Source organism: Phoxinus phoxinus (assembly GCF_949152265.1).
Source record: "Phoxinus phoxinus genome assembly, chromosome: 23".
In the NCBI taxonomy this organism is placed as follows: domain Eukaryota; kingdom Metazoa; phylum Chordata; class Actinopteri; order Cypriniformes; family Leuciscidae; genus Phoxinus; species Phoxinus phoxinus.
Window position 1 is genome coordinate 17,014,333 of NC_136898.1, and position 72,089 is coordinate 17,086,421.

At 37.3% G+C, this 72,089-nt stretch overlaps 5 protein-coding genes across 6 annotated transcripts in view; 3 read left to right on the forward strand and 2 right to left on the reverse strand.

The window, feature by feature from the left end:
* Positions 1–342: 342 nt before the first annotated feature.
* On the forward strand, positions 343–31,665 carry loxl2a (lysyl oxidase-like 2a). The gene is made up of 14 exons (XM_079600548.1): positions 343–546; positions 2,229–2,516; positions 4,694–4,869; positions 15,569–15,777; positions 17,021–17,237; positions 19,653–19,836; positions 23,012–23,163; positions 23,272–23,439; positions 26,101–26,266; positions 27,224–27,464; positions 27,583–27,698; positions 29,466–29,602; positions 29,678–29,789; positions 30,877–31,665. Exons 2-14 carry the CDS (start codon positions 2,249–2,251, stop codon positions 30,939–30,941), a joined length of 2,211 nt encoding a protein of 736 aa, XP_079456674.1. The 5' UTR covers positions 343–546; positions 2,229–2,248; the 3' UTR covers positions 30,942–31,665.
* A 48-nt stretch (positions 31,666–31,713) lies between these two features.
* Positions 31,714–36,704, reverse strand: r3hcc1 (R3H domain and coiled-coil containing 1). Its single transcript, XM_079600549.1, has 8 exons — positions 36,305–36,704; positions 35,744–35,914; positions 34,869–35,006; positions 34,351–34,792; positions 33,577–33,749; positions 33,424–33,494; positions 33,228–33,323; positions 31,714–32,544 (listed from the first exon to the last, which is right to left on the reverse strand). Exons 4-8 carry the CDS (start codon positions 34,720–34,722, stop codon positions 32,444–32,446), a joined length of 813 nt encoding a protein of 270 aa, XP_079456675.1. The 5' UTR covers positions 34,723–34,792; positions 34,869–35,006; positions 35,744–35,914; positions 36,305–36,704; the 3' UTR covers positions 31,714–32,443.
* Positions 36,705–37,746: 1,042 nt separating this feature from the next.
* golga7 (golgin A7) lies at positions 37,747–41,151 on the reverse strand. Of its 2 annotated transcripts, none has more exons than XM_079599016.1 (6): positions 40,906–41,151; positions 39,931–40,053; positions 38,914–39,066; positions 38,734–38,835; positions 38,451–38,507; positions 37,747–38,333 (listed from the first exon to the last, which is right to left on the reverse strand). In XM_079599016.1, exons 1-5 carry the CDS (start codon positions 40,912–40,914, stop codon positions 38,463–38,465), a joined length of 432 nt encoding a protein of 143 aa, XP_079455142.1. In that variant the 5' UTR covers positions 40,915–41,151; the 3' UTR covers positions 37,747–38,333; positions 38,451–38,462. The 2 variants fall into 2 exon arrangements, with proteins under 2 accessions (XP_079455142.1, XP_079455141.1); XM_079599015.1 differs by having other exon boundaries at positions 38,451–38,566; positions 38,661–38,835; positions 40,906–41,008.
* A 4,934-nt stretch (positions 41,152–46,085) lies between these two features.
* On the forward strand, positions 46,086–51,824 carry sfrp1b (secreted frizzled-related protein 1b). Its single transcript, XM_079600550.1, has 3 exons — positions 46,086–46,770; positions 48,105–48,176; positions 50,504–51,824. Exons 1-3 carry the CDS (start codon positions 46,269–46,271, stop codon positions 50,827–50,829), a joined length of 900 nt encoding a protein of 299 aa, XP_079456676.1. The 5' UTR covers positions 46,086–46,268; the 3' UTR covers positions 50,830–51,824.
* A 5,548-nt stretch (positions 51,825–57,372) lies between these two features.
* The window catches only part of zmat4b (zinc finger, matrin-type 4b), a 27,068-nt gene continuing 12,351 nt past the window's right edge, over positions 57,373–72,089 (forward strand). Inside the window, exons 1-4 of the mRNA XM_079600304.1 lie at positions 57,373–57,554; positions 61,590–61,691; positions 67,364–67,453; positions 71,392–71,548. Of these exons, the coding sequence (XP_079456430.1) occupies positions 57,423–57,554; positions 61,590–61,691; positions 67,364–67,453; positions 71,392–71,548 (481 nt within the window). The 5' untranslated portion in view covers positions 57,373–57,422. The remainder of the gene's footprint in view (positions 57,555–61,589; positions 61,692–67,363; positions 67,454–71,391; positions 71,549–72,089) is intronic.

The window sequence follows — 72,089 nt, forward strand, 5'->3', positions numbered from 1 at the left end:
ACTTTCAAATGTAGTGAAAAGTACACTACTAAGGTTAAAAGTTTCCAGAAAAATCCTCAAAAAGTGTACTTAACAGTACTCAAAGTAAATGTACTTTGTTACTGTCCACCTCTGTCAATCAATCAATCCATCCATCCATCCATCCATCCATGTCTATATATCTAATGTATCTTATTTATCTATCCATCCAACCATCCATGTCTATCTATTTATCTATCCATCCATCTGGAATGGAATGGAAAAGTAAGCTAGTCATGCATGAGAAGCCTCAGGCAGGTCTACAGGGCATCCCCAGCTGTATGACGTGACGACAGTCATGTGCAGCACACACACACACACACGGGGGGCGTCTGTAACTTTCATAATGTGTCAGCGATGGCTGGTTTCATATTGCAGTGCTGGTGGGAGGCGGTGAAGCGCGTGTACTGGTTTAAAAGTGTTGCAGGAGACAGACAGAACCAGCGTTGCTGCACCAGATCCAGATCCAGATCCAGCTGCGCGTGTAACTGGGCAGAGTTTCTTCACTACAACAAAGTTTGTCCAAAGGTAAGTTAAGGCGCCAATCAGAAATTATATTTAGTATTTAATAATTTGTTTACCACTAAATCGAATTATGTTTGAAACTTCAAATGCTGACATCGAAGTTGTTTTGGATGTCTTTATTAATAACGAAATGTGATTATGATATTTGATATAGCCTAGCCGTGACTGGAATTTAACCCCAATAATATGGATGTAGGAACATCGTTAAAAATGTACAGTCATTTTCTTAAAAAATTACTCGTTGTTCATGTTGGTTCCGGCATAGACTTTTGAAAATGCTTGTATTTAATGTATGATTATACAATTCTTAAGAAGTGTAATCATAAAGTGATGAGGTAGGCCTTCTACAACTTTCTTGCGCCTCAAATACAAATTATGTATGTACCCCCCCAAAAAATAAATAAATAAATAAATAAACAAGGTTTAATGTAAAAAAAAAAAAGCTAAATTCCTTTACAGCTTAGAAATAATACGACTAAATCACACACACACACACACACACACACACACACACACACACACACACACACACACACACACACACACACACTCTCTTAATTATACTTATATTTAATTGTATCTCTGTAAACTATTAATAGATTATCAATGTGTACAAACTTATTTGGCTCTGAATAGCATATTGTAAGACAATTAATATGTAGCCTAATAAATAAATAAATAAATCATACACACACATAGCCAACAACGTTTTAACAATGATGTCATGAATCTAAGTGTGTTTTCCTGCTGCAGATTGCTCTGCAACACTGAAACGGATTGGGTTGCATTGTTTGGAAAGTGATTGACATCACGTTTCTTTAAATTAATAAAGCGACTCACTGAAAAGGCAGCTTTTAGTGAATTATTTGGGAACGGAATCCCTTAGGGAATGAGTCAGGAAATGGGATCTTGTGTTACAGGTAATTGTCCTGCTGGGTGGACAGATGAGGAGTGTGTGTGCTAAACTTTACTTCAGCCAGTAATCTTAACATCATATCGTGAAGATACAAGTTTAGTTAGCCTACCTCACACAAAGTACATGTATGGGAGTTAAACATATTGACTGTGTAGATGTCTATGATTCTATGAAAATGCCTACTGTAGTTTTGGCGGTTAGATGTGTATGAATGAAGGAGGTTGTAATGTCATATGTGCTGCCGTTTCTAGAAACTAGAAACATCCTGGAAACCATTTGGCGTAGTTCTTGTTTGAATGCTGAGCTGTCTTTTTTGAGTTCAGAATTAATGTACATATATGCTGCTTTTAATGCAGTACATACATTCCTTTGTGAGACATCAATAATGTCTGTATCATAGGTATTATTCCTACAAATAATACCTCTGACTGACAGAGATGATTGGGATTTGGGATGATTGATGGAAAAGGTAGACACTAGACATCTGTCTGCTGTAGCCTCAGGATTTGGGGAATGGTGGACTGACATTGAGACGGAGTTCAGCATCGTCATACACATGCTCTGCATTAGTGAAGAAAATACCTTAACCTCCCTTGTAGCCATTCATCTAATCAGTTTTTGTGGTCATTATACACCGAATTGAGTATGCTGATATCCAGTTCACCAAATAAATCTGTCATGAATAATGTCCCAAATTGTGGTTTAGTAAATTAGGTTATTTTATTTTACATTATTAATCTTGTGTTTGTTCTGTTTAATGTTCTCGCAGGTCTCTGTGGAAGTTTAGCCATGGCGGTCTCTTCTGCATTGTACATCTTCAATCTGTTGGTTCTGGTTCAGGCCCAATCTGAAACCCAGCAACCCAAGATTCAACTCCGCCTAGCCGGTAATAAACGCAAGCATTACGAGGGTCGTCTAGAGGTCTTCTACAACAATGAATGGGGGACTGTCTGTGATGATGACTTCTCAATCGAAGCGGCTCATGTTGCGTGCCGGCAGCTTGGCTTCCTGGGCGCTGTGGCTTGGTCCCCATCTGCAAAGTTCGGACAAGGAGAAGGTATGCAAGAATTACTCCAAAAACTCAATCTGATAGCATATTATAAGCGTATGGTCCATTGAAAGATCCACTATGTGTGCATATATTCTTGGATTACATTAGTAATCCATCATGTTTTAGTCATTAGCAGTAATTTATACCAATCAAACGAAAAAGTATGGAAACAAGATTCAATGTCAAGAGCAGACATAATCTCATCTCTCTGTCTCTTTTCTACAGAAACATGATGATTTGGCTCAATAAATCTTTCCAAAGATTGTAAATCAAACTCCAGAGTTCAGTGGGTGGTTATAATTGAGCCCTATGGAAGAATAACCACTGGTCTTCCACTTTTATTTCATTTTCCACTGAGTATGCAAAATCATATGCAGCATGTAATGCACAGTGAGAGGAAATTCTGGAAGGATAACTTTATATTTAAGCAATGGAAAATAGCAAAATCTAGAGTGACTAGGCCGGTTGAAATGGTACATTTTTGAGAAATTTTAAAGAATGAATGGAGACTGGGGCTTTTAAGCTTCAAAAAGCACCATAAACGATTCATAAAAGTACTTATCTCAAGAACCCAATAAACCCATTTCATGATCGAGTCATTCAGACTGGTTCTGTGAATCAGCAGATTCATTGAAAAGATCCCATTCAAAAGAACTGTTCATTTATCTAGGGCAGATGTCAAGATTTTAAGTGAACTTTTGAATGATTTTGGTCTGTTCATTGAACAAAGACTTTCAGAACAGTTTGAAGCACTTTAATGATTCCTTTATGGGGCTTTTTAAGGATATTGTTTAAAAACTCACCTTTCGTGAAAGTCATAGCCTACAGGTTTATAATTAGATAAGGTAGAATAAGAGAGTACATTTTAAAGCGAACTGTTAATTTTAACGAATAGTTCACCCAAAAATGAAACATTTCCCTTAATTTACTCACCCTCATGCCATCCTAGGTGTAGAGATGCGCGGATGGGCGATTATTTCATCCGCAACCGCATCACAAAAGTCATCATCCGTCCGCTATCCATCCGCACCAACTTTTTTGACCAATTTTCAAAACCGCACCCGCCTGCCATCCGCTGATTGGGCGATGCAAGGCTCTGATAGCCTAAATTAAACGCACTTCGGCAAACCTGACCTTTTCTGATAGGCTACTGTACAATATTTTCCCGCATTAGTTAAAATCTCCCGGAATCTAGAGCGAGCGCGCCCGCGAGATAGAGACTGTGCTCCAAACCGTGTAGCGCGTGCACGGCAGAGAGGGAGAGAGAGAGAGAGAGCAAGAGAGCACGCAAGGTCTCTTGCTCTCTCTCTCTCCCTCTCTGCCGTACACGCGCTATGTAATTCCCCTATTTTCTTTTTTTGGATGTAGGTATTAGTCAGATAACAATATTTAACAATGTATACATATATTTTGTATTTGATTGGTTCAACCGCCCGTCACCCGCCCGAATTTAATTAAAATATAATTTTTCGTCACGTCATCCGCCCGATCCGCGGAGTCCGCGGCTGTAACCGCCAACCGCGCATCTCTACTAGGTGTATATGACTTTCTTCTTTCAGCCGAACTCAATCAGAGTTATATTAAATAATATCCTGGCTCTTCTCAGCTTTGTAATGGCATTGAATAGTGTCCTAGATTTGAAGCTCCAAAAAGCACATCCATTCATCATAAAAGTAATCCATACGACTCTAGGGGGTTAATAAATACCTTCTGAAGTGAAGCGATGTTTTTTTGTTCTTTATAATCAGTGGTTTCCAGCAACGGCCATGTTCACGAGAGAGTCGAGTTCCGGCGGAAGCCTCTGATCCGATGTAGGAAGTAGGCGTATCGTAAGCTTAGGAGAGAATTGATGAAGGCGGAAGTGCAGAGTATAGAGCAGAGCAAAACAAAACGCTGGTCACGAATTTTTAGTCTAAAATGAGAAGTTTTAATTTCGATATTAGAGAAGAGAAGCCATACGAGATGTCATACGTCGGGTCAGAGGTCACCCTTCCGCCGGATCCCGACTCTCTCATGATTGCACGAACGGCCGTTGCTGGAAGCCAGTGATTATAGTTTGTAAAGTTTTAAATATGGATAGTTTTCTTACAAAAACCCATCGCTTTGCTTCAGAAGGCCTTTATTAACCCACTGGAGTCGAAAGGATTTTGAACATGAACCAACAATTGTTCTTTGTTCCACAGGTCGCATTTGGCTAGACAATGTCCATTGCACGGGAAGAGAAAAATCTTTAGCCGAATGCCCGTCGAATGGCATTGGGGTGTCGGACTGCAGGCACAGCGAGGATGTTGGGGTGATGTGCAATCAGAAGCGCATCCCTGGCCACCGGTTCATCAGTACCATGAACAACAATGTTGAGGTACGTCAAATCACTCTGGGCTCATGGAACATTGTAATCATGGTAGTTTATTAACCTAACTGATGTTGACAGTGCTGAGTCACTTGGATTTTACTAAAATGCAGTGCAGATGTGAGTTCAGAGCTAGTAAACCAAGCCTGTGGTAATTCGATTTGAAACAGACCAGATATGCCTTTGAAATGCCTTTTTAGGATGACAATATGCACCAAAGACCAAAGTTGATACAAAGAGATTGTACCAACAAAACCACACTGTTTCCCATCAGAAGAATCAAGGATCCTACCCAGAACCTTCCTCAAAAGCATTATTTCTTAAAGAAACAACCACATATCTTTATCATATCCGGAAATTCAGTTGAGTGGAGGTTCGGCTTCCCCCACATTCCCTCATCATTTTATCTCTTGGATTAAGGGAAGTGAAGGTCTGCTTCTACTGGTCACACATTCCTCTCCAAAGTTTGCCGCTCTAGAATAGTTTTTTAGCATTCAATTCTCCTTTTATGACGTGCCAGCTGTCCACACACACACCCGTTTCCTTTGATGCAAAGGTCTGTGCCAGAATCATGATATTTGTATATTTGCCATGTTACTGTGGCAACCACAGTAAGCAGGTTTAAAGATGGACCTTTGAGAGCGATCAAAGAGCCCATGGTGTGCTTTTCCATTTCCACAACCCTGAGGTTTAATGACATTACCACATTGTGTGTCTCTCCCCCAATCCTTCCTGTCCCAGAGCCGCTCCCCCACTCTTTCGATGCCTTATTTGGGAATTGCTGACTAATGGAAGGAATGAAAGCAAAGCGGAATCCCACCCGTCAAACGTGAATTCTTTAATTATGAGAAGCAAAAAGACTGCAGTGGTTAATAGTTTTCAATGAGAATGAGATACAGTGTTTTTTTTTGTCCGGCATGAAAAACACCAGCCGTCAGGTAGGGAACCTTCTCATATTTCCGGCGTTCAGAAGTCGTCATAGTTGGGTAAACTTCTATAATGGTGAATGGGATACGGCAACAAATATACGTTTTGTTTTCCAACTTTCTCCCAATAGCAACGACTTTCCAAAAGGGGGAAATATATAGAGAGATTGATTACAGCAGTCAGATGAGAGAATGTCAAATTTATCGTCACTCCCTCAGCCGTTGTATTAGAAAAATACAAATAACGGCCCACATCTGGAGCATGTGGAATCCACGTGTACCAGATGTGGGCCGGATCTGGGCTGACACTATGTTACTGTCTGGGTTGTTAATCTGTTTTGTTATTTACTGCCAAGGTAATAAATATAACACAAAGTGTGGCATTATAAGTGTAAATATATATATATATATATATATATATATATATATATATATTCTAAATGAAAATTTAAAAAACTTTGCGATGTTGATAACTGTGGAATCGTGTTTGTGAAAAAGGTTCCACTGGTCACCTCAAATGTCTGTGATGTCACCAGTCAGGAGACAGTCTGTGAATGAATGTGAGAATTGGTAGGTGTTATCGTGTCTTTTCCTGCGTCACATACCAGAAGTCTGAGACACAGGCAGGCTCTGTGAACCTTGTATGAGTGGATTCTCAAACACCAGCGCAGCAGGGTGAACTGAACTGAGACAGATGCCCAGATTCCTCAGGCTTCCTTTCACAGCCAATGTTTTTATAAGCAAGAGTCCATCTTTTTGTGTATTTTTTTCTCATCAATGGACAATTTGATGTCAGAAATGACAAAGAGTAGCCAAAACTGGAAGCCGAACAGTGCTAAATTCTTAGCGCGTCATGAGCAGTGGATTACGAGATCCTTCCACAAATATTATCCTTTGCCAAAACTGGAAAATTGCTAAATAAGGGGTTTTCTGTCATATACATACAAACAACACTGTTTGAAAGTATGTTTGCCTGTTTTATTTACCTTTCCTGGGTGTCAGCACAGCTAGCCAGTGTGTGCTCCACTCCACCCAGCAAACATTACCTCTTAAAGACCTTGTTTAAAGATCTAGGAGATGAAAGATAGAGAGTTTTACTGTGTAACATCCAGTATGGTGCTATGATCATATTAGCTTATTATTTACATGTAATGAGACACTCCATTGCCCTGAAAACATGTAGTGGTTAACGTTAAACATGTAGTGGTTAGCATTAAACATGTAGTGGTTAACGTTAAACATGTAGTGGTTAGCGTTAAAAAATTAGTGTTAGCGTTATTTCAGAGCTCCAAGTGCAGTTCAGACACAAAATTTAACTAGCTGGGTTTGATGGCTTGTGAAACAGTTTAGACAAGTCATTTAAAGACTGTTTAATTGGATGACCTCTAGCAAACGCACAAAATACTTAATCTAGTGAATGTCTTTCCAAGATGCCATTAGCTTTCGGCTGCTTTTAGATGCTCATAGATTTATATTTTTCCACAGAAGCACAGATATTTTTCACATTCCCATTTTTGTGTTAATAAAGGCATTGGCTGAAATCCTTCTCTAAAGACAACCAGCCATAACAGTCTAATCGCATGGAAACATGCTAACAATCACTACTCGAGTGCGATAATTTCTTTTGGAATGATAAATAAAATATGTAACTGTTTATATTGTTTTATTTTTCCCACTTTATCATTGGCCTCTGAAACATAAACAGATGTTATACTTATAACTGACGCTAATTTATTGTCTAAACTAATAGGAAAGACAAAAGACAGGCTCTCAGCACAGACAGCAGTGGTTAATGAATGAGTGAATGGTTTGTTTTGTATTCTTGTAAACATTCAGTGGAACAGAAGAACAGCTTATCGTAATCAAATGAATCGCCACCACAATCTGCCACAACACATGGAAACAATCAGGGGTCCACAGAATGGTCACCAAAAGTTCAGAGCATGAAAGCTGTTTGCTTGGTTTGAGTAAATGGATTTGTTGAGTAAATTGATTTGTTGCAATTAATCAGCTAATGGTTATATAATGTATATCCATGTTTGTCTATAGCAGATGTTTCCTTCCAATACAAATGGCATATTTGTATTCATGGCATATGCAGGACTAGCAGATGAAACACAATTCAGTTAGAAAATGATTCAAATGATTCAAAACCATTAACTATTGAGTAGTACCTACTTCATTTGTTGTGGACAGTCAGCAGATGTTTAGCAGTCTTCAGGATAGCACATTGTAAGGTCATGTTCATAAGGCAAAAAGACAGGTCAGGACCTGAAGAAGATTTAATGCTTATAATGGATTGCACTCTTCTTGTCATGGTGATTGATTTAAAAATATATAGGCCTATATATTCACCTACAGACAAAGCATGCTCTTAAGTCAACAAACCTGTGTCGGTCTCAACCAGTTTTCTCAACAGAATGTACCAGGAGCGAATCTACATGCTAAATGTAGCCTGAAGAGGTCAAAGTTCAGGATTTTCCACCAGGCTAAGAGGTGTTGGCTTTCTCTCACATTCCATTTTCAAACAAAGAGTAGGAAACTCAAGATTCTTCATGATTTCGAGACAATAAAAGCTGTGATATTCAAAACCAGGAAACCAGGATGTATAGGGAGGGGAGGTCAGTTGTGAGGTTAGGATGCCTTTAACATCAATCCTTTTGGAATAGCAAGCATAGAATGCACTGATATAACTGAAATGGGTATCTTGAGAAAATCCTGAAACGCACATCCTGAAAGCTCTCTACCAATGGTGTGTATTTGGGACGGAACTACATGTTTATCCAAACAATGAATTTTGAATGATCACAATCTGGAATAAATCACACCATGTTTGCCCCCAAAACTGCAATAATTTGTTGCTATTTTCCCGGCGGGATAAACGACTCTTGCGCCTGGCGCAAATCTAAAAGGGGTTGGTCTGAAGTAGCTTCATTATTCATAGGTGTGGTTTGGGCGTAACGTGAAATAAACCAATCAGAGCGTCCTCTCACATTCCCTTTAAGAGCCGGCGCGCTTGTTCCACGGCGGATTGCTATTATAACGGCGGATTTGCCAGCGCGCGCCAGGAGCATTTCACAGCCGAGGAGACCGACGTTCTCGTCAGGGCCATAAAACACAGAGAAGTGACATTGGGGATGATGGGAGAAACCCACCCAAATTAGCTTCGGTTAAACAGGCGTATAATTTGGGTAAATGTGTAGCCTAATCTAGATTTATTTATTTTTTTAATCTAGATAGATCTTTTTCACATCTTCACGGGCACAACAATGATTTCCCTCGTGTGTTAATATTTTTCCTTGTAATAATGTATGATTTGCTAAAATGAAAACTGCTGCGTCTGTTTATAATTATTAGAGAATCAAAGTGGATGCGCGTTAACACGCTACATTATGGCAGAGCACGCGCCCTTAAAATACCATATCACTAACGCGCAACGCGCCACTGTCTTTAGACTGTTTTTTTCCTGGTCAGTGGCGCAATTGCTTTCTAAAACTGGAAAATAGCACCAGGGAAGTTTTGCGCCGAAACACGCCTCCTCTTTGCGCTGAACCGCCCCCGCGAGCGCAAGTTCATTTCCTAATTTACCGACGTGCGTCTGTGGAGGGAAAAGTCCGCTGTGCGCGGGTACAAAATAGGAATGATACATGCGTCGGTGCAAGATAGGGCCCTATATTAATAAAGGTGAGTTGACCTGACAATGGTAAGATGGGCGACTTTTGGAAAAAGTCATTATTTTGGCAATTCCATTTAGTGCCACTAGTGGCAAAGAAAATAGTCAAGAAAAAGTCCAAATGCTCCTGAGTCCATGACAAGACCAAAACCATAAAAATATGGTTTTGGACATGGAATCGAGTCCAAGTTATTTCAAGTCAAATCGATATTTCATGTCTAATTATTTATTTATTTATTTATTTGGTTTGTAGCAGTGCAAGATAGAAAGAGGAAACAACCAGTGAAGTGATTGGTTTTTTTGGTCAAATATACAGTTTATGGGTCATACAAAAGTTTATACAAAAATATTTGTCCACAGAATATTGTCCAATCAGAATAATGTACTCTATATAGTGACAAGATGTCTTGATGCATTGACTTTTAAGTGCATTTAGTTGTATTGCTGCCTTTAGTTTTTAATGTAAAGGCTCATGCATTCTTCCTAAAACTCTTGTTGTCCCAGAACCCAAGACATGTTCTGACCAGTGTCTTTGTCCACAAACGGTTTAGATTTTCTCCAGTTTTTTGTGAAAAACCACCCTTGTGACAAGAACGTAAAGGTTGAACGTAAATATGCCCAGAGATGCTCTGTGAAATGAGAGTTCAGGGATCACGTTAAACTGGAGCGTTTCCTTGGAACCGACGTGTTCATGGGACCCCTGTGACCCTTTACTGCTCCCAAGAGTTCACCATTAGTTCTGTCATACTTTGTTTCTTGTCCACCCTCTCTTTTCTTTCATGCACAAGTGGTGCCCTGACACAAAAATGACCCTGAAGACAAAAGCCTGTCTGAAAATGGCATTCCTGGCAGACAGTTGTAGACAGGCTGGCTTTGGAGCGGTGGTGTGAATATGTGTTTGAGAGCGTCACTGATGACACACTGAGCTGTAGAAACGTCCTGCTTTTTCGGGGGTGGGAATGATTGTATATACATATGCTTGTCTTGTAACAGTAGAGAAAATCCAGATGTTTTTCATGTATCCCCTTTTCTCTGGAATTACTTCAGCAAAAATCAATATATCAGCTGAATAAATCAATCCCTCACATTTTTTTCCCCTTTATCCTTTTACTTCCTCAAAAAGTGCCTAAAATTCCTCTGTTCCCTTAAACGTTCACCACAAAACTGCACAATCAACAAGCGTTTGCACTCCAAGTCCCTGGAAAAGGCACGTGGAGGACCAACGTGAAACACGAGGCAGGAAGTGAATTAGAGGAGATTTTGACTTCACGTCTGCACCAGACACCGTCACCTCTCACTCGCCCACCTCGAAAAGCCCTGCGGAGGAACATTAATGGCATGTAAATATTTTGATATCTGGACTCCATGAATGTAAAAAGAAGGTGGTTCTGTCCCAGCTGGCACCTCAGCAACTGAGGAATGTCTGGACGACGAGGGACTTCCTCCCCCTCATTTCGTCTTGCTGCTACCGTTTCCATCGCTTACGCTTGCTCTTAGTCAGATGTGGGAATGGTTTCTCACTTATATCAACGACTGTAAGTGCGTATGTCTCAGACATACCGCTGTATATGAGCTGACAGACAGCATTTACAATCTCAAAGACCTCTTTGTCGGGTCTTATTACTACCGAAAAGACACATGCCACGAAAGAAAGGTGACGTGATTTAATGAAAGCTGTAGTGACAGATTTCAGAATAGGGAAAAATACTTTGTATAAAAACACATTAGCTGTACTGTCTCTAGTTGGTGGTACTTTTTGATGAGCACCTTCACAGCCGTATGAAAAAAAAAGTGTGTTCTATATAATATGAATGTATGGTATGAATGAAATTCAGACACACTACATTCGCCATGTTGTACTTGTCATGTGACTTACTTCTTCAGTTGCGTTGCTTCACTGTCATTGACAAATCCTCTTATGAATACTGTATTCAGGTATACTCTTTTCAGTTATTGTTTCTCACGTATTATGTAGGGAAGTAGGCACAGTCAGATGCAGATATTGAACAATAAGATTTACTTTGACCTGGACTACAATCTTGATAGCTAGTGGGATTTTTTTTCTTGCATTAGATAAAGAGGACTGTTAGCTGGAGTAGTTTTGCTTCATTTAATTTATTTTAAAGTGACTTACAGTGCAATTTAAGGTTCACATTTCATCACCATCTGTGTTCACTGGGAATTGAATCCACAGCCTTGCCATTGCTAGGGCTTTGCTCTACAAATTGAGCTGCAGGCAAACTAAAAGACATTTCATGTAAATTCACAGTGTTTTATGGTGAAGGTCAAAGGGGGCAGTTCTCCTTTGAAACCTTAGATTTGAAGCCTTGATGGCTCCTGTCGAACTTGTCATCCTATCAGTCAGGGAGATTGTAACATTGCCTTCATTGTTAGTCACTGCATGTCGGGTCTTGGACCAGACATTCTTCAAGCTTCACAAGGCGCAATCTGTTGGTTCAAATGTTATGTACAGAGAACATTCCCTGTTAGCCTGATATTTTATCCCTTAAAAGGTGCTTGATCTATCACCAAACTCCGGCATGGGATTTTGATCGGTAGGTCTACCACAGCTGGCGAAGGATTGTATATGTAGATTTATAAACATTCCTACTGTATTTTTTTTATCAGTATGTACCCCAAATGTACCTGTCCCATCATCGTAGATCAACCTCTGAAATTTGACAAAGCCTGAGATTGATTAAGCAGGGCGTCTCTTTGGTGTAAAAATATGCTGTGAAGGGTCTGGTTTATTTAGGCGGAGGTCACGCTATCGAGCAACAGGCGTGGACTCTTCCTCACATATGGCTGGATGACCCCGTCCCACACCCTCAGCTTCAACAGTCAGCTCTTTAGTTTCCTCCAGACTTCCAGTGCTTAAGAAAACAGGGATGTGTCTGACTTGAGAGCCCACTTCAACTCAACCCATTGGTCTGGCCTTTATATAGTCATATTTACATTTAACTCAGTTCTGCTCACTCTGCGTCTAGAGCATTTAGGTCCATGTGAGGCCGCCACATTCCTTTGGTTTTATCCCGCTGGCCAATTTTTCTCTCTCGTTTCTTTCATGCACACACATGCACATCAACACACGCTGAAATGAAATTAGAAGCCTCAGTCTTCGTCTTATTTTTACAGTGGTCAGTTAAAATATCCTGTAACCACCTCCTTGTTCATAGTACAACATTGCTGGTGGTTTTACACATCTAAAACATTCCTTTCAGTTGATATCACAGCAAACAGCCCTGGTGAGAACACGTGAGCTAGCAACAACACTGTAAAAAGTGATCAGTTGACCTAAGGGACTGTTCGTTATTTATTTAAGGGGCCACCGGAGGAGTTTTGAGATCTATAATCAAAAAAGGCTTGACCCTCCCTTCGCCAGCAAAAATTTGTTCTATGACCCTCCAAAATGATTGTGAAAAAAGGCATGACCCTCCCCGATCATTTATTGATTACTTCTGTACTGGTTTGCGCTTGGCAAAGATGTTCAGATATCTTTATGCCTAGACCTACACCAAACGTTCATTAAAAGACTTCTGCACACCCGCCTTTTTCAAACTGGCGCAGCGCTGACTCGCTGTAGAAAATGCATGATTTGATTTGTTAAACATGAGGATTATCCGTATGGCATGGCCGCTCACTCTAACGTTAACCTAGATAATTGTTCGCTATTCTTAGGCGCATAACCAAGTGTGTGTGCGCAGTGTGGAGCGCGCACTGCATGACATGGAGGCGCCGATGCGATTTGCATTTTCCTATCAACAGTGGAAACAACTTAAAATACTCTTTTTCTGGCCATACAGAAAATAATAATGCATCAGTTGCAATAATTTTATTTGTGTAAACTCACAATAACAAGAAAACGTTTTGCTTTTGTAAAATAAAATAAAACAATCAGGGCGCGCTTTCATGGTCTCCGTGAACTGTAGCGCGTCAAAAAAAAGAAAGAAGCAGAAACATATCGTAGGATATAGCATACTAGCCTCAAATATATGAGAAAAAATATCTATATAAAGCTTGATATGTCCACTTTTAAACGAAAAAAAATCTAATCGAAAGCAAATATCATCTGATTATGTAATCCGTATGAAAGATGCATTTCTCTTAGGCGCACTTTACAGCGGATATGTATGGAGACATGTTTGCAGCGGACACTGATTAAAAAAAATAGTTTATTAATAAACAATTAAAATGCATCGTTATTTTTAAAGACATTATTATCATTAGCCTGCTTTTGCGGCAAGATTACATGCGCTTGAGCGCAGAATGGGCTATCCCTCCATGCAGTATTTAAGCAGAAATTAACGTGCGACGTAGTCAAATATTTAGTAGGCTATATGGCAACTATACATTTACTATATTTGGCATTATTTAATTATTAATAAGTATCCAGCTCTTTACATTAAATTTGTTGAATTAACAATTAGTTAATGAACTAATAAAATAATAGAACAAAGATTAAATTAAGATGCTAACTATAATTCTATTTAACATGACTTGTTCCACCACGCAAATTACTGTTTTTAAGGTGACAATCTGTTACACATTTGAAGATTTACTGTATCTTGAAGATTGTTGTATTGTGTTATCTTCTGTTATAAAGATTGACATTTCGTTAATTAAAAAAATAAGCACATAATGTTGTTCAAATGTTCTGTTAGATGGTCTGTGTTGACTACTTTTTTTAATTTTGTATAATAATATATCTAATGAAGATATATTAACAAAAAAAATCGTATATAGGCTATTATATATAAAACACTGCAACACGCATCACTGCAGATGAGCCAACGTGCAAACTATTTGAAGAATTGAAGATAGGATTTAAATCCGTTTTGCAAAAACGCATTTATGCGACCACACCAGGTGTAAATGGAATCGTTTTGATAAATCAGATAGCTATCCGATCTGAGAAAACGCATGCAAGTGGCCAGGTGTAAACAGCCCCTATGTAGCACGCGTTATTTGTGTTTGTTTTCAGACATAACAGTTGTTTCATACTTGTGCGATATCACAAGTATCATTTTTGATCGTGGATGTTTTAATGTCTCCACATTAAAGCAGCGGTAGAGTTACACTCACAGGACACTGCTTGTGATTCGCAATCACAAAAGTTGATTATTTGCTCGAGCTTTAAAGTTTGCCGGGTAAGCATTTCATTGGCGTTCTGTTCTGACATGATTCACTATTTCTGAGCGCGCGCGCACTGTCAAACAAACAGCGCCAAACTGGACTTGATCTTTCGCGTCTGATTTTTGTTGGGTCAGACCCATCTGCTAGCTATGGGGGGACCGAGACTGAGAGAGCTACATGGAAAAATATGCACAAAACTAGCCACTTTGAAAGTTTGTTGTTTTCATGAATACAAAAGTTGGGTGACCCTCCCCCTAGACTAAAAAAAGTTGGATGACCCTCCCCTCAACAAAGAATAAAAAGGCATGACCCTCCCCTATTTTCCTCCGGTGGCCCATTCCATAAATACCGAACGGTCCCTAAGTAAATAAACTTCATGCGTAATTGAAAAAATTAATTTGTGTGGAATTGTCAAGTTCACATAAATTAATTTTTTCAATTACACATGAAGTTTATTTACTTAATTTTGGCAATGGGTTTCCTCACTTTTTGTACAGTAAGTCAACTGATCACAGTGAAGGATGCTTTTGAATTATTATTTCTCTAAGCTATAACATTCCTGTAAATTAATGGATTGGATGAGATTCATGTGTTACTGAAAGTCCATGGAGGTCGAACACAACCCCTCAAAATCTAGGTTAACCACCACAAGTCTGGTTAAGCATGTTTTGAGGGCATTTCTGAAGTGACATTGAACTGATGTTTTAAGTCAAATTCCAACTTTGACCTTGTTTCAGGAACCATATCTGATCAGCCTTGTCAAATGTGAGTCATGATTTATCTGGCTCCTCCTTATCTAGCTCCTCAGATTCCACACTCTTAAACAGTGACTAAAATGTCTCCAAAACTTTCTCCAAGTGATCTACTGCTACTTGAGGAAGTGATCTGAATAAATATTTCACGTTGGCCATTCTGGGAATATTGTGGTAATTCGGCTAATGACCAATAAAGTCTTCTTTTGTTTCTTCCTCTTCAGACTCTTGAAGAACGGGTGGAAGAAATCCGTATAAGACCCATATCGTCCCACCTCAAGCGCATCCCAGTCACAGAAGGCTATGTGGAACTGAAGGAACGGGGGAAATGGAGGCAGATCTGCGATGAGGAGTGGACCCCTTTTAACAGCCGAGTCGTCTGTGGAATGTACGGATTCCCCGGAGAGAAGAACTACAACAACAAAGTCTATAAGTAAGGAAAAGTCCCCACTGTTTTTGCTTTGTGTGAAAAATGGGCATGAGCCAAACATAAATTAGAGGACATAATGATGATAATTCCCTGTGAAAAAAGATTATTATGATACAATGAAAAATGAAGAAAAAACAGACAAGAAAGAAGGCAAACACACAATGTCAAAAACATTGCATAGAGAATTTAAGGTTTCCCCTAAAGTAACATTAACTTTGTAAAGCATAAAGTTACCATGCAAACATGCGGCAAGAGTTATTTTGTCCTCGGATGTGTGTGAACGCCTGCCGAAGTGAATCCTGGCCAGATTGTTTCCCAACATAACTCTTGGCCGTTTCCCATCTAGCAGAGAACATTGTGTTTCCTCTGTAACTCTGTGAAGAACATTTCACTGTAAAACTGTTGGTGTGTTCTAACCCCATCTGTACACTAAAATACACTATTACATAAAAGTTTATAGCCAATGTCCTTATTTTTGTATACGTTTCCAAAAATGGAACATTCCAGGAAATAAGCGTTCTGAAAATGTGTTTTTTTTATAGATGTTTTCATGGGTTTATTTCTAAACTAAGCCATATACTAAAGAAAGTAATGCCTGGTGATATTTAAAGGTGAGAGGTTGTTTGTTTTGGAATATTTCATAAAGATGCAGTGTCTAAGCCACTGGCAACGTGACCTCAATCGCTTTTCCTCAGTGGCAGTCCATGTATTTTAAGTAGGCCTATAATGTTATTCATGCCGTTGATGTTATTCATGCCGTTGAGAAACCTATTTCACAAAGAATAGGACACCCTATGGACATCATAAATTGCATTGCCTTACATCAGTCAACGTATAGTATAGAACCAAAAAGAATATTGACAATAAAAATAAAAAAAGTTCTCATTTAACATGCTTGTGTTGAACCCAGAACATGCTGTACTCATTAAATTAATAATGAGTTTGAAGGTTTCCTAATCTGGAGGAAAGGAAACCTGCAGGCTTCACAGCTTGTTTGAGTCTTGATTGTCTGATTTCGGATTTTCTCTGGACTGAAGAATCATGGGAAATGTCCTATTTTCTTGGGTTAGCACAACATTACTGCTACAGGCAATGTCTGATCACTATGATAATCATAACAGATGTTCCTCTGAATCATTGTTGTGATATCCTCCTAAACAAGAACGAATCCCTGAAATGTATAATACTGCATCATTTAATGATTATTTTATAGCACAAGTGAGGTTTGTCTGTGGCTGTTTTACAGATCACTGTCCATGCGTAAAAGAAAGAACTACTGGGGTTTCTCAGTGAACTGCACAGGAAATGAAGCCCACCTGTCCAGCTGTAAACTGGGCAAACCCCTGGAGCCCAAGAGGAACGGCACTTGTGGACGTGGCCTGCCTGTGGTGGTCAGCTGTGTGCCTGGAAGAGCTTTTGCCCCCTCATCCTCCACTGGCTTCCGCAAGGCCTACAGACCAGAGGTTGGTAGTGTCAAATCTGCATTAACAGCCTTACGATTTGAGAGGTTATAGCTATTAGCACTGCTTTGCGCCAAAATAAGAAGTGACACTGTTTCCTACAAAGTCATTTCTGATTGTCTTTTATAAGGCGTTTTGGTTAGCATTGGGCTCACCAACCACTTGTTGATAAAAAAGCCATTATATATATTACAATTTAAAATCATTTTTAAAATGTATCACTAAGCGATCTCATGTTTTGAGTGGCTGTACCAACCAGCGCTGCTTTGCAACAAAGTAAAGAGTTATGCTGGAATAAAAATAGCTATAATCTACACTGTCATCATTAATAAGATCATGAATTTCTTTTTGATTGTCTTTCATAAGGTGTTCTGGTAGCATTGGGCTCACCGACTACTTATTTGTACTAATAAACAAAATATATACTACTTTATAGTATAGGCCTACAGTACTGTATATTATCTCGATCTCGTTGCGCAGCATCTGAAATGCTGTTTTGGTCATTCTGAAATACCTTAGCAAAGTTTGTCATCAAAGTGGTTTGGTATAATTACATCCCATAACTGTCTCCACGACTTCGTTCCCAAACAGCAGGCGTCCACCACCGAAAGCAGGATGACACAACCAGGTTTATTGCGTTTCAATTATATTAACTGCAGTATATTAACATTTTCTTAGTGATATTTTGGCACCAGTTTATCAGGAAGTGACAATTTTGTTCTCTTCGTCTCACTGGATGGAAACGGTGCTTTATGCTATATTCCAATTTAGCACATAAGTTAAATTCACAACTTTAGATGAAAACATAGCTATTGGCATGCACAACATTCAGAGCATGAAGTTAAAGGAGAACTCCGGGCAATTTTTAAGTTAATCTTGATCGTTATACCTTTGTGAGTACTGTCTATAGAAGAAAAAAAACGAACCGGATTGGTACTTGCAACACGGAGCTGCTACCGCTAATGCCCAGAGCTCCCACTCAGCTAAACCGGCAGTTATGGGGGCATATTCATAAAGAGTGTTTTTGTGCCTCTTAACAGACACAAAATGTCCAACATGAACAGGGTCCTTACATGACAACAAGATGCGTTTAGCAACTTAGCCATTGTTTAAATTCACCTAAATAGTGTTTTAGACAGCTAGCTGTAGTCTCGCGCTGAAGTCCCGTGGAAATTCCTGTTGTAGCCGGAAAAAGGTATTGTTGAATGAAGAGTGTGAGGCTAGTTCTTTGTCTGTATATTCGGGTTCGAATAAATAAGGACGACCATCAAACTCAAAAGCCTCTTCCATGTGTTCAAAATCTTCTATATTCTCCGTAGTTACGTTACAAACCATTTCTTCTTCATTTGTGAGCAACTCCGATCATCACTCTTCACACACACGACGCTCCTCCCACCTGCACGCTGCTATTGACCTTTTTCCGGCTACAACGGGAGTTCCCACGGGACTTCAGCGCGAGACTACAGCTAGCCGTAACACACAATTTAGGTGAATTTAAACAATGGCTAAGTTGCTAAACGCATCTTGTTGTCATGTAAGGACCCTGTTCATGTTGGACAGACATTTTAATTGCATTTTGTGTCTGTTAAGAGGCACAAAAACACTCTTTATGAATATGCCCCCATAACTGCCGTTTTAGCTGAGTGGGAGCTCTGGGCATTAACGGTAGCAGCTCCGTGTTGCAAGCACCAATCCGGTTAGTTTTTTTTTCTATAGACAGTACTCACAAAGGTATAACGATTAAGATAACTTAAAAATTGCCCGGAGTTCTCCTTTAACATTAGCAGCCTCATGACTGTGGTGGTAGCTACGTATAGCGCTGTTTAGCAGCAAAGTAAGGAGTAACGCTGGAATAAAAATAGCTTTCCTAAGAATCACAAAGTCATCAGCAATGACATCATGAAGGAAAATTCACTTTCTTCCATCAGCTGACTTTTGCACTCATGCAAATTTAATTAATTTTCCATTTTTTCCTTCTGTCTGTCTGTAGATGGTTGTATGATGAACTCTAGGGTTACACTCCGTCAGCGATGATTTGTGGTTGTGGAATGTTTGGCGAGTCTGTTTTTTCTCATCTATCGGCCTCTTGCTCACAATTCTGGAAAGAATCGCTGCTTCTTCCAATATTTTCCTGTGGATTATCATGTTCATTCAGCCTTGATGTCATAGAGACATTTGAAAAGTCATGTAGTACATTAAATCATGATTCCTTTTGAATGAAAAGAAAATTACATAACATTCAAGCACGGCACCAGAGAGCTGAAGTGAGTGTGTTTATACTGGGGATGGGAAAAGATTCAGGATGAATCACCTGCACCAGTAGACGGAGAGAGCTAGACTGAACAAACACTGGTCAGTGGTCACTGAGGTTGTGTGGATTGATAGCCCTGCTAATTTACTCCCTGTCTGATTTCCCAGCAACCCCTGGTTCGTCTGCGGGGAGGTGCGAATATCGGTGAAGGGCGAGTGGAGGTGCTGAAGAATGGTATTTGGGGAACGGTCTGTGACGATAACTGGAACCTGAGGGCCGCTACCATCGTGTGTCGAGAGCTGGGCTTCGGCAGCGCCAAGGAGGCTCTCACTGGAGCGAAGTTAGGACAAGGTTAGTATGTCTTCTCTTGCACAATACATTTTATCAGTGGTTCTAAAATGATGGATCACGGGGAGGATTGGGAGTCGATCTTAAAACAACCAGATTTTAGATTCCGAAGCATTTCGAATCAAGAGTCGACTCCATTACCTTGATTTCTAAACTACTACATGTCCCAGGAGAGCCTTAAGAACTAGTAGAGGGAATTTTGATTCATTCCATTGTCTCGATTGATTCATTTCACCAAAATGACTCATATTCATTCACTGATTCATTTGGTGATTTTTTTTTTACACCATTACGCTAATAGGTGGTGGTGAGTGAGTATCTTTGAGTGTTATGAGTGATTCCTTCAATCATTCACTCAACGGATTCATTCAAAACCTGATTCGTTAAAATTTAAAATACATAATGTATTCTTGGAATCTGCAGTCTGCAAAAATTCGGAAAATCTGAATATAAATATAATGCTTGTATAATATAATGCAGGCATAGCTTATATTTCACCACAAGCTCTCAGAAGTCTCTAATATCTTCATTTTGGAAAGAAAATAATGATGTAAACCCATTAAGCAGGGAGCAACTATCAGTCAGTCACACATTGTTATTTTCAAAACAACAGCATCTACGGCAGCCTCTGTCTCGGGCATTTGCCAGAAATTCATGGATCACCGCCCTTTACTAAAGTGTCTTTGATCAGACTTATGAGAGGCAGATGAGAACATTGTTTTGGCCAGGAGACTCATGTATAATGTAACATGTGTTCTCCAAATGCATGTGTAGATAGCTGCTCCTCAGCTGATGTTTGTACAGGTTCTTGGTTGATTTTAAAATCTATTTTCAGTGAATTAGCTGAGAGATAACGTGAAATATTTACATGCGAGCTTGTACACTTTTATTTTATTCCTATGCATATGCAAACACTGTAATTTAAGGGTTAGTTCACCCAAAAATGTACATTCTGTCATTAATTACTCACCCTCATGTAGTTCTAAACCCGTAAGACCTTCATTCATCTTCGGAACACAAATGAATATATTTTTGATGAAATCCGAGAACTTTCTGACCCACCCATTGACTGCAACGTTATTACCAGTTACCACTTTCAAGGCCCAGAAAGTTAGTGAAGACATTGTTAAAAAAGTCCATGTGTCTACAGTGGTTCAACCTTAATGTTATGAAGCGACAAGAATACTTTTTGTGTGCAAAAAAACCTAAAATAACGCCTTTATTCAACAATTTTTTTCTCTTCTGCACCAGTCTCTGATGCTGTTCACGTGAGCACCACGACGCATGCGTGTGATGCTGAAGCAGGAGCCGGTCAAATCTGAGCCGGCATTCTGACGTAGAACCCGGAAGCGCTGCAGTGCGTTTACAATGTGAACAGCGTCAGAGACTCGAAACTCTGTAGGAAACATCCAACAGGGATAATATTTAGTGATGTATGGGAAAAATAACACTGAGAACTGAATTTCGAGATGAGAACAATGCATTATTCTTTATGTCAAAGAGGGTTGTTTCAGGATTTATTGAATAATGCAGTCAACAAGTCCATCTTTAAATTTACTTTAGCCTTTCAACTATGAAAACTACTTTAAAAAGGTTTCCAAACTGTTTTGATTCACGTTAAAATACATACTTCTCGATCAAAAGTGTTTGTGTGGTATTTTAAGGCTGCATTTAGTCATGTTTTCAGAAATTGACAGTGAAGTCAACAACTGCTTATTCTAGTCTAAACAAATACAAACCTTCTGCCGTTCTCCCCAAACATCCCCTTAAAATCCATTTATGCATGGTTATTACTGTCATCTGATGTGGTCAGCAGATAACATCAGATAAACAAAATTGTTTGCTTCATCTAATGAAAAAAAAAAAAACATGTTTCATGTGACTTCAATGAGTGGCATTTGGTTGATACTTTTCAAGCTCCGAAAGTTGCTTCTGAGCAAGTCAATTCACCCTAGGTTACTTCAAGAATTGATTTGCACGAGTGCTATAAATTTGTGTATTAAATACGCAATATAAGTGTATCTGCTTGATTCTGATTGGTCAGTAATTGCACCATTTAGTGGTCAAGTCTCAAGTCTAAAATGACTACCAAAAAAAACAAAAAAACAATGCTAAATAAAATAATAAAATATGCTTTTTGTTATCTGTGTTGTTATGGACTTTTTTTAGCTGAAATTTTTCTTGTGCTTTTGACATATCATTCTATAAAAAATATCCTGTAGGTTTCAGAACTCAAAACTTCCTTGTTAGTCCAAAAGCAGCTTTTATTGTAACCAAGCCCATAGAGCGACTTATTGTGGAATGTGCCTATAGATGGGTATAGATGACCACTTCTGCAGAAGAAAATCATTACATCATTGGCCCCGCCCACTGGCGTGTTAGTGAGACGAAGAGGAGAGAACAGAGATACAGGATCACTGGACTAAAAATAACATTAACTTCCAAAGATCCTAATGCTAGGGATGTGGTTATTTATTTTAAACTGTGAATGTCTCAGTTAAACATTATTTATTTGTATTTGGTACATTTCACTGTGGATATTTAGGTAAATCAGTCGCAATTTTGGCGCAGGCTTTGCAAACAGACTTTTTTTTAACGAAATGGACTCAACTGTAATCCGACAACATGTAAATCACTTGGTTAATTCTAATGCCTGATCTGTGACCAGTGATATCTGATATGTAATGATTCATGTACAGTCAGATAGTCTTTGTCTATGCGTCAGTAAATCAAACCAGTGACTAAAACGGTCAACTTCACATTGATGCTCGTAGGTTGAAAATAATCTGTAATTGAAACTGTGATTAAATTATATATAGAAAGCGATCAAAGAATCGATCCCTTTACAATTGATGGAGCTGTCAATCAAACAGCACAAGTTAATCAGTGACTGAGTTCTGGACGAATCAACGAATCTCTTATTTAAATCGTGTTTGCACTCTCTCACAGCAGAGCGTTCGAATCAGAGGTCTAAAATCAGGGTTGGAAAAATGCCTTTTATTTCTAAATTTTGACCATTTTTGATGTAAAAAACATTCTAAGTGCACCCCAGGAAACATTATAAAAACAATAAAACAATGTAGGTCATGTACCCGTAAAATAATCCACAGATAAGACAATAAAATTATTTAAACTCAAATTTCCTGTCCATTAACACTCTATTTCATGTTTTCCTTAGGAATGGGTCCGGTCCACATGAACGAGGTGGAGTGCTCTGGATTTGAGAAATCTCTCACTGACTGCTACTTCAATAATGATGCGCTCGGCTGCAGTCATGAGGAAGACGCTGCTGTGCGCTGCAATATACCTGCTATGGGTTTCCAGAAGAGGGTGAGGACTCTTAAACCATTACTTCATATTCCAGTAATGTTCTAACAATAGTTAGAGATTCATGAATCAGTAAGATTTTAAAGTGATTGATACTTTTGACTATGACAGATACGTCTAAGCGGAGGAAGAAACCCCCTCGAGGGACGTGTGGAAGTTCTCGCTGAGAAGAACGGTTCTCTGGTTTGGGGAACCGTTTGTAGTGAAAACTGGGGGATTGTGGAGGCCATGGTGGTCTGCAGACAGCTGGGATTAGGCTTCGCCAGCCATGCGTTTCAGGTAAATACATCACTCTCAAACCAAGCAGCTTTCTGTTGGTCAACGCTTCAAATCTGTATGGCGAACTTGAATCCATTGAATCCGTACTATTAAATTGTCCAGATTTCACCCTTGAGAATTCATTGAACAATGGTAAATGGGACCGCAACTTGAGAGTTTTCCACACTCCAACCTTCTCATGAAGCTCCACCTTCAGTAGTGTTGTAACCATCGATATCCACAAGGTATCGTTTGAGTCATCATGATAGTGTTCATTGCATATGGGACTATTTTGGAGTGTTTGGTGTAGATGAAGAACTTTAATAAAGGCACACACCAAGGCACAGAGCCAGTCCCCATTTCACCCACCAAAAGTTTGCCGGATGCCATAATCCTATTAAATCCCATTTATTTAAATCATAATTGAATGTGCATGTAAGATCACACAGACTTTCGAGAGCTGAAATGGCAGCACTGGAGACAGATCATTACCAGCAGTGACAAACTCATGGTGATATAGGTCTGGAAACTATTATTGCATTCGAAACGGTATGGAAGGAATAGTTTGATGGGCGGTTTTATGAGTGGAAATTGGAAAACGCTTCTGCAGGCTAATGCCATGATTAAGTGTTATTATGATGATTGACTGAAATTTGCCACTAGCTGATGCATATGGCCGCATTTCAAGACATTATGGCCATAATGACTTTGACCTAGGGACACAAAGCAGTTAAATCTAATATCAATCATTATAGTTCCTAGAGAGTTCTGAAAAGGCTAGCGTGAAGGATCCATCCAAGTTTATGCTTGTGTGGTGTTGATTTAACTGTTGCCCTGCTTAAAAATAAACTCCTTAAACCGGCTTAAACATTTTAAGTCTCCCAGCCCGGTCAGACAGTCTATTTGCTGGTTTTAAAGGGTTTTTAGGCACATTCCAACTGGTCAGGCTAGAAGAACCCATCTAAACTAGCTAAGACCAGCTTAAACCAGTTTAGGCAGGTTTAATTTTTGTCTTTTGTAGCTAAATGTAGCAGGTGAAGTTAGTCAACTATCATGGTCTTCCTTGTTTAGTGGTTGACCAAGAAAACTAGTCAATCGGACGTCCAGTGAAGGCTTTTTCTCCTTATGAACTTTAGTCATTTTAAATTACATAAAGTCTGTACTGTAAAATTTTGGGCTCGGTAAGTTAATACTTTTACTCAGAAAGAACACATAAGTGATCAAATGCGTCACTAAATACATACAGTACTTTCAAATAAATTTGGTTCTTTTGAACTTTCGGTTCATTAAAGAATCCTGAAAAAAAAGTATGACAGTTTCCAAAAAATATTAAGCAGCACAACCATTGTCAGCATTTATAATAATAATAAATGTTTATTAAGCATCAAATCAGCGTATTAGAATGATTTCTGAAGGATCATGTGACACTGAAGATTAGAGTAATGATGCTGAAAATACATTTTAAAATATATAAAAAAACAAAACATTTTTTTAATTTGTAATAATATTACACAACATTGCTTTTTTACTGTATTTTTGATCAAATAAATACAGCTTTGGTGAGTATACGAGACTTAAAAGCATGAAAACATATATTTAAATTATGCATTAACTTAATAGTGAGGTTTGTACACTTTGACATGCTGTTGGTCACGTTTTTAGACTGTTACCAAAGCTCAAAAAGTGCAAGATACAACTTCCAGATGTCTGAGTGGCCATTAAACGTGATTTGTCTGACAGTCTGGACCGGTGGGTCGTTCCAGACAGCATGCGTGGAAGCTTTTCAACAATGCACATGGAAAGTCTGACAGAATGTGCCCACATTCCCCCTGCCCGCGCTGGGAGTCCTGTAGGCTTATCTATCAGAGGAGGCTGTGACTCAGCCCTGGTCAGCCTAGGACACACAACACATGGAAAACAGAACATAACACTGGATGGTTACTCATCACGAACATATGTTTGTGCAGTCATGAACGCTGGCAGACATGAAGACTTTCCCGATCTTGTGGGGTACGGGACGTCTTGTGTTTCAAACCTCTAGACTTATGCAACAGCTCTTATGAAAAGCAATCTTGAGAGCAGATGCTCAGGAACATGCAGTCGATCTGTAAAACGTGACTGAACGGCCCCCGTTTGGTGAGAAGGTGTAATGACACCCAGATATCCATCTTCAATATTCAGTTTCAAAACACTAACATGTTTCTTTCCGATGGCATTGAAAAACAAAGAGATCTTAAAGCACCGTAAAGGTTTTCTATACGTTACATTCCAGTTTTGTGCGAAGAACAGACCGAAAGTGAAGTTGACTATCAATCAATGACCGAATGCCCGAGTGAAATGACTTCTCAATCAAGAAAAATGTAGAGTGGGACTTGATTTTGTCCATGTGGAATTGATTGGATGGTCGCATGGTTGTGGTTTGCTATTGGTCAGTCTCATCATGTGAGTGACAGGTTGATCCCGCCCTCACACCAGTAACACATCATTAGAGAAGAGAAGAGATGCCATTGCAAGAGTAAGGGGAAGTTATTGTGTTTGAAGATTATGAGGACACATTCATTTTTTAAAATGTGATTTCATTGTGACTTTAAAATAAGAATGTGAATATATTATGTGACTTAAATTTCAGCTATAATTCCCATGATAATCTCACCGACCGATATTTATCATGTGTTTGTATAGGAGACGTGGTACTGGGCTGGAGATGCAAATGCAGACAATGTTGTGATGAGTGGGGTCAGATGCTCAGGAACTGAGATGAGTCTTCCTCAGTGTCTTCATCACGGCAAACACATCAGCTGCCCGAAAGGAGGAGGACGCTTCGCCGCTGGGGTGTCCTGCTCTGATAGTGAGACAATCTCCTCTTATCGATTATGATTCTCTTGAGAATAGTGATTTAACTCCGTGTGTGTCGAGCTTTATGTAATAGTAGACTAAAAAGCAGCTCCACAAGTAATTGTAGTTTCCCACAATGCAATGCACTCCACTTAACCTTTCATTTCCAGTATGACCATTAACATTCAGCAATAAATTATTTGAAAATGAATGTTTAACTCTTTCCCTGCCACAGTTGCCAGCCACCACCAGCATTCTTGATAATATATATAAAAAAAAAAAATCATGACCTCCAGGGTATTTAGTTTTATGAATATCTGAACATATATCAAAAGAAAGAACAGAGTCTCTGATTTTAAACAAAAACATTTTATTATAGCTTCGTGCAGTCTTTTTGATCAACACTTAAATGTGGGTAAGTTTCATAAAAAAGCATAATTTTAAACAAAAGAAAAAAATTATTTCATGCAGAGAACTCCCCTTATATTAGGCTAATGCATAATGATGTTAAGGGCCAAACGGATCTTTATAAAAGTCCATATTGTTATTGCACATGAAATATAACACGGATAACAATAAATAAATATTTTTCTATCAGGTTAAACTTTGATTAGTCACTCAAACCTTCGCGCATATAATCAATAATAAGAATAATCAAATAAATGCAGTCTTGGTGATCATAAAAGACTTCTTTCAAAAACATTACAAAAATCATACCGACCACACACTTTTGAACAGTAGTGTACTAATAATAAAAAATAGTGTACTACTGTGCCATATGTAGTTAGCGTTATGCTAGTGTTCCATTCTGAACATGGTTAAACAGCTTTAATATGACACCTAAACAACTTGTGAAACTAAACATAAGATGGTAGATCTTCAGGACCAACTAAACTCATCTGACCTGGTTGTCTAGACTGATATGCATGTGGAATTTTCTCTGTCTGACCTCTGATCTCATCGCTCACAGCGGCTCCTGACCTGGTTCTAAATGCTCAGCTGGTGGAGCAGACCACCTATCTGGAGGACCGGCCCATGTACGCTCTAGAGTGCGCCCTAGAGGAGAACTGCCTGTCCAGCACAGCGAAAAAGAACGACCACGGCTCCTACCGCCGCCTGCTCCGCTTCTCCTCCCAGATCCACAACGTTGGCCAAGCTGACTTCAGACCCAAAATGGGTTACCATGCCTGGACCTGGCACGAGTGCCACAGGCAAGACCATAAACACCTTAGTAAACGACAAAGATACACACTTAGACTTCAACACATGATGCCAATGTGGCGACGTTTAAAACTTCTAATCGTTGTTTTGTTGTGTCTCTGTGTTCAGGCATTATCACAGCATAGAGGTTTTTACACATTATGACCTGCTGAGTCTGAACGGCACCAAGGTGGCGGAGGGTCACAAGGCCAGTTTCTGTCTAGAGGACACTCAATGCGACGAAGGTGAGCGAGATGTTCAATTCTTACGAGATGGTCCAATAGCGCTAAAGTTACTCAACACTAGTACAAAGCTGCGTTCACGCCATGCCGTGATTACGGTAATTACAAGATTCGTAATTACGAAAGCGTCGTAGAACTCGTAATGACAACTTGAAAACTCTGAATTTTCAGAGAGTTCTGACTTGTACCACATGACCGCTGCAGATTGATAGTGTTGTAATAGAAAAACTTCTTTCTGAGTTCGAGGATGTGAACTCCTCTGAGTAGAATGCCGGATCGCAACATAGTGTCAGCCCAGATCCGGCCCACATCTGGTACACTTGGATTCCACACAGTCCAGATGTGGGCCGGATCTGGGCCGACACTATGTTGCTATCTCGTCTCGTAATTACGGTAATTACGACATGGCGTGAATGCAGCACAAGGCTTTTTTTTGATCCATATGTTTTTATGAAATATCAAGTCGACCCACATTTATTTATAGAGTGCTTTATAAAATACAGATTGTTTCAAAGCAGCTTCACAGTAATAAACAGAATCAATGATGCAAACGTCATCAAATTCAAATTCTGCTTTAAAGTTGCACTAAAAAAGACAATAGTGTCAGAAGACAATTCAGCTTAACCCTCTACTGCATAGCGTTGCTCTCAGGCAACGGAAAGTGTTTTTAAGTTTAATTTCCAGTACATGTTTCTTAAATAATTGCAACCAATCAAAATGGTCAAATGATTGCTATAGAATGGTCCAATAAGGTGTGGGAGTCACTATCAAGCATCATTTGAAGGCGGGACTTCCTTTTCTGACATGTGGTCACAGGAGCACATGGTGTGAGAAGAATGTAAGATTATTTGCTTCAGTAATCTTATTTACAATGACATGAACTGTAAATAAAAAATATATGTATGTGCATGAAGGTGTAGAGAAGCCGTTTGTCAAGTTTTATTAACTTTTTTTTAATTTAGCATGTTTAGAAATTCAGTTTTTCTTCTTGTTGCCTCAGGGCAACGTTATGCGATAAGGGGTACTTTTTATGAGGTCTTTGCTGACAATGTGTTTGGATGTTATCACACATCATTACATGTTATTTGTGCACAATATGGTAAAATAATAATAATAATAATTAAATTGTACTTTTACAGGCTAGTGTTCAGTGCAATAGCAATGCCAATGGTAGATGTGTCTTTCTTGAAGGCCAAAATCAGTGTTTTTGCTTTTTCTGCACTGATGTTTTACAGGAAAATGGATGCAGGGACATTTTATGGTAGAAAGGACAGATCAGTCAGAATCATACCCAACAATGGATTTATTAGTGAGTACAGTGAGCTTGAGGAAAGTGACAGTGATGAAGAATGGACCCCAGAAAGAGGTTTGAGAGGCAGAAAAATACATGTTTAAAGCCCTTTTCTTATATTTAGTAAATTCTAAATAAAAGGCATTTTCAAATCTCTTGATTTTCCTAATAAACGTTGAGACAATATTAAATTTTTCTCTGTGATTTACTACCTATACTGCATAGCGTTGCCCTGAGGCAACAAAATAAAATCTGCTAAGGGGGTGGGTTTTTAATTTTTTTTTTTTTTTTTGTTAATCTGTTATATTAAATCTTCAAGAAAATAAGATTAAAAAAATTTTTTTTATGCAAAAACATAATTCATGCATTAGAGGGTTAAGTTACATTTGGTATTTCCCGAATTGCTCAAACAGCTCTACAGAAGACGATAGTGTCGTTATTCAGCTCGAAGATTTAATAGGTTGTTTTCTTTGATCCAGGTATTCAGAAACGGTATCTTTGTGCCAACTTTGGTGAACAGGGCATCACTGTTGGCTGCTGGGACACCTACAGACATGACATTGATTGTCAGTGGATCGACGTCACAGATGTGAAACCGGGAGACTATATTTTCCAGGTACCGGTTTAACTGAAGTGAACTAAAAGTTAAAATCAGGATTTTTTCTTTTTACTAAACAACTCTGTCACACAGGTCGTAATAAATCCTAACTATGATGTAGCCGAATCGGATTATACCAACAATGTCATGAAGTGCAAGTGCCGCTATGATGGATACAGGATATGGACGTACAACTGTCATATAGGTGAGTTGGTTAGAATAATACTGTATTGAATGTCTGCCAGGACAGTTTAACTCTTTCCCTGCCATAGACGTAAATTTCCGTCATTTGTGAGACAACGCTTCCCCACCATTGGCGGAATTTTCCCAGTTTCCGTGTTTTCACTGTTATACAGTAGAGGGCGCTATTACTCATCTTCTGAAAGGGTACGGAATCTCCTGCGAAGAGATGCGAAGAAGATGCATAAAAAAAGCAATATCATATTCATATGTAAACATATGCAAATTAATGCGATCACCAACAATAAACAGCATATAAATCAAAACTATAATGTTACTGAATGAAATGTCGGCCCAGGACGAGCTACAGGTCTGTAAAGCTTTGGGGGTGTTGATGGACTCTATCTACTCCATCTATGTTTATTTCACCGTTCTGAATCCCATCCAGACGTACTTTGACAAAAACTTGATTTTCTCAGCTTTTTTCTCAGAATGTTTTATTTTATTTTATGAAACTTACCCACATTCAAGTGTTGATAAAAAAATGCATGATGCTAAAATAAAACACTTTCTTTTGATATATTGCATGATCAGATATTCATATAACAAAAGTATTCTGGGGGGCCAGGACATTATTTTGAAAATGGTCCAAATGGCGGTAGCTGGCAACTTTTTTTTTTATAAAAGCTGACGGGGAAAGAGTTAAAAGACGTTACAAGTAGTGACGGGCGCTTTCGAACCAGTGACTAATGCAATTTCAGTCAAAAAGTCTTCATTACATCACCACTGTTTCGACTTTCATGTTGAGTACGATGATCTCTGCGTCTGATCACAGTGTCTGTATGGTTTTAACCTGATCTTAGATCAGTTTTATCTCTTACTATCTCTGGCCTGTTTAGCCAAGGCCTCTATAAACAAGCCATGCAAAAGAATAAAAGAACACATATTATACAGAATATTCCTATTTAATGGTATTAGATTATTTGTTAATTGCATTTAATATATTACACTTTCATTTGCATTTGGTTTGTAAAAGTGTTTAATTGATTCAAAGTTTTGTTTCTCCCATGAGTAGTTAGAAGTAAATAATAATTCCACCTACCACTTTCCAGGTGGCTCGCGGAGTTCAGACGTGGACGAATACCCTGGAATGAGCAACCAGTTGCACCTCAGATAGGAGACCGTGAGGAACGACAAAGGCTCTCAGTGGAGGATGCTGCAGGCTGTCACTCAAGACTATTCAAATATGACTGACCACTAGAGAGACTCCAGCACTTCAATAGGAAGAGACCGCTGCTCTGTAAACCACCTCCAAATATAGACGCAGTCGCTAACTTGAAGTACAGCTCCTGTCCTTTCACGGCCCTCGCTACTGTATATCAAGCTTGCTTTGTACAGAAACTATTTAAATTCTTTAAATGTACTGTACTCGTTGCATTTCTGTGTTTAAAATGCTAGTTAATTGTTGTAGTGGCTAGACTCATGCTTTAATGTTCAAACTTGGGTCTTCCATGACGTTTCGATTCTTTCTGCATCGCAACTTAAGGTATCGCAAAGCCTGCAGTTTCATGAACCAAACGCCACTCGCGGCTGTCAGACTCTTTTGCGGTTAATTCATCAAGCATGTCAAGTAATTTATTGTGTTCAGTCAGGGATTATATTTTGTCAACTTTTGTGTATGCAATGTGAAACTGTAAGAATTTGTTGCAAATTTGTGAAGCATCTACCCTCCGTTTTACGAGGGTACCTATGACCAGTTCAATGGTTTCCAAATATACTATGTGTTTATGACTGAACAACACATTTGGTCAAACCATTGCATTGTTTTCTATTATTAAAGCAATTCATGTTTGTTACATGTTTGAGGATGGTGGTTTTTTATGTTAACCTGACAACCTATGTTTTTCAGTGCTAAAATGTGTGGAAACAAAAACTTGACACCAATCAAAAACCGCAACAACAAACATTTAATCAATAAGTAAAAAACAGGTTGAAGTATCAAACGATTTTAAAACGTCATAGTGCAGAAGTAATTTTCAACTTAGACAAACAAGATAAATATAGTAACTGTAGAAACAAAATAACATGTAAAAACAGAATTCTTGATACACAGCATGAATTTCTAATGATAACGGTCTGTTTGGACGTTATTTAATCATTAGAATCAATATTATCAGGAAATCGAATCACACTGATAATTGTCCTCAGTCACAGTCAACTCACTCTGAACAGCATTTCACTACTTGCTTCAAAATGAGCCTATTGGTAATTAAAATATGATTTAAAGGGGGGAAAAAAAATATATTTGTTAAGCCTTTATGCTAAAAGATGCCAGACTTGTTAGTATGGAGAAACAGAGCAAAAGAAAGCAAACAAGGTTGTTTCCTGCTATATAAAAAAAGAAACGAAAAAAAGTAATTTGGGGAAAAACACTCAGGAAAATAATCAAATGATCATTGAACTATTTCCCTAAAATAGTAGAGCACTCAAAAAAATAAATAAACAAAACTGGAAACTTGGGAGACAACATATTTAATGTGTTTTAGATTTTCCACTTCATGGGCTGCTAAAATAAAGCTTCACTCCCTTTTCTCCTCCTGTCTGGATGATGTCAAGGACATTTGTCATTTGAACGAATAAAAACAAGACAGGAACTGGGGTAGATGTCTTCAGTTGGGGTCATTTCTTCACGCCTCTGCTCAACCCCAGCGCACGAGTCACCATCCTTCGAGCCACCGTGGTGTCCGTGCGTGGCCTTTCCTTCACCGGCTGAATGAACTCTAAGGGGACACAGCATCATCATACTTAATACACTAATTTTAATCATGCTCATTATGTGGATCAGTGTCATGATGTTTGTATCTATTCATTTAAACATACATTCAAAAAAAGCACAAGCGACATCTTTTATGATGAGCTTATTTTTTATTTCCCAATTCAAATTCATCGTTTTTTTGTACCATGAAATGTCAGTTTTTTTCAAAAAAAAAAATGTTTTTGTTAAAATCTTGCTCTTTTTTTTTTTTTTTATCAAAAAGGCTTACTCCTAAATATTTGAAAATAACGTTTATCCATTTTGAAGAAAATTAATCATGGTTTTCCTAAAAATATTATGATGTATTCAACATTGATAATAATCAGAAATGTTTCTTGAGCTGCAAATCATCATGTATATTAAAATAGAAAGAAAATGAAAACAGTAATATTTCAAACATTACCGTTAACTTGTATTTTTGATTAAATAAATACTTGGTCTTGGTGAGCATAAGAGACTTTCAAAAAAGTTGAACAAATCATACGACCCCCAAAGTTGTAAAAAAAATATTGTGTTTCACCACTTAAAATGTGAATTTCTCGAAAAAGGTAAAAAAGGTTTTTTCTTTTTTTTTCTTGATCATGGACAAACCAATGTCTTCTAATATAAAAATCACCATATTTCTGAAAGCCGTTTACTCTTTCATACCTGCTCGTCTGGCTGCTTTCCACTTCGCTTTCTGACTCCCCTCTAGTAGCGTTCGGGTTTTCAGTATCGGATGCTTAAGAGAGAGTGCATGTGTGGCTGAAAAAAAAGAACCAAAAAATGTGTCAGTCAAACATAACAATATAAAGGATAATTATTGACATATGAATGGAAAAAATAAATCCGAATGAAACAATACCTGCTGACTGACTTGAAAATATTCCGAGAGCATGAGTGTTATCCACCCACTTGATCTTCATCCCCCCTTCCCTGGAAACAGAAGTAGACCAGTGTCACATTTATGGATTTGTATTATTATTATTTCTCTCACATTATGAGGGTGACATATCACCTATAATCAGCAAAGGCATCGAGAAGGTCGTCTGTTTTAAAAAAGGCAGGGAAGTTGTAGATCTCAATGACGTGGCCGAACTCCTCTGGATCAAGCCAGATGTTTGCATAGGCAGGGAAATCATTGCAGGTGTTCTGTATGGTGATGTCCTCGCATTTGAGTTTGGCTTTGATCTGACCAAGACAGAATGACAAAGTGTGTGAAAACAAACAGAGATGATGGTAATTACGGTAAAAGATGCATTGGGTCTTTATGCAAATAACAAACCTCACAGGGCCTGTTTACACCTGGTCACGTCATGTGCATTCAGGATTCTTTGATGAATTAAAGTAACAAAAAGAACAGAATAGGTTTAAAATATAAATCTTTTCTAACAATATACACTCCCGTTCAAAAGTTTGGGGTCAATCATTTTTTATTTGTGTGAAAGAAATGTATACTTTTCTTCAGCAAGGATGTGTTAAATTGATAAAAACTGATAATAAAGATTTATATTGTTAGAAAATATTTATATTTTGAACTTTTTAACTCGTTTACACTTGTCCAGCTTCATCTGGACCGTGTCTCAAGCCACCACTTGAAGTGGTTTGAGGGATATACAGTAGGGCCGGTTTACGCCTGATCGCATTAACATTAGAATGGGGCTAACAAATTCATGCAAGTACGAATACGAATACGTGTGAATTAGGTGGACATTTCTCATGAGAATTTGTGCATTTAAATATGAACAATCCAAGCAGGTATTAGTGTACGAGACCCATTAAGTTACAATACCTCAGAGAGCAAACTTTCATCAAAGTGCTGTATCTGGAGCGTCGCATCAGTGGGAAGGTCCGTGTTGTTGGCACAATATTCATCTGCTTGGTCATCTAATGTTAAAGATGTGAAGAAAGACACAGTCTGGTCCCAGGCTGGAGGCCACGGGGAAGGCCCGGACCTTGAAAGCTGCACAAACTCCTGATCGGCCAGTGATTGGTCAGTGCTGTCCACCTCTGTCTCCTGATTGGATGCAAGAGCTTCCTTATCCACGTCAGACCAAGAATCCTCAGATGATTCCTCCAGATTCACCTTATGTCTCCTAGCGAGTGGAACATAAACAGCCTTTTCTGGCCGTCTGGCTCTTCTTCTGTTGCATTCGTCCTTCATTTCCCTGCCCCGACCGCGTGTTTGTTCATGGAAACTGCTCTCCGTATATCTATGATCCTCTTCTGGCAATCTGTCAGATGCACCACAATGATGAGACACCAAATCTCTGTGAGCACTTCACGTGACATTAGGTCTGGCAGCTTTACCTGAGGTCGGAATAACACACTACGACTCTGCGGGCGCAGCCCTCACCCACAGAGAAGGTGCTGAGGTCAGGGAGATTGCCAGTGGTTTGGTGAATCAGGAAGCGAAGTCGGCTCGGGATAGGCGGGAAGAGTAGAACGCTACAATTGGGAAACATTAAAAAAATAACAATATGGCAGATGTCTATCTATCTATATATCTACCACCCTTACAATAATTGCTAACATTTTATTGTAGTAAACCCTTGTAGTTAGTTTTCATTGAAAGTACTATGCCTATATGTTGTACATTGGCCTATAAGCATGGTAATGAGGAGCCATTAATGGTATTATCTGAAAATATAGTGTTAAAAATGCCATATTTACAAGAATTATCATTATGGTAGATTTTGATAAGGTCAAGTACACATCTAGAGATTTAAAGTATGAATTATGGACCACGCTAGTTTTCTCTAGTTGTGCTCTAATGATAATTGATATTTTTAGGAAACACCTGGCTTTCTGATATTCAAAAAGACTACATAAATCATTAAGATCCTGGTTAAATGAAACCAATATCTGTATAAGCATTTTCAACAGAAGAAAAACGTACGTTTGAAGTAGAAAAAAAATGCTGCTGTCAAACTGAAAATGTTCCGGATGGTTATAATATATAATACTTAATACATGTGTAGCCTATGCTATGCAAACAAGGAGTTATGTTAATTAATAAAGAATTGTAGTATTCAACTTTGCATGTGTGGGTTATAGGCAAGCTATCGCAATAATAAAATCTCACAAAAGAAAATGTCCCAGGACCCTGCTAAAACGATTAACGTTAGCTTTCCTAATAATGTTGGTGAATATCTTTCCCTTCCTCAGATGTGTGATGAAGTTACCTTTTCAGCTCATTTTTCTGTTGAAACACGTCCAGCTCCTCAAGGACTGTATGGATAAACGCAGTCTCTTGTTTGGGGAGGAAACCGCCACTGACGCATGGAAGAGCCAGGGTGATGGAGGACGATCTCTATCCACAGAGACTAGATGCTTTCAGCCCGGATTGCATTACACTTAAGAAAAAAGAAACATATTAACGAGCGGATCAGTTACTTACAAGTAAAACATTATGTAACTAACGTTATACGGTCGCTTGTGTTCGTTGAGTAAACTAAAGAGATCACTAATTCACCTAGCAGCTACGGCAAAGTTACTGTACAAATCAAAGACACTTTAAACGTTATTTTATTGCTACTGGCTCAAGTAACTTATGCGTCAAACACAAAAAAAACTAAGTGTATTAGGGAAAGAGAATGATATAAAACATCTGTTCGTGAATCTAACCGCGAAATTAAACTCATTTAACGTTAAACCTATAACTTATAAGTTACTGTCTATGATTTAAACAATAGCAACTAGCTTAGCACAGTACACCAATCTCATTCAATAACATTATAACTTACGCGTTTCAAGACGACACTGACTAATGACAAATAAAAGTATGCCACCATTTAAAGAGACATTTAAACACTATTAAATTCCAGTTAAAAACGACGTCTCGGGACAGCCACAAGCCTTTCAAGTAACACAACACTGAATTTAACTGGCGCCTCTGACGTCATTAAGATTTTCGGTGTGAGGGCTTTTCGTGCCCTCTAGCGGTCAGGGGGGCAAAAACAATAATTATTTTTTAAGTTACTATGAAATAAAAAATTTTTTTTAATGAAATATTGCAGTATTATTTTAAACGATTTGTTAAGTTCATGCGCCCTCGTAATCTTAAAAGAAAATATATTCTCTGATGACGTGTTCACTGGCGTGAGAGCGGGGCAACCTTTGATGTCACTCACATGACATCATCACAGCAATAGCAAATCACAACCATCCAATAAATTCCACATGGACAAAATCAAATCCCACTTTTTTTTTTACTTTTTTTTAAATTGAGAACATTATATAAACAAAGAAGTAAGCAGTCACAGTAAAGAACAAATAAACAAGAAAAAAAATAAGAATAGATCAAATATCAAAGGAAGAGATTAAAATACATATTTCAATTGTTTTTAAAAAACTTCTTGTTACATGAGTTAGAGATAATCCTGGACCTGCTTATGAAATTTAAATAATTTAGCTGGGTTTTTTCCCCCAACATTATAATTGCAAAGCAATAACAAATTTAATTTGAAGAAAACAATGTGGAATAAAGTTCCAGACAGAGGTTGGATTTTTGACCCAACTCATTTTAAGAGTATTATTAAATGTACAAAAATCTAACATCGAGACCACAATTCACATAAGTATGTAAAACAACAGATTTCTTGATATACGGTAATGTATGTCCCATATGAAATTAAAAAACATTGTCAATATTTATGATAACGTTATCAACCATGGAGTTACTGAGCAGCGTATAACATGGCATTCTTTAATTGAGAGTAGTTCACATTTATACATAAAAAAAAAAAAACTTTTTCTTGATCGAGATGCAGTTTCACTCGGATATACGTCACAATAGAGAAGCCTTACGTTATGCTAACTAACATGGAATGTATCCCCGAATATAAAATACAACTAAAAAGAAAAATTAGCAGACAATGGAATTTGTTCAAGAAAACACTATTTATTGTACGATACACAGTTTAAATAAGTGTCAAAAGATTTTCAAAAAAGACTATTATACAACACTGATAAAAAGATTTACGCAAGAAACAGTTAGAGCTGACAGCAGTCTGAAATACAAGCTGGATATGCAATATTAAATGCAAACCATGCCTTTTAAGGATTTTATGGCATTTGTGTGTAATAAGGATTATACTGCAGACCCAAATAAGCATACAGTAGTTAATTGGTAAATATAGTTAAAATGTAGTGTTAAGAAAGAAAACTATTTTTTTTTCCATAGAGGGGAATGAAACAATGTTATAAAGTAAATAAACTGATTATTAGTTAAAATCATTAAATACAACAAAATGTAAAATATCAGTCTCATATTTTCATGTACACATAACCAAAGTTTCTTCATGAATGTACTGACAGTTTTAACAAGCACATATTTGATCAGATTTCTAACTATTTTTACTATGAGAATGCAGAGTCATAAACGATCCTAATAATCAAGATGCAACTGTATTGAGACAGAACATTGTGCACTTAATCTATCAAGTATATACAGACAACAAGAGACAGGAACGTAATGCAGAAAAATCAAATGCTGAAATAAAAAAAAAAATTACATGGCACAACAGATTTAAAATAACTCAGATTAAGTAACACATTGGAAAGCTGCTAACTGAGGGAAAGCTGAATTGGAGAGTTTAAGATACATTATATAATCAGTCTCTCCCTCTGTCAAAAAAAAATATGAATGAATCAATCAATGGTCTGAAAATAAAGGTATACTATATACATTTAAAGCAATAGGGTTGTGATAACATGAGATGGAGAAGCAGGTTCTGAGTCCAGCGGGCCAATAATCACGTTCCAAACATGATCCTGCAAGAAGAAATATAACATTGCATTATTTCAAGATTAACCAATGCACAAAAAATGGGATATCATATAGCAGAGTCCAAAAAAAAAAATCTTAGTTCAGGTCAAAAAAGGACTTACCTTTGGTGTGTTTTATCTTGAACCAATACTTCTATCCTCAAAAATAGTGATCTCCACCTTTAAAAACTCAAGTTGAGGAAATAAAGTGCTGTAAAACTCTGAAAGTGTTTTTTTTCCTGCGATACAGACATGGACATCCTTTCTAGTATTAATTTCTTACTGACCCCAACATTTGAATGGTAGAGCAAGTTCCTAAATAGTAAATGTTACCAGAATTCATTGATAATTTCACCAGGGGAACAGAAAGGCCCGCATGATGTTGTTTTGATGTAGGAAAGGATACAACCCTGAGTCCCCTCTCTATGGGGTCAGTCAGGAGAAGCCCAAGGGGAGCAAAGATCTTCTCATTCTGCTCCTGGATGTACTTGGCAATCTTTTTCAGCACCTGAACGAATTAGCGTATTGTTAAAAAATCCATATCGACAATGTCATATTGATGATATCTACAGCTTTATCAACTGACTTTCTCATAGTGGGTCTCCATGCAGAGGAAGATTGTGTACGCAGTGAGGCAGGCCAGACAGCCCTCCAGATATGACCTGCCGCCCAGCTTCTCCGCCTCTGCATACAGATTATTCAGGGTCTGCATGGTCTCCTCAAACTGCTGCTTGTCAATCTGAGACGACAAAACAATTATCAGCATTCACACTCTGTGAGAGGCGTGAACTAGAAGTACAATCACAGCGGAACATTCAAATCTGCATTGAGAGAGCAGTTGTCATGTATAGTTAGGGAACAGCTTCACAAACAGTCTTTTCAACCACACTGTACCATTATTTCTGTCTTACAATAACTCATATCACAGAAGTACTGGGATAAAAGTTTGACGTTTGGATATAAACACTGATGTCTACGGTAGTGATCAAAATAGAGTAAATCACCCTTTGAAAGCAACTTGATGCTTCAAATAAAGAACAATTACATTGTTACACCAGACAAGTGACTTAAAAATGCATCCATCCATTTTTTTAATGTACATTTTGGGATATCGCATAATAATAAATAAATAAAAACGGGAGGAAAACGGCAAGATACGCATAAATTCTGAAAAATGTGCATAAAACAATTACGCACTCAATGGAGGTCGATACATTTTTTTATCCGATAAGACGACAAGCTCATAAACTACGATGCAAACCTAATTACAGAATAAATCCCTCGATGCACAACAACAATAAACTTACATGACTTTGCCAGTAGTGGATGTGATTGGATAACTGGACTAACTAGTGGACTAATTTCATTGCACAGCATGTTGGTTTGGTCTTTTAAAATCATGTAGACTCACAAAGAGACTGTCTACATTAGTATTACACTACCCATCGGCAAACCTGAAGAACAACTCATTTGAAGATTGGAGATGATGGATTACAGCTGTCAGAATCAATCTGCCAATCGTTTGGATGTAGCCTATTTGATATCATGATCTATACAGATAATGGTAAATGGTTCCTTGTGTTTGCTATGGATCTCTACACACCCTGCTCTCCAGCTCTGCTGGGAACTTGGTCTGAAACTTGCAGATAGTGCCGGAAGCGTAGTCTCTCTGAACGAAAACCTTGGAGGCGACGGCTGCTTGCCGCAGGTCCTGCAAGCTGTGCGTCTGGAGAGAAAACAAGACAGTGGGTATTGTTAAAAACACAGGAAATGTTACATTTTGGCAGCAAAAGTTGAAAACTAAACTTACGTTTTCCATGTCAAAAGAATATGATTTCTATTTTATTTGTAAATATAGGTAAACTTTTTTTCACCCTAGCAAGACATCTATATATTTAACATGCACTATATAAAAGTTTTTGAAAGAAGTCTCTTATACTCATCAAGAATTTATTTGATCAAAAATACAGTAAAACAATAGTATTGTTTAGTATTATTACAATTTCAGTTTTCTATTTGAATACATTAAAAAATGTAATTTATTCCTGTGAAGACAAAGCTTAACTTTTTAGCATCATTACTCCAGTGGCTCATGATCCTTCAGAAATCAATCATTCTAATTTGATGATTTGGTGCTAAAAATAAAATTTCTTATTATTATTATCATCATCATCATCAAATTAATGAGCCATTAAAAAAAGGAAATCATATCCATAAAACGTTAAGTTACACAGAAACAACGCCCTTTTTGCACCATCTTTAAATATGTTCAAATAACACGACTGAAATCTGATGACAACACGAAGCTCGCTGTAAACATGACAACTGGTTTTATATTTATACGTGTATAGTGACAGTGAATCTGAGGATTTTAATTTTACGAAAGTTAATGATCGACGTAGATAATTATCACTAGAGGAGCGCTAACGTATCAAATAATGACGGTTTAAAAAGACACGTATGTATTATCCGATTAGTAGAACAATAAAACATTTATTAAAAACGTGTTATTTCAGACGTTAATCCATGTTAATGGACAAGAGGAAATTGTAATAAAATGTTGTTTTTATTCACATACCTCCGCCATGGTAGCTACTGCTGCTCCTCTTCCTTCCTGTTACTCAACCTCCTGTCCTCCTCAAAATACAGTCCGGTAGGAACCTTTTGCTTTATTCATCAGTTCTGCTGCCACACCAATTCCAAACTAATGAGGAGTTCCCCAAAAGCTTTTTTTGTTTTTCAATAAAAATATTATTAGCTTGTGTATCAAACGCATTTTTGTTTAAATAACATGTCTGAATTTTTGAAATTCAAAATAAATGCCATCACGACACCAGCCCACAGCCATTTTATGTGAAATGTTTTAATTCAAATTGGTCCATATAGGCCCCTAGGAAACATTTGTGATTCAAATAACATGGTAAACAAACAGAACTGATATAGAATATAGAACACCTTACTTAGCTTTTATTCTATAATTTCTAAGACTGAAGTGATTTCTGACAGTAGCCTATAGGCCTAATACATAACCATGAACCAAACCAACCTAAGACACAAGTTTAAATACTTGATGTAATTGTTAAACCCAACAGAAGTAATGTCTTTGTGGTAAATTAAATGTAATGTAAGGGATATGAGAAGATAATTAGGCAATATGCCTATTGAAAATAAAAATAAAAATAAAAGGACATGTAACAGTTACAGAAATTAAGTGGCAGCAGCATGTGGCAGAAAAACAATCTCACAATTTGTCTATAATGTAAGCTATCTCCATAAAAAAAAAAAAAAAAAATTGTAATTTAGTTTTGCATGTCATTTAAATGTAAAACAGATGTTTTCTCATCTAATGTTATTTGTTTGCCAGCATTAGGACACATCCGAACATTTCGGAGAGGAGGACATTGTGTTCCTAAATGAGAAAAGGAAACAGCCCAGTCCATCTTACTAAAGGTGAACTGATGTTCATTCACCATAACACTCACTTTTATCACAGATGCATTTGTGATACTGAGCTCAACCTAGGTGGAAACTATTAATGCCTAAAACAGTTCTTTCCTTGTCTCCAAGCATCTGTCTTTTTACAAGAGAGAAAAGTCTTTATGATTGAGAATACAAAGAATCACTCTTATTTTACAGCAGTTGTTCAGTCATCCTTGCATGATAAATGATTCATATTAGGATCATTTATTCCTAAAGGTTACCTTGGGACACCTGGACCATATTTCACCATCACTCAGTTCCTTTTAGACATCATCTCACTTGATGAGCATGTGGTCTTAGAAAGTCTGTGAGATCTGTAAAAACCATTTGTCAGATAAAAAATAGCATGTTGCGCATGTGATGTTTTAATCTTATCTTGTTTACGGTATTGCACTTTATCTGCATTTATCAGGCAGGCAAAGGTGTTTGTTTAAAAGGTCGTTCGATTCACACGCGAGCTTTCTGAATTTAAAATGAGGGAACTCCAGCACAGTAATTAATTAAGACCAGATTCGAAAAACATTTGTGAACACTCTAAACTGTGTAGCATTTTTTTTAAATCTATTTTGTTTTTGAATTATTGCAGCTCTAGTGTTGTTTTAGTTTAGATTATTACAAGCTAGAATATTGCAAGTGATTGTCCTGTTGAGTTTTGGCATAAATCCTTTAATCAGTGTGTAATTAATTTAATAATCGGTTTGTAAATATACATTTATGTATGCTTTTATAATGTTACAAAAATCAACATTTGCATTATATGCATCAAATTATTCAGGGCCAGTGTTATTTAAGTATAATTTATCGTTTTAGTTTTTGTTAATATTTTGAATTCGATTATATATATATTTTTTTAATATTAGTTAACATTTTAGTAATTTTTTTATGTTGTTTTTTTATGACTAAATGGTTTTTATTAAGTTTTAGTTTATTAGTTTTAGTTATTTTAATACTTAAATTAAATGAAAATGAGAACTGTTGCTGTCATGATCTCAGAGAATAAAGTCCACAGAAAAGAAGGTCAGATGAAGATGAATTAAAAAATAAAAGTATTTAATCAAACAAGCTCAGATAATAGTCCACAGGTTATGTAACAGTGTGTTACAAACTCCAAAAACAAATAATAACAACTCAGGCAGAGAAATGAGGGACTTAACAGATAATGAACTAAAACTATAGGCTCGAATTACCATAGCAACAAATGAGAGAGGGAAACATGAACAAGACACAGGAAATTTTAATTTTTAAAAACAAAAGTCCATGATAGTGTTGCTTTTAAATGATATTTCAGTTCGTGTTTATTTTATTTTATTCCAAGTAATGAAAATGTTTATGTTTTTAGTTATAACACAGATCTGGGTAAAATCATTTTAGTTATTAGTTTTAAAGGTATACAACTTTTTATTTATTTTAAATTAACCAAATTTAAATGAGACAATACATCATCAATTCTTCTTTCAAATCATGTTTTTGTCATACCCTGATTCACTATGCAAGCCTATTACCGTATAAGTGTTTATTCAAAACATGATTATTTACATAAAATATCCCAGCCGGCATGACCGACCTTCAACGCAAAAATTTGGTTGAAATAATGCCAGGTGTTGTTTCAACGTTGATATAATGTTTAATGCTAAATGGTTGAAAAAGGTTTAAAAAAAGCACTTCTAAATCAACGTTGAAATTTTTACAAGAGAGCAGGTGTTTGCCATGTTTTACTAAATTGGAGAACTAACAGTTTTAAAATTGGATTTATCGATACCATTCTGAACAAAAGTGTTAGCCCAAAACTACATGTAAGCCTATATAAAACTACCAAAAACACAACCCAGTCCTCAATCATTTCCTAGTGCTCTGCAACTTTATTTATATTTCACCAATTCAATGTCATGGGAACAGAAAATATGTTTAGTGCTGTCTAAAATATCAGGAAAATATCTGATTCCTGCCAAGTCATGAGTGGAGACTTTCATAAATCTCTGAATGACTCCTATTTCTCATTGCAATCTCTGATATTCTTCCAACAGGTGGTCTCATTGGAGGGATATGTGGTCTGATACCACCATCTTCTCATGTCGAGTTTAGAGAAAATAAATCTGGGTAAACACATCCTAATGATATATGTATTGTGGTGTAATTAAAACATCTTAAGTGATGACTATAGTTTGGCATCCCATGATAGCATGTCTGTTTTTATTCAACTGTCACTTCATTATGAAGATTGTGAAATAATTCTGCTATGTGTGGTTATGAAAGCCAGTCGGCCTACATGCAGCTGCAGTAATGTGATAGAGGAAATGCACACACTGATGTTTTGGTGCATGAGGTTTGAGGCCAAACATATATATTTTTTAACGATCTGTTAAAAATGTCAAAAATATCACAAAAACCTTGGTAAGACAACACCAGAGACAGTTATCTTATCACTGGGAGAATTTAAATTTTCAGAGATTTGAGTTTGGTCCAGTGAGGAAAGAAATGATCGATAGCTTGGAGGGTGGTGAGAATTTAAGTGCTAAGTTTCATGCGAATGCATTTTCTGATGTGTCAACTATTTGGGTGAAAAACTTTGGAACTGAGTATGAAATTGCTATGTTTGTTTGTATTACAACAGATATGGAAATTCCTGTGTTCAGAAGATCACAAATATCATTATTAATGAAGATCAAGCTTTTATTTTGACATGCAGAGTTGACACACTTTATTTTGATGACCACTTTAATGCATATTGTATTGAGGAGAGCGCTGATTCCTTTTCTGTTATTTCTATTGATGAGTTGATTTATTACAGACCGTATGACAAACAGTTTTCTAATGAGATGGATGAAAAAACATATGTAGTGCCACATTGCCATTTTGTGTGACCTGTGCTAGAGGATTGGTTGTCCATTGTTAATGTAAAGCCAATGCTTTGATGTGGATGGTGCGCTTTATTTAATGCAGTTTCATTGTTAAATTGGGGGTTAAATTGATTCCATATAGTATTACAAATCAATACAGATCAACTCTACAAGAGTTGCATTTTATGTTAAACTTTACATCCTATGTAGTGTTAATATGGCAACAACTCGGTAGTGTTGAAAAAAAAACACACACATTTGGTGTTAAATTTTGACACGCACTGGTGTTGGGTAAATTCAACACTAACCAGTGTTGACTAGTGTTAAATGTTCACTATTTAGACAGTTAATGCAACTCTGTCATATTGTTAAATATTTAACACTTTGAAAAGTGTAGTTTTAACTCGATCTAGTGTGGACCAACACATTTAAAGTGTTGAATTTAACTCTGTAGGTGTTGAATTAGCACTGCTGATTTTGCTGTGTAATGGCTGAAGTTAGTATTTGAGTTGAAATTCAGCGTAACAAGTAAACTAGATGCATTTCGAAAGCTTCTGCATCCCAGTCCCAGAAACCGAGCCAAAAGTCGCAGATGCTTCATTGTAAACTCTAAACTTTGTAGCAGAGGAGCCATCCAGCTTTGACCAACTTGACAAACACTGTTATAAATCAGGCTGTGGAACTTTTATAGAATTAGATCAGACATGCAGATGCACCAATGACACAGTCCATATACAGCCATTTTCACTTTCATTTTATTAGTCTGTTACACAAGAGATTTTCAACCCGAAGCCTCTTTAACAAGCTTAAATCAGCTGTCCGGATATCAGTTTTGCCATTGTTTCTTTTTAAAATATGTCTGACTGTATAGATTTGATTCGTTTTTATTTCAGTTTTAGTATCAATGGAAGTTCAGGCAACTAACTGAGATAAAGTAACTTATTAAAATATTTTATTTTATTAAAGTAAACTTTATTTTAATAAAAAATAAAAAAAGTGTTTGTTTAGTTAGGCTACATAATAACGCTGATTCATAAACACAACATACTATATGAAGCAACATAAATTATTTGAATAAAGTTTGTGTTTTTTAAGTGTGATAACCACTGTGTGACTGCTGTGACCCTGCGACCCTTGCCGTTGGCTCGTGAACAAGTATAGCCTACCTGTTCATTAAAAAGATTCGATTCAAAAGAACGATTCGTTCGTGAATTGGGACATTTATTTTCAAGTTCTTTATATCGTTGTAGGCCTATAGGCTAATTGTGTCAATTCCGTTAGTCTGTTTTTTTTTTTTTTTTTTTTTTTTTTGACGTGAAGGGGTTAATTAAATAATTTATTTTCTACTTGCCTGAAAAAAACATTTGTCAGGCACGTTGAGCAATCTGCGCGTTATGCCAAGCCGGTTGCATTACTATTGGTTGTTTCACCTTTCGCATTCATAACGCTCTCGCGCTGCGCAAACGAACGGCAGCGCGCGACACTTTCATCAGGACTGAGGAGAACGAGGACGTCAAAGGAACCAGTTCATGCATAGATACGAATGAAAATACATTCTTCTGGAATCTGAACAGTGCAACGCAGGTGTATATAACTGTTATCTACTATACTTCTCCCTCGAGCCATGAAGAACCTTCTCCCCAAGCTGTGGGTCTTCATCGCTGCAGTCCTCTTCCTCCCTTTGCTCAATGCTGCCGAGTATGAGTCCTACTACGCCTGGAACCCGGAAAGTTACGGCAGAAGCCCACAGTGCATGGACATTCCCGAGGACCTGAGGTTGTGTTTTAATGTGGGTTACAATCAGATGCTGCTTCCCAATTTGCTGGAGCATGAAACCATAGCGGAGGTGAAGCAGCAAGCGGGCAGCTGGGTTCCTCTGGTGCACAAAGCCTGTCACCCCGGCACGCAAGTGTTCCTCTGCTCGCTCTTCGCCCCCGTGTGCCTCGAAACACCCACATATCCGTGCCGCTGGCTTTGCGAGGCTGTTAGAGACGGTTGTACCCCTATTATGCAGTCGTTTGGGTTCCCTTGGCCTGAAATGCTCAACTGTGACAAGTTTCCCGAGGGCGACGACGTGTGCATTGCCATGAACAACACAAACAGCGATAATATGGACAAATCCCTAGGTGTGTATACGTATTTGAATATATATATATATATATATATATATATATATATATATATATATATATATATATATATATATAATATATAATTTATTATTTTAATTATTATTTTTTTGTCAAGCTATTCTTCCGAAACTATTGAAAAAAACATTTCAATAAAGAACCTCTATAGGCTACCACTATAAAGAACCGTGGAGTGGAAAGATTCCATGGATGTTCAATTTTCTTCACGGAACCACATGCCAATGAAAAGAGCATCATATATTATTATTATTATTTTTTACATTTTGTTATTATCCTACTAGATTTTAAAAAATTGTATTATTACAGAATCATAGGTGTCAAAATGTTTGATTTGATGGTTTGATAAAGCTGATAAAGCAGATGTGTTTGTGTGATGCATTTTAAACAAATAAAGTTACTAAAATGAGATATGAATTTTTAAACTTAACATAGATAATTTGAAAATGCTACATATATAAAAAATCAAAGTATCTTTATTTGTCAAAGTAATTTTATTTGTCTCCCCAAGGAGACATTTGTTTTGGGAAATTGCTACAGAACAATTAAAACAGAGACAAAACACAGATACTGGATTAAAACAGTTAAAAGACAAAAAGTACATGAAACATTAGGCATGAAACAAAATGTGGCCGATATGATAACAACAATTATTTAAAGCCAATAACCGATATATTGGCTGATAAATCTAAATCCAAATTTTTATATATTTTTTTGAGAGCCTGATTAAAAAATAAAAGTCTCACCATTAAAAGTAATTTCTTAAGCACAAAATAACAATGTTGTCATTATAATTTGATGTAGACTACATGACAGACCTGCGCTGCACATGTTGCACATATCTGTATTTTCCTTATTTGAAGTGATTCCAATCATATTTCATGCAATTCAAAACCATCATGGTGAACAGTGCGCATCTGAAGTGTCTCAGCTGAACAAAACAATCCATTATTCATCGGCTTTATTATATTGGCTGAAAACGATAACATTAATAATGGACATGTTGGCAGATTCCGATATGGTGGCTGATATATCATGCTAACCCTAACCCTATTTTTAAGAGGTGTCAAAATCCTAAACTGCAGTGATAAAAAGGTTTAATGGATGAGAGGCTTATTTCTCTCGGTTTGTTATTCTTTCATTTGGAGACTCATAGTTCTATTTCTCAAACAAACAAAATAATACATTGATGACGATGAATGTTATTATTAAATGTTTAAAGGTTTCTGATGTAAGATAGATGTACATTTACAAGCATTATTGCTTGCATGTGGCTGGACATTTGGATTGAATCGTTTTTTCTCCTTTTCTAGGTGTATGTCCGCCATGTGACAATGAGATGAACTCAGACGCAATTCTGGAACACATGTGTGGCAGTGAATTCGGTAAAGAATCATTTATGTGTTGTATTAGTGTTTAAAAAAACATATTATATAGTCTATTTAGAAAATATGAATGCAACACATATTCAAAATGCACACATGCTAACCCTAACTCTAACCCTAACCCTAACCCTAACCCTAACAAGATAAATAACATCTAAATTATAAGATTTTCCTGTCAAGCTATAATTAAAACATGAATTTATTGCCTTTGACTAGGAAAAACACCATGCAAGTAATATCTGTTGTCTTTACCGACAAGAGAGAATGAGAAAGTGGATGTGGCTGTATTTTTTTCCTGACTACTATCAACATGCTGGTCTTACGGTTGAAATAGACTACAAAGTCAATGACTTATAGGTTCAAAACATTTTTGAAAATTAGGTATTTTATAGATTATAATCAAAATCTGGCTAAAACATATCGAAATACACTTCAGATGTGAAGAGTTTTGGCATAGATCTTTACTAACATAACTTGCACCGAAAACCAAATCTTTCTCCAAACACTTTTCAGCATGCTGCTAATGCAAGTGATTTCAAAACAGTTCATTTACTGGCAAGAGCCTAATGACTTCAAGAGAACACAAAATCTGATCGCCTGATTCCCATCATTGTGATTTCGTTCAGGTCCAGGGTTTTAGCCCACACATTTGTTTCCAATAATATTGTTGCCTGAAAAAGGTTTGTTCTAATGTTACTGTCTGTATTTGCACTCCTTAAATCTATTTCTCTCTTGAGACTATTGTGTGTCCAGTATTGTTTACAGCTGAATTGGTCTTTTTTTGTTGTTCCATTCCCGTTGGTTTATTTTTAAATGCAACTTGACATGGTTAAACATGTCTAGATTTTTTGTCGAACCACATATCCTTGACAGTGGATTATTAGATTTCGACCGCAAGTGGAGATATTTTGGATTTATAAAAAGCAGAGCTACTTCTTCCATTGCAAATGCAGTTTCTAAGAACCAGTGATGTGGTCAGAATCCAGCAAGTCTCTTTTTTCATGGTCTGAGATGTTGTCAAAGACAGGAAGCTTGCCGTTGGCAAGAATTTCATGGGACCTTTTATTTTTATGGCAAGCTATCAAGCACCGACCAAACAAAGGCTTTTTTCTACTCATTATAGGATGACTGTATTTCAAGGTATGTGTCTCAACGCTGTAAAATGTGAAAATGTGCAGTTGTTACCTTATTCAGGTAGCTATTTCCATCCGATCTGAAACTGAGCCTAAAAGTCACTTTTGTTGTTTGTAACCAAGCACATTTTTACGTTACCTGTTTTTTTTTTTTCCTACAGTGTGCTTGTGTTAAATGAATGATTGTTTTATGATGAAGGTATAACTGCAACGCATAAATAACGTTTGGAGAGATATTAATGGAAAACTTGATGTAGTTTGTATCGCTGGCTGTCTATTTTCTTTTTCCATCCACCGCACAAGTGTGTTTGATGAAAGTACATTCTCATTGATACAATGTGTTTTGTCAAAATAGAGCTCCAGGGAATAAGAACATTTTGCAACTCACTGTATGATGTTGTAGAGCAACAGCTCCCGGAGTGCCAAAGTCCTGCAGAGTTTATTTTTTCCAAACCTGCTTCAACACATACCTGTATACCTATAGCTTTCAAATAATCCTGAAGGACTTGATCTTGAAAGACAGGAGCTGAGTTTGACACCCATGTTGTAGAGTTAAGAACTAGTACTATAGGATGCTGTTAGCCTGATTATGTGTTTGATTATGTTTAGTCGATGTTCTGTTGTTGGTAATGCTAAACATTTTTATCCACAATACATACATTCAGAATGGACAAATTCTGTCATAAGGCAGTGTTTGAATAGCCAGTGATTGGAGGAGTGCCTCAGGGATCGGTAATACGACCCATTTAGTTTTAACATTAGTTAGGATTGGATTTCGAATTTGATTCATACCCAAGAATCGTATCCTCACACACCCTGAACGATATTGCGATACAACACATTGCACCATCCAGCTTTGCAATTAGCACAGAATAGCATCTGAAAGACATAAACTAGAGTGAGTTCTTGGCTTAAATGTGAAAACAGATGATGAAAAACAGCCAAGTGTTCAGCATCTCCATGGCAAAGAAATACAACAATGACCTTAAGCAAAAATACTTTAAATATTTGTATTTTCCATCAGTACTTGAATGATTTAAATAAAGGTTTAAACTTGCATACGTGTTTTAGACATTACATAAATCTTCTAGATTATTCAGGACTTCATTGGTGTGCAATGAAATTGTGTCATTTAAACCTTCATGAACATTAATGACTTGTGAAAATCTAAAATCTACATTTTTCTTTTTGTAGCAATCAAGACGAAGATTAAGGAAGTCAAAATAGAGAACTTGGACCGGAAAATCATTCTACAGACAAAAAGGAAGCATGTGAAGCTTGGAACTCTGAAAAAGCAGGAACTAAAGAAGCTTGTTCTTTACCTGAAAAATGGAGCAGACTGTCCGTGCCAACAACTGGAAAACTTAAAGAGCACCTACTTAATCATGGGACGTGGGGTGGGCACACAGTATATTTTGACAGGCATTCATAAGTGGGACAAATCTAGCAAAGAATTTAAGAAGGCCCTTAAAAAACTTAAAAGCCATAAATGTCCAACTTATGAGGCAGTGTTCAAGTGATTTTTGATCATTTGGTAACTAATCTAGTCATTATAGCATTATAATACATTTCGCCTTGCAGTATAGAAAGAAACCAATCCAACTAGTCAGTTTTAAAGCAACACTAAAGAACTTTTCCTCTTTGGTCGCCCTACAGGTTGGAAGCGGAATTGTCCATTACCGCTGTCGTAAATAATTTAGCCTAGGTCACCGCAGCTACTGTCGCACGCACGCTCACTGTTTATCCAGCACCGGCTTTGGAATGACCGATGTCCACAGACAAGGTTGAGTATGTTGCATGATTTTATGAAAGTATGATGTATTGCGACATCAGAAACGAAGAAAAACTAAATAATGACTATTGTAACGCTTGACGTAAAGCAAGTCAAATTTGTAGTTTTCTTATGTCTCATTCGAACTACAGAAATGCGACCCGATCTGGCAAACTTACAATGTGTGGTTATAGCAGATATACGGCCGCAAAGCGAATCCAGAAGTGGCCCTGTTACGACTTTATGAACCACTGACACGATTTTGGAAACACTTCTTTAGTGTTGCTTTAAAAGAGTTTGTTTGCCCAATAAATGTCTGAATACATGCAAACAAGTGCAATTTAGTTCACATTTAAAATGTTTTAGACCATTTCTAATCGATGCAAAATACAAAAGAATATTCACCGTTATTTACATTTCATTATGCTGCAAGTCAGTTGAGTTTTGCTTTTGCAAACACTGCATTTCGATATATCTTGACATTTTCAAGTTGGATTAATATCTATTCGTACAATCTGTTAATAATGTTTATGTTTTATAATATTCATCACAACTGTCTGTTATTACTAGCCTATTCAGTAAAATACATAATACATGCACCTTAAACAATAAAGGGACACTTTTTTTGACAGTTTGTTTGGCTTGCATGTCAATCACAGTTAATCATGAAGTGTAAGGTATAGCATTTCTGAGGACTTGCACAATGCACTGTAATCATTCAACATTAAAACAGAAAATATTTTTAATATATTTGACTGCACTGGATTCTTTATTAGATGTTGCGCATTAGTGATTGCTTTTATAAATCATGAATATTCAAAAGACTAGTAGCAGTTGTGACCTGACAAGTAGTCCAGATTTATAACAAAACACATGCTGTGAAATAACTGCGTCATAATCACTACGGACTGAGATCAGATTAGAGAAATTTCAGACACCGCAAGTGCCCTGTGTAAGCAAACAGCCAAAGTGTTTATCTTGTATAGACAGATCAGAGATATTTGTTTTGGATGGAGGGAGAGATTTGGACATTTTTCTTTCCCAACTCTCCTGATGAAAGCTGGTATGAGGACATGATGTATTTTCATGTCAAAGCCAAAAGATTATATTATAAATTATAATAAATGATCTAAGGATTTTCTATAAATAGACAAACAAATAAATACTGTAAAAAATTGCTCTTGGATTTTAATCAATTTATGTAACCACATTTTCACAGGCAATCTACTGTGATCTGGCAATCTACAATCTAGACAGTTATTCCCAAATAACGGTTTAGGAAAAGCCAAAAAGAATCAAAAATTAAAAGTTTTAGTCCATATTATTTTTTAAGGTCATGTACTTCTGACAACTTTGACATACACATTTCAAATTTACAGTCTTCATGGAAATTGGACCAAACATATTGATGACTCGTCCTTTACTACACAGATTTTTGGCCAATCAAATGCTTTCCAGAGAGAGAACGTCACTAGCATGCCTCCAAGTATACATGGTTAATGGCTGTGACACAATCATGGCTATTTAAAGCTTTTTGATATAAGTCAACTCAAGAAAAGCAAACTGCATGGTTTTTGACTGGGGGCGTTTTCCTGAGAAAACATCTGTGTTGTAATGCCCGCCAATCAGTGATCACCTTGATAGGGTTTAAAAGCCCTTATTTGCTGCTGATGAGCTGTGAAGCAGTAAGATCTGTTATCTACTATCATGGTCTAGCATGCCTGGACTTCAAATAACCTAACTTTGCAGTGATGATGCATACTGCTCTTAACCAGCTCTTAATCAAAATGCTCACTTACATTCATCTGATTTCAGTTTGCGTTATTTCAGTAAAGCACTACACATTATCAGAGCCATGCAGGATTCTAAGAAATTCAATGCCAGCAAATCAGAGCCGTTGAAAGACGTTGACTGGATACCTCTTGTAAGTGTAAGAGCACATTACTCTCAGTGATGCCATTGTGTGTAAATGTGTGTCTCATTATTGCCTTTGGCACTACACCTGTTTACATTCCCAGCATCATAAAGTGTGCAACAGAGATAGCATCAGATTCAGATAGTGCAGGTGTTGACAACATGCCTATACCAATGAATCTGCCATGAAATCATTCTAGTCTGAACACACAGGTGCTGCTTTTAAAGAGCATAACACGGACATGTTTACATGTGGAAAAATAAAGAGTGAAAGCTCGCAAAGATTGTAACTTTTGAACTCTTAATTTCACATATAATTATACATTTCTCATCATTTGACTTTTTATGTCATAATTATTACTTATTACATAGTTTTGTCAATTATTGTCTTTGTCATAATTATTACTTTTTTATCTCAATTTCAACTGCCATAATTTCAATTTATGTCATAATTACTTTTACGTCATAACTTCGATTTGTCATAATTGTGAAGTTTTATCTCATAATTTTTACTTTTTGCCATAATTTCAACTTTTTAATCTCAGACTGCAACCAGATTTCTGAGAAGGCAGGTTCAGAAAAACCCTTGAGCGACTAGAAAAGACCTGCAGCAAGACTTAACAGGCACTGAGGTTTCAGCTGCACAATAAGGCCCGTAATAAACGCATGCGGTTTCCTGGAGAACTCCAAGACATATACGACTACTGACCCAAAAATGTGGTCCCAATTTGCTCAAAATCATATGAATAAGTCACAGAAGTTTTGGGATTCTGTTCTGTGGAGCGATGAAACAAAACTGGAACTTTTTGGCTCTATGGATCAGCGGTATGTCTGGAGGAAGAAGAATGAAGCGTTTGCTGAAAAGGAACAGTTAAGCTTGGTGGTGCTCGGTGATGCTCTGCAGCTGCTTTGCGTCCTCTGGCACTGATACAAACGTCATGCCGTCAGTGAGGATTGAGGAAGATGAAGATGAGACCTTCCAACAGGACAATAATCCTAAGCGTACCTCAAAGGTTGGTTGCAGAAGGTCTGGAATATTTTACAGTGGCCATCACAGTCGCCTGACTGGAACCCCACAGAAAATCTCTGGTGGGATTTGAAGAAGGCGGTTGCAGCACGTGAACTCAAGACCATTACTGAACTGGAGGCCATTGCTCATGAGGAATAGGCTCAGATTCCTTAGAAACGCTGCCAGAAGTGTCTGGTCATACATCTCGTTTGCAGCAGGTCATAACAGCAAAAGGGTGTTTTACTAATACTAAAGATACTTGCCATGAAGGGGTTGAATGATTTTGAGACCGCAGAAGTCATTAAAAGCATTTTCAGTTGAATTTGGGGAATTTTAAACATTTGTTGTTTTGAGCTAGTCAATTATTTTTTGTTTGATTTGTTCATTGCAAACAGCTGAATGTCTGTACATTTTGCCAATAAACCTGATTTGCAATGAGGGGTGAACATTTTTGATTACAACTGTAAATAAAAAGTCACTTCCAATCATGCTGTTTTTGTCAGATTATGCAAAAAGGTGAATTTTGTGTGTGTGTGTGTGTGTGTGTGTGTGTGTAGAGGACATAAAATGCTTCAAACTTAGCCTTAGCAGAGAAAGGAGCTGACACAAAAATGTTTAATATGTAATTTCCACCAACATCATTTCAATCACAGAATGCTACATAATTCGAAATGAGTTTTTTCATAACTTTAAAAAAAAACACAATTCTCCAGAGATGCTTGTATACCCTCTTTAATATTGTTATAGGCAAACAAATATAATAGTATTAATAATTTAAGTTAAATACAAGTTTTTGGACCTTCTAGAATGTCGTGTCCCATGGACTTGTAAGTTTTGTGTGATTTTTACAAACTGAGGGAAGTCTAAATTATTGTCTGTGGTAATCGACAGCATGCCACAGATGTTGTCCATAGATCTTAACTTGCACTGAACCAGGAACATTCCTTTAAAACTGTTTAGTTACATTTGAAGACCCCCACAACCTTTTGTTTTGACGTCATTTCGAGTTGATTCAACCCATAATGAAATCATCTGCAGGGAAAACGTTTCGAAAGAAAATCCATACATGGCAAGTGGCAAAAAACCCGAGTGCGTGTAACCCCCAGGAGAAGTCGACCAATCCCAGCGCATGCAAAAGCATAGTGATGGCTTATCCAGGTTAAGCAAATAGCTGTGCTTTGTGCTCTGGGATGACATTGACTGCCAGACTCTATGGGATGATCATTAGAAGCAGCTGTTGGCTTTGCTGCTGCATATTTCCCAGCTTTATTGAATGAAAAAGACTTGCTCCTTTGCCTCCAGCCTTGAGAGGAGAGAAAAAAGCCTATTAAAAGCCATAAATAATATGATGCTCTCACAGGATAGCAACTGAGGTAAGATGGGCTCTGCGGTAAACATACTTCCACATGGGTCTTGCAGGGAAGTTTTCACACATGCCAACTCTGAATTCTGCCAGATGGGATGCGTAGACTCTGAATATTGGTGCCATCACTGTTTCCAATTCAATGTCCGCCAGAGTTATGATGAGTGTTTATTTTAAGCTAGAATATTAAGTCTCCAAACTGTGATCTGTTTGAGCAAAAACTGATCCATACAGATAAATCTGACTCACTTTGTTCAACTTCTCACAATTGTATCAAACAAATGGCCTTCTCGACTCCTGCGGGTGGGAGTGAAGGAATGCTGTCTCGTCTGGTGTTGTATTTCTCAAAACTTTGGGTCCAAGAAATGTCCTGTGCAATACAAGTAAATGACTCAAGAATGGTTTATTTAGACATCTTCAAGAACATGATGAATCGATATTTGGTATAACTTCCTGATAATGTTCAGGGCTCGGACACACTCTCCCGGTTTAAATAGACACATCTGCGATTAGTTATAACAACTAAACAATTGTTGAGATAACTTAAATATCCAACTTAACTAAAGTTAACCAAACTTAATATTTTAAGTCAAGGACGAACACATACTTTTTTTAAGTTGAAACAACACATAAATAATTGTTTAATGCTGAATTTTAAGTTGTGGTGAATAAATAACAGCAATATTCTTTTACAGTGATATTTTTTTTACGTGAATGCTTGCTATAGCCGTCTCATAGCCTTATACTCCAGTTATAGATCAAATGCATGTTATCTTTTTGAGCAGCAGGCTTTTGAACACATTCAATGCTGAATCAGATATCTGATTTAACTTACCCAGGACAGATGATAACTGGCTTGGGTGTCGTGGATCATATATTTGGCAGAGATGGGAGTTGTAGACTTGATTTGCTCTTGCAAGTCTCGAGATACAGACCTGACCCCTACTGTGCAGTGATTTTGGCAGGAGGGAAGGATTTCATAAATCAGCTGATGGCCTCTCATACCTCCGGGATATAAACACATCTTTTTCACATGTTTCGTTAATGACATTGACAAATTGAGAATGGGGTAAAGCTGTGGAGTTGTATTACATTTAGCCACTAACAAGAGACGTAAAGATTTTCAGATGAATAATCTTTACTTCATCTATTTTTTTATTTCTTGCATTATTACATTTGGCTTGAGCCTGTCTGAGGAAAAGCTTCCTTCAGGATTTCACCCCCTTTCCGATTTAACAGTTTTGGCACTGCAAACTCCCTGATGATTGAGAGAGAGAAAAAAACCAGCTCTAAATCTCAAGTCTGTTCTTTCAACATGAGAAAAATATGAAAAACAGTTTGTTTAAATTTATGACTGTCACTCAATAGGCCGATATATTGGCTCAAGGAATTCTCAGTCTCTTATTTTCACAATCAAGGCCTGGCCTTTATACTGAGACAGTCAGTCACTGTGATGCCTGTAGAAAGTGTAATAAACATATCAATGTATCAGAAGCATCATGACGTACGACAGCTGCATGTTTATATCCAATGATAGGGTATATGTAAAGCAATCAACTGATTTATGAAATACTCCACAGCTGCGTCCATCATCTCCATCCATCCATGCACTTACACCAGATTCCCAATAGAGGGAAGCACCTACTTTATTCCTTTTTATGCAGTAGGCCTACCTGTTGAAGTCTGCGACTTTACAAAATAATGCTTGTGTGGATGCATGACGTTTGTTTCCAAACTGCCGCCCGTCTCACACCGAAACTGTTTGTTTATCTTTTGTCGTGTTACTTTTTATCTTTGTTATCCTTCCATCTCCCAAATAATGAACATGGTCGGATTCAATCTTAACGCCTACAATCAATTGAACAAAAATAAACAACAACTTGCAACAGAACATAAGCTTTGTAACGCATTTTTAATAACTCACGCGTTCTTCAAAATTTCAGCTGCTGGATTCATTGAATGACATTTCATTTTCTTTATTTGCACATTGCCGATGTCTGGCGGAAGCAGCAGCCAATGAGCGTGCCGGGGGGCGGAGACTGAGCAGTCGACGAACATGGAGCTCACTGACACACACACACACACACACTCAGCACGCGCAGCATCACTTCACACACACGGACTGTATCAGCCCTCATCTACCGTCTGTTCCGATCACCTGCAACGAGGATACAGTTTGGAATTACAAGTAAGCTTTTGTCTTCACTTTTAAGAAAATGTTCATTATCTCTCATTCATCAAAATGCATGAACTTGCACAGGCGCAACTTTCTTAATTTTTTTTGTTTGAGTTTATTATTATCGTACTAGCCTCTACTAGCCTACTACTACGACTGCTATTATTAGGCTACCACTACTACTAGTACTACTACCACTTACTATATTACGTTTTTAATGCTACTATATTTCGAATATCCTTATAAAGCTGAGCTGTCAAGAAACTGATAAGGGGTCTTCATCTATATTGGATCACAAGTGTTGTTATTTTAAACAAATATGGCTACATAAAATAACGTCTTTAAGTAGCCTATACAGTATATCAAATTGCAGAGTTCTATTTAAGTTGTAATTTTTAAGACATATAGGCTCCATGACCAAAAGTTCTGAATAATACAGAAATATGTCAGCTTTCCTAAGATGTCTAGAAACTGAAATATTGTTTTAATCTGGTTATTATGGCAACCATGTTTATGGCACTTGCATAATCTGAATATGACCATATGTTTTCATTAATATCAGAATATTCTTGTGCATATAAGTAGCCTACAGTCAATGTCACCAATAGTATCATGATGCTGGTAACTTATCAACTGTCTTCTCCTCATCTCAGAAATGGTGGGTTTTGTAGGAATAAAAAGAAAGCACCTGCTCTCCTGTGCCTCCTCTCAGTGATACATTTTTCTCTCCTCACTTCATTCTCCATTATAATGTTCCAAATAATGGAAATTGCATTTTTTTCTCTCTCCTAACTTAAGGGAAATCAATATGTGGTTGTGGGGTTTACGCGAGGCAAGCAATCACTTTTCCACACATGAAAGAAGAGCGTTATGCTAATCTGCTCAGGTCTTTGTTAGCCGGAGCTTTTATTGACGTGATCAACTTTGACAGGAGAGACTCTGATAAGATCCATCTCTTCAGAAAACCATATCCGCCCAAATCTTTCTTCCTAAAAAGCAAAATGCGTGCCTACTTTTTTCCTCTTGATCTTTTTTTGGTGTTTTATGTAGAATTATTTAGAGGTGTGTCAGGGTAATTTGTAAGAGATCTTTTATGTTAGATTTCGGACATTTGGATTTAGACCGTCTTTGGAGTGACACCTGATGGATATGTATTGAGCAAGTTATTCACAGTTAAGTCTCAAATACAGTGTCTGATCAATCATGGTATACTTCCCAATTGATTTCTTAAACTGTGTTTTTTTCTGAGAAATTGCCAGGTGCTATTCTGAACTACATTTGACCCATTGCATTGATTATCATTTATAAGGGCTTTTGTAGTAACAGTTACTTCAGTTCAAGCCATAATCCAGTGCTTTACTTTTGAGGAAGCAGATTTTTATACAAATCTTTACTACAAAAGTTCCATGCATAAGTGAGAATACATTTGTTTGCTTTTGAGAGAGGATAGATGGCTTTTTTTTGGCAGTAATGATTTTGGAATATTGAGTGTAAAGTCATGGACTGCAGAATGCTGCAGGGTGTTATTTCGTTTTTTGGGGGGCATCAGAGGGTCACAGACTTTCTTTCAGCCTGCAAACAATTTGTCTGAAATAGTTATTGGATACTTAGTTGGTTTGAAGTTACCCCTAGGGTGAGAAAAAAAGGGTTTGAAAACAACCATTATTTTATTTTTTATATAAAACTCTTTTATCATTATTCAAATTTCAGTTGGCAATGCCCTTGAATCACAAATGAGCCCTAAGCAGTTGTTTGCTCAGATCTGGCCCCCCGAAGTCGAATCTAGAGCACCATAATATCTCCCACGACAATCTCAAAATGGATGTGAAGGAGTAAAGAGTCATCAAAGCATGTGAAAAACATGTAAACTGCAGAATTATAGGGTTGTTTTTTTTTTTAAGCAGGCCATTTTGTATGCCTTATTGTCTGTGTTCATACTTACTTTTGAATTATACAGTCTTAAAAATAAGGTTTCTTTATTGGCATCTGGTCCCATGAAGAACCTTTGAAGGTATCAGGATTTTCTTTGGGGTTCACTTACGGTAATGTTAATGTAAATGTTAATATTTAACCCCTGTCTAAAAATGATCTGGCTCCTTTAAGGCTGATCGCCAGAGGTGCAATAATATACAACTATTTGTCAATGTTTTGCTCTAGAGGCAGTCATATGAAAATGTATTTGCCTGTGTGACGTCACCAATCCCACAAAATCCAAATGAGCTGTTTTTTGGTGCTCGGTTACAATGCTTTTTCTTATTTTGAGGTGGGCGTTTTAAGAAACGATATTTTAATAGTACAAAGATGTCAAAAGATCAAGAAAATTTTGATTTCTTACGTCACAATCCCTTTAACATAGGCTACATGGAAACTTTCCATTGCACAAAAGGAACTTCAGATTAGAACATCACCAAGGCATTGCTGAAAAAACACCCTTTTGGAACCTTTAAGAGTGTAGATTACTTTCGGATTAATAAAAAATACACCTGCTGAATTTGTTGAAAAAAATGTAAAAAATGTAACATTTTATCATCTTTCACTCACCCTCAAAACCTGAATGACTTTCTTTCTTCTGCTCAACACAAAAGAAGATAGTTTAAAAAATATCTTTGTTCATTCAATGAAAGTCAATGGGGTCCAATGTTATGCTGTTGGACCCCATTAAAGGGATAGTTTCATTTTTTTTCACCCCAAAATTTAAATTAGCTGTTAATTTACTCATCCTCAGGCTATCCAAGATGTAGGTGTCTTTTTGTCTTCAGTTGGTCAGTAAAGAAGATTTTTAGCTGAAACCGTAGTCCTTGGTGATTTATATAATGGCTACCGTCAATTAAGTCAATGGCTACCGTCACTTTAAGAGTAAAAAAAAACCTATACAGGCAAAACAAAATTAAGGCTCCTGATGATTCAATGAGGTCTTATGAAGTGAAACAATCAGTCTGTGCAAGAAACTGAACATTATTTACAACATGATTACATGTAATCCACAGCCTCTGCGCGTTCATGGGATAGTTCTCCCAAAAAATTGCTATTAATTTACCGGCAAACGGTCCCGAGCGCGTTCACAGCAGTCTGGAGCGCAATCTTCATCTTCAATAAAGACGTATGCATGGGAGCTCAAACGTTGGGAATCTGTAAAAAGTCAATCTTCCCAATTGAGATCATGCAATCATCATTTTTAATACAGGTTGCAGCATCCAGGATAAGCACATGTACGTACCACTTTGATTAACAATACAACACGCTCATTGGGTGAACTATCCTTTTAACAAAACCAGTAAAAACACTCTTCAAAATATCGACTTTTGTGTTTCACAGAACAAAGAAAGTAATAGAGGTTTGAATTTGAAATTACATGAGGGTGAGTAAATGATGACAGAATTTTCCATTTTTGGATGAACTATCCCTTTAGGATAGTCAGGAGCCAGGAGCTTTCCAAACGAGAGCATGGTCCAAATGGATGACCTCACCTCCTTATGTCATTAAAAGCTCTCCTTATTATGACCCACAATCATTTAGCAGTGTCTAGTTTATTAAAGGTCAGTATTAGGTTGGCGTCAGATGGTCCCAGATCAGCACTAAAAAGATGTCTTCTACAGCATGCCATTGCTTTCTCCTCCAGGCGTATATAGTTGTGAGTTGTTGCCTCTTTTGACACGGAGCGGTGCCAGATTTATCTCTCCTCTTGTCTGTCTCATTATACACCCCTCCTCTCCAACCTCCCTCTCCTTTTTCCAAAATCAAAATGTCACAGAATTCATCAGTTTGCACAAAGAATGTCACTCTACGATAAACCCAAAATGTCACAGCGATGAAATCTCGCATGATTGATGTCGTGAGGTTCTGACGGCACAAATACACTGAATATTGTTTGATTATCCAATCAGGTGTTTGTTTGCTTTATTTTCTCACTGTTACACTACTAAAAAGTTTGTGATAATGAGTTCAGGAAAGGAGAGATGGTCTCGCAAGACCTCAGACCTCATCTAGTTTGAAGTGTTCCTAATGAATGTGTGAAACCAATAAAAATACACTGATATTCCTCTTCAGATGAAGTCTACGGAAGGGGATCCGGGGTTATTCACTGACAGCTACTGCAAAGTGTGTAGCGCTCAGCTTATCTCTGAGTCACAGAGAGTCGCCCACTATGAGGTGAGTAACACACACACACTCACATTCACACAAAGCATAAACATTTACTGATAGCTGTTAATTTGATCCGCTGTCAATAATTTTCTACGGTCTGCTGCGCACTTTCTAAAAGAGGGCAGATAAGTAGGTTAATTAGATTTGTGTTGCTAATATTCATACGCAATTAAAAAAAGGGGCATGAATTTCAAACGCCATCAATCATAGTATGTAAATAAATTTCGTTTTTTGATAACATCAAGCTAGAAATGCGAGCAGATTGATATAAAGCCTAGAGTGATGCCCCACAATCCTGCCCATATGAAAAATCATGAATGAGATCAAAAGTGCATCTATATCTCAATTGTTTCTCCCAGATAACAATGAGATTAAATGACGATCAACTGGAGATTTTGGAGAAGTCTCCTCTTGATTTTTCTCTTGAGAAGTAGACTCTGGTAAGTTTCAAGTTTTGTGGAAAACATGATTTTTTTCCAGTTTTCTTTGATGAATAAAAAGTAAAAAAAAAATTATATATATATATATTTGAAGTAGAAATCTTTTGTAACATAAATGTCTTTACTGTGACTTTTGATCAATTTATTGCATCCATGCTGAATAAAAGTGTTAATTTCTGTAAAGAAAAAATTAATGGTAGTGTATATTTCCATTTATACATTAAAAAATCTATTTTGTGGTCATTATTTATTTGCTAGGCTATGTCTAAAGCACATTTAAATTAGTTCTAGATCAACTGTGCTTTGGTAATAACCCCAATAAATCCACTTGAACCAGTACTGATGCAAGTCACGTGACTACACAAATTGCCCTCTTTGCGTACACATATTATTACATTTAAAAAGAAGTAATTGCTTTTGTTTATTTGCATCAGTTACCGCTCCGCTGATGCATAAACCGCAGTGGGATAAGCCATTATCGGGACGCATATGGATCACTAGCAGCGCATTTTCAGCTTTCTTTCTTCATAAAACTCTCCAGTTTTTTTCCCAGCAGCTCGCTATGAACCCACATTATTGCTGGCAATTTCAGAGCTATTTCCAAGTCATATAATTACGTAGAATTGAATATCTTCGTTTGTGATTTGTCAGCGATTTGTCAGTGGTCAGTGAAATCTCAGTGGTTCTCTGAAACACCCAGCTGTTCCTCATTCGCTCCTTTCACCCTACACCATTTCCCCAAACAACCTGAGGAATTAAATGTGCTGGCCTTTATATTGCACTTCAATCATCTTGATATTTGATATGATCTACGCTGAACAAAATTTTAAACGCAACACTTTTGTTTTTGCCCCCATTTTTCATGAGCTGAACTCAAAGATCTAAGACAAAAGGCCTATTTCTCTCAAATATTGTTCACAAATCTGTCTGAATCTGTGTTAGTGAGCACTTCTCCTTTGCCGAGATAATCCATCCACCTCACAGGTGTGGCATATCAATATGCTGATTAGACAACATGATTATTGCACAGGTGTGCCTTAGGCTGGCCACAATAAAAGGCCACTTTAAAATGTTTCAGTTTTACTATATTGGGGGGTCCGGGGAGTCTTATCCACCAGTCTTAATCCCCAATCTTATCGGGTGGGATGGGAAACTCAGAGAGTGGCTGATTTAGATGCATCATATTCTTCTTGCATCATATGTCATTACCGCAGCCATGAACAGAGATTTCTTAATTATTGCCTCTTAAATTTGCATGTCGCTCTCGTCTCCTGAGGGAATGGAGCCATGTGGTCGGCACTTGGGCTGGCTGAGAACCAGCTGTTAGCTTGTTATCCCAATCTAGAGTCTGGTCTCGTCTGTAATATAATGTCTCTCATGTTTAAATGATGAGGCTTTCAACAGGAGAAGTTCAGGTTTTATCTGACCTTCTTGTTGCTTGGCTAGGTCATGCAGGACTGCTGTTGATACATGGATCGGCGATGTTCTTGACTGAATGAAAGATCGTATTTGGAGATTGCTAGCACAATGGGTCACAGTTGTACAGATAGATGAGGAATACATGTTTCTTCAAACAGAGAATTGGATTATTATAATAGATTATCAGCATGGTTAACAGGAGGTGAGAGCAGTGACCGCTTAAGCGGCTTTGGTTCTGGAAGTATTTTTCCCATTTATTTTCTCTAGCTGGCTTGACAGCTGCCAAAAAGATAGTTGCAACAATAGTTGCCTCCACATACTCTAAATAAGCAACAATGGGTGCTTACTTTTATAGAGGTTGTTTATCTTGAATTTTCCAGAGCACACATCATGCATGGGGCAAAAGAAGAAACCGTAAGACTTAGGGCCCAAACTTTGGAGTAGTTTAAATTGGTTTGGTTTGATTTGATTTGATGAGAACTACCCACCCACCATTTTCTCTCTCTCTCTCTCTCTCTCTCTCTCTCTCTCTCTCTCTCTCTCTCTCTCTCTCTCTCTCTCTCTCTCTCTCTCTCTCTCTCTCTCTCTCTCTCTCTCTCTCTCTCTCTCTCTCTCTCTCTCTCTCTCTCTCTCTCTCTCTCTCTCTCTCTCTCTCTCTCTGTTCTTGTGGCTGTCTCAGTTTTGTTTTTCTTTTGTTCTATCTGTTTCATTGTTCACTGTTTTCTAACTGGCGTAGACTTTTTTCAGCGTTATACCACTGGTTTAAGTGTCAATTGCAGCAAGTAGATCTGGACTTTACCACTTATATTGCTGATCATAATTTTATTAAGTCGCATATGCTCATATCCCCAGATGTTTGTTTTGGCATGTTGTATACTAAAGCAATAAGCCCCAAGAAGCCGTGGTTTACAGTGAATTTAGAACAGCTAAGGGCGTCATGGCTTCACAGGGCTTATTGCTTTTATAAAACGGTTAGTCCTTAAAAATATAGATTTTTAATATTGATTGCCGTGACACAGTAATAATGAGGTCACATGTATATGATTGTAAAGTAATTTACAACTGCTTCAAATACAGCTCAACCAATCAGCATCAAGGATAATATATATTATTAATATAAATATTATTAGTCATTTGTGTATTTTGCTGCATTTTATTATGTCTTACTTGTTTGTTTTGTGTAGATCTGTCACTTTACTTCAAATGCTTCCTCATAAAAGTGTTAAAAAAAGTATCATTAACATTTATTAATGGGGAAATATTATTTATGGGGAAAAAACATTATATTTAACAAGGCAATATGATATTTTTTATTGTAAAATATTGTTAAAATATGACAATAAGAAGTTTTTGTATAGGGACAACTATGAAACTATAAATTATAGGGGATTGGTTTAAAAATATTCTATTAACAAAAAAATACAAAATACAAAAAAATAATAACTCAAATAGGTTGATATATATTAACTTTACTTAATTTAACAATAGGTATGGAAAGTGCCTTTTCAAAAAGTGCCATTCCAAAAAGAAAAGTTTGTAACAACTGTTTTTTACAGCTTTTTACTTTTTCATGACGCATTTTTTGACTGATACGACTTAAATACGGTACTGTAGTTTTTCAACTAAACACATTCTACAAAAGCCGTAACAATCTCATGTTAGGTCTGTATTGGAAGGTTTGTATGTTATTGATTAAATGAATAAAAATGAGATAGAGTTACACTTACAAAACCCTCCAGTGGCGCTCTAGCCATCAAATGTATCGTAAAACGTACTGCATGTTCCCCATTACAACAGAGTGACGCATCTGCTCAACAGCGCCTTTGCTTTTCTTTCTTTTTCCTCACAGAATTCAGAAAACAAAGCCCTGAGTTGTAGGCTTGTTATTGTCAGCCGGTTGGCGCTATAATGAGGACGCTAGAAGTTTGCCGGAGACGGAGCGATGAGGCCGTGTGGTCATACATTTAATGAGACCGATCCCAGTGCCGCCACCACCCCGCTGAGGAGAGCCTAGCTTACAAGAACGAACAAAGTCAACGCTAGCCTTAGCAGCTTCGCTTATTATAAGAGAACAGGCAGTTAGGATCAATGCCAAACATTTGTCAGAACCACCTAACTGGGATGCTGTGGCATCTTTATGTAAATGCAGACACAATGCAAGTGATTCAGTTGATGTATTCGGTGGCAGATACCTAAAGCGTAGACCTGATATTGCATCAAAGGCCTGAAATGATCAGACAAACGAGGAGAAGGAACAGGTGAGGGAACGACTGATGGGATCAAGAGTGTCCCGGGTCAATTAGCACCTCGCTGCTCTACATTCAAGCACCTCACAGTGGTGAAAAAAATATGAGAACAGTGGAATATTAATGTATCAGACACATGGTCTGCTTGGCTAAATGCATACTTAAGTAGCATTTGCATAATGACTGAAACCATTACTTTGAGGTTTGAAAGGGACAGTGCAACTTAAAAAGTCATCATTTAATCCCCCTCATGTACCTGTATACGAGCTTCTTTCTTCTGTGGAACATAAATGGAGAAGTTGGCAGGATATTCATGCTGGCGGTTTCCATACTATCAAAATGAATATCAGCCTAAAAAGCACCATTAAAGGATGTTGCGTCTTAATGAAATTAACTACTTATCTCATGAAGCATTTCAAATGTGACCCTGGACCACAAAACCAGTCAGATGGGTAATTTTTTTGAAATTGAGATTTATACATCATCTGAAAGCTGAATAAATATGCTTTCCATTGATGTATGGTTTGTTCGGATAGGACAATATTTGGCCGATATATTTTTTATTAAATCATATTTGAATTAAATATGTTTTTAAAAAAAGTACATTTACTGATTTTACTGTTTCCTTCTACTTTATAAAAAATAGGAAAAATCATGAGATTAATTACAATTATTTATTCAACTGACAGCCTTAAAACAGTAAGAAATAACAACCAAATTTTTTTTTTGAAAGTTTTATACATTTAACATTACTGTAAAAGTGGATAGAAGATACGCTGTCAACTTAATATAAAGTAAATATTAAATATTAATTTATTTTAAGTACTGTGTCAATATAAAAGACAACAGAGTATAAGTGGGTCTTTATACTGTACATGAAAACATACAGTGTACTTTTATTTTATGAAGTGGCATATTTTCTTCAGAAGATATATCGAGTATGAGTTAATTGGACTACATTTATTATACTTTTATGCTGTTATTTTTGTCATTTACATTCATGAAAAGAGACCCACCAGGACGTTCTGCAAAATCTCTCATGTGCTCCAGATAAAAGAAAGCAATACAGGTTTGGGACGACCTGAGGTTTCATTATTGTGTGAACTATTTCTGTAATGTCTGATGATTCATCTTTCTGCCTTTTAGATTTCCAAAAATCCTTTGTCTTGCAGGCACCATAACTGCTACAAACCGTTTTAGTTTATGGCGGCTTTTATGGAGATTTACCGTTTTGGGGCAGATATCTCCCTGCTTGATAATGGATTGAAGAACCCTCTGTGAGAATTACTCCTCTGGTGCCGTTTTACTGCTCATATGGTTGGGCATTCATCTGCTACACAACAATCAATACGGACCTTTATCCACCCACCAGAGCGATCATTCAGAGGGGCACATCAAGCTTTGAGAAATGAAAGCAGTGGTCCATAATCTTGTTCCTGTAGCTCTGATGAGAATTGCTTGGGTCGGGTCTGACATTGCTTAGCTTGATAATCAATGGCGAGCTGTTTTTTGTTGTCAGCACTGGAATGAAACTGGCTCCTTGTGAAACACTCTCTATCTCATTTTCTTGCAGAGTCGAAAGCATGCAAACAAAGTTCGCCTGTATTACATGTTACACCCAGTGGATGGTGGCTGCCCTGCAAAGAAACTTCGGACAGACAACGTAAGTGAAGAAATACGCCTTTTTAATGTACATGCATTGGCACTGATAAAGAATTTGTTGCTAGTTATGCTATTTGAATTTGTTAGATTGCAGGGGAAAAAAATACTAGCACCAATTCCAAGCCACTTTCCTTCTAAAAAATTGAATCTGGCAGTTTCATTACTCCATTGAGGAACCCAGATGTAGCTACCAGGAAAAACGGTTTTATGTCCACAACATATTGATTGACATGGATGACCTGCTCGTCTAAGCATATTACTTCTGCCCAGTCCCGCATCTCTCACATTTCAGGCTATCATTGGGGTTTAGTGATGAAGTGGATCTTTTAGAAGTACGAAGAATGACCCAATCCATTTTGTTACAACTTTCTCATGACACTTCATGTCACACATGGCTTGTGAATGTCTGCGGTTTGGACTGCTAAAGGTCTAGAGGTTTCATGACTGGTACAAACTAGTTGAGGTTTTGCTAACTTTGAATGGATATATTAGGCGTATTTTTGCAAAATATGCAAAAAAAAATTGTTCTTGAGGGACTTTCTTATCAAAGCGAATTACATAAATGTCGAGGTAATCACAGCGTGCTGATAATGATATACAGTAATGTCGCATGGCTACGAGTGTGATATATTGCGTTTATACAACAGTTAGACAGCACAAGTTTGTAAATAAAAAAGAAACTACAACAGAGTGACTTTAAAACCCTCTTTTGTACAGAACTACTTCCTTCCGGCACGGATTCAAATCTCAAGTTTACAGTTTGACAGTTGTGAAACATTACTAATTCTAAAACGTCACTCTAGAGCTAGTAACGATGGAACACTGAGACGCTTCATTAAAGCTTATTGTATTATGTAGAGTATTATGAGAGAGAGATAAGGCCAATTGACCCTTCGCAGGGAGCTTGATTGACAGGTGATCTGACCAATCATACTTCGCCATCCGCCATTTTGTCCGACAAAGCAGTCAGGAGAGATAGTAGATTAACATGGGAGGATTTGAACTTGAAAAAAGGAGTGTACTAACGCCTTTCCGCGGTTAAAACAATATTCCTTCTGATGTTCATTCATGTTTATTTGATGCTATAAATTAACTAGAAGGAAGAGATGATCGGTTCACGAGCAGCTTTAACTGAGGCTCTACAGCGATCTGTCAGACACATTAAAGAGCCACAAAACGGTATTTATTGTTTAAATTTCTTTTAAAAAATGACCAAATTTGAAAGGTGAGACTTTGTTTAATATCAAAAGTAACCCAAAAGTAACCTGTCTGTCAGCGTGTTGTCAGTGTCCTCTCTGCTCCGCGGTGTATTTTTCACTGTGTGAGAACATGGTGGGGCGTGAGAGCGGCGTAGCTTGTCAGACATAGCAACAGTAACTAAGGGGGGCTGGTCTTTGCGAACGGTCAATTCACACCACAGAGACAAATGCCAACAAACTAGTTGCCCGTTAGACTAAGCGAGTGCATTACCTGCATCTAGCTGATATTCTTCAGGTCGATCTTATATTCATAATCACAAGATCAGTTTGAAAGTCTGCTGAGGAAAGCGATATCTTTGTCTTTGTCCTTTTAACAGTTAAGAGGATTTCCTACGACAGCGCTAGTCAATGCATTTGTAAGTTGCGTCTTATAAAATATAATATAAAAGTCTTTGAGAAATTAGAGAGCTGTTACTAGGTAAATATCTCACGACTGGAGAATTCGAGATTCGAGATCAGATTCGAGAACCAGAAAGAACTGTTGTATAAAATATAATATAAATGTGATATTTCATACGATTGACATACAGTCAGTCATGATTGGAGAACCATCATTATCAAACCACTGTTATGGCATTTGAATTGGTCATAGTTGAGATTTACATTCAAGAGACACAGTCATGGATCTCATTTCAGAAAATGTTAGTCCAGGACTTGAATATTACAAGCATTTTGAGGGAATGTTGGAAGCTGCTCCAGAGGGAAAAAGGGGTGTTGTAGGGTGCAGATGGCAAGACAGAGTTTTGTTTTTTGTTTAGTTAAATGTAATCGTTGCTTGCACCTGTGTTTTACCCTAGTTTTTTCACTTTTTTCATGTACTTAGCTCGACCCTGTGAAGCATCCACTGTGTGTGGTCGCATCAAGCTCAAGCCTAACTGCGGATCTCTGGAAAACATTTGTGTTGACCTTTTCTTGTGATATATAAGCATAGTTTTCTATTACACTGAATCAGCATTAGATAAGAAGACTATTCTAATTCAAAATAACAAAATAAAGTAACCCCGGCAGACACACTTATAAAGCATCTATAAACATTTGAGTCTCTGCTCCTCATGTATTTCTTTGGTTTATCTCATAATGTGAGTTAGACACAGGTTTTTTCTCTTGTCAGTGCCAGAAATATTAAAGAATTTAACATTGGAATTAAGAGAGATGCTTCTCTCTTGTGCAGAGGTGATGATTGTTTCCAGCCAAGGTCAATATCTAAATGGACATTGACGGTTTAGCTGGAGATTGGCGAGGTCTTTTCCCTCGGGAGAGTAAATAAAGACATTCTGGGGTGTCAGGAGAGCAATAACAAGAAGCAGAATGAGTGGACACAGATCAATGCCCCGTGGAGAGAAGACAGACCTCAGTTCAAGCTCAAGGCTTATAGAACAATTAAAGCTCAGAAAGTCAGTCAGGTTCTCGTTATTTAATGCTTAATGGAACATTTCATGCAAGAAAAAAAATTTGTAGTTCACTCACCATTATGTAATTTTTTTGTGGAATAAAGGAGAAATTAAGATTTTTTTGACAGCTCGTGGATTGTATTAAGATACTTTTATGGTGCTTTTGGTATTTGTTGTTTTGTGGGGTCCTTTTTGAAGTTTGACAGACATGGTCACTATAAACTGTTGTTATATTGCAAAAATTGCACTACTTTTGTATTATAAAAAATAACAGTATACAGGTTTGAATTGACTTGATCAGCTCAACAGCTAACCTCTGCTCTTAGTTTTTTATTTATTGTTTATTGCACATCATTGACCTTGCAATTCCACTTTCTTATTGCTCAGGATATTGACCATTGATTTATATATCGATCTGAAGAGCAGATGTACCCGTAAACAGAGAACGAAGAATGAAGAATGAATAGCCCAGCAGTAATGCTAAAGAGTAGCTAACTACACTTATTGTGACACCAATTTTTAACTTAGATTTTCCAGTAGAAAGACAGTGTGATTTAGGTTTATATATGAAACAAAAATCACTGAATCGAGTCACTGTGAAGAAAATAAATGGCATTTTAGATTCAGATTTACATTCAGCTGCTGTCTACTGCAATGTTTTCAACTTGTATAATTACACACACACACACACACACACACACACACACACACACACACACACACACACACACACACACACACACACACACACACACACACACACACACACACACACACACACATATGTTTGAATCACACACAGTTTAAAAATGTGCTATATTTTTAAATTAAATATATTTCTTCATTTAAAATATTGCCCACTCAAGTTTTTGTTATTAGTTTAATAGTTCTATTAATAGTGTACAATTAGCTAGTGTAACTACTTTTTCAAATAGTACTTTGACTGGCTGCACTTTAAACAACAATTAGCTTTTATCGAAAGTTTGGATCTGACTTCCACAACAGTGTTTAGAGCCAAATTTCAGTCAAGATGAGAAACTCAGGGTGGTTGCATCAGTGCAGGAAGTAGAATAAATGCTACACCGTTTTTAGAAGTTTTTAAATTACTTCTCCACAGCGCGACCCACATCTGCCAATTTGACAGCCAAATTTCATATCTTCCTCTTAAAGTTGTGATATAACACATTTGCTTCATAAATCATTCTGTTCTCCAGTATTATTAGCTGAAGATGATAAACGGTCCTGGTTAAAGAATATCAGAGTGTGTGTCTGTCTCTGTGTCGTCCCAGGGCAGTGCGGAGGGGGACGTGGACAAGAACAAGTGCTGCACGCTGTGCAATATGTCGTTCACTTCAGCGGTGGTGGCCCAGTCACACTACCAGGGCAAGATCCATGCCAAGAGACTGAGGCTACTGCTGGGGGAACCACCTGCCATCACATCTAAAGGTAGGAGGTGGGGTCTAAGATCAGCCCCACACTGACTAGATCACCATATTTATGAAGGCCAAGCTGTTCCTGGATCAGTGTTCATACTCACATTAGTTTTACACACATATGACGTCTTAAGCAGTCAGCGGGGAAGTGACGTGTTTAGCCATGGACAGACTCTGAATATTAGATAATGAGGCAATTTGTTCTTGAGAATGAGTTCATTATTATTAATGCTCAAGTCATTAGATATTATTGATGTTTGATGAGGTGTGATATGAGATATGATAAAGACTACTTATGGTCTTTTTAAAAAAAAAACCTAAACCTGCATTTTATGCTTAAAGGAGAACTCCGGTCAATTTTAACATTGAGCTCAATTTTTAGTAAATTTGGAGTGCTGTCAATACAGAGAACAACGACAAAAATCGGTGTTGCCTACACAGTGTTATCCTCTTTTTAAAATTTGCACCCTATTAACTTGAATGGGGCAAGTTTTAAACCTGCTTTTATCCTGTGAACACGGTGAATCTGACTGCATTATATGTGAAAGATATTA

What these genes read in the sequence shown, in the direction of transcription:
- loxl2a (XM_079600548.1), top strand. Translation starts at nt 2,249, where the DNA reads ATGGCGGTCTCTTCTGCATTGTACATCTTCAATCTGTTGGTTCTGGTT. An exon ending in TGGGGTGTCCTGCTCTGATA is followed by an intron (nt 26,267 to 27,223) that starts GTGAGACAATCT and finishes CATCGCTCACAG; the next exon opens with CGGCTCCTGACCTGGTTCTA. An exon ending in GGACACTCAATGCGACGAAG is followed by an intron (nt 27,699 to 29,465) that starts GTGAGCGAGATG and finishes TCTTTGATCCAG; the next exon opens with GTATTCAGAAACGGTATCTT.
- r3hcc1 (XM_079600549.1), bottom strand. Translation starts at nt 34,722, where the DNA reads ATGAAGGACGAATGCAACAGAAGAAGAGCCAGACGGCCAGAAAAGGCT. An exon ending in GATGCCTTTGCTGATTATAG is followed by an intron (nt 33,495 to 33,576) that starts GTGATATGTCAC and finishes TTCTGTTTCCAG; the next exon opens with GGAAGGGGGGATGAAGATCA. An exon ending in GAAAGCAGCCAGACGAGCAG is followed by an intron (nt 32,545 to 33,227) that starts GTATGAAAGAGT and finishes GTGTCCCCTTAG; the next exon opens with AGTTCATTCAGCCGGTGAAG.
- golga7 (XM_079599015.1), bottom strand. An exon ending in CAGCAGAGCTGGAGAGCAGG is followed by an intron (nt 39,067 to 39,930) that starts GTGTGTAGAGAT and finishes TTGTCGTCTCAG; the next exon opens with ATTGACAAGCAGCAGTTTGA. An exon ending in TGGAGACCCACTATGAGAAA is followed by an intron (nt 38,836 to 38,913) that starts GTCAGTTGATAA and finishes TAATTCGTTCAG; the next exon opens with GTGCTGAAAAAGATTGCCAA.
- sfrp1b (XM_079600550.1), top strand. Translation starts at nt 46,269, where the DNA reads ATGAAGAACCTTCTCCCCAAGCTGTGGGTCTTCATCGCTGCAGTCCTC. An exon ending in TAATATGGACAAATCCCTAG is followed by an intron (nt 46,771 to 48,104) that starts GTGTGTATACGT and finishes CTCCTTTTCTAG; the next exon opens with GTGTATGTCCGCCATGTGAC. An exon ending in CATGTGTGGCAGTGAATTCG is followed by an intron (nt 48,177 to 50,503) that starts GTAAAGAATCAT and finishes TTCTTTTTGTAG; the next exon opens with CAATCAAGACGAAGATTAAG.